At 43.4% G+C, this 72,089-nt stretch overlaps 1 long non-coding RNA gene across 1 annotated transcript; it reads right to left on the bottom strand.

The window, feature by feature from the left end:
* Window positions 1-13,008: 13,008 nt before the first annotated feature.
* LOC138667473 (uncharacterized) lies at window positions 13,009-48,911 on the bottom strand. Its single transcript, XR_011318778.1, has 5 exons — window positions 48,840-48,911; window positions 46,048-46,160; window positions 45,582-45,717; window positions 16,275-16,385; window positions 13,009-14,006 (listed from the first exon to the last, which is right to left on the bottom strand). It is a non-coding gene; the product is annotated as an uncharacterized lncRNA (long non-coding RNA).
* Window positions 48,912-72,089: the final 23,178 nt, after the last annotated feature.

Genomic DNA, 72,089 nt, shown 5'->3' with positions numbered 1-72,089 from the left:
TTGTGATTTCGTACCTTCCGGGCTCTAAAAATGTGAAGGCGGATGCTCTGTCTAGGATTTTTGTGCCCGACTCTCTGGGTTTGTCTGAGCCGGCGGGTATCCTCAAGGAAGGAGTAATTGTGTCTGCCATCTCCCCTGATTTGCGGCGAGTGCTGCAAAAATTTCAGGCTAATAAACCTGATCGTTGTCCAGCGGAGAAACTGTTTGTCCCTGATAGGTGGACGAATAAAGTTATCTCTGAGGTTCATTGTTCGGTCTTGGCTGGTCATCCTGGAATCTTTGGTACCAGAGAGTTAGTGGCTAGATCCTTTTGGTGGCCATCTCTGTCGCGGGATGTGCGTACTTTTGTGCAGTCCTGTGGGATTTGTGCTTGGGCTAAGCCCTGCTGTTCTCGTGCCAGTGGGTTGCTTTTGCCCTTGCCAGTCCCGAAGAGGCCTTGGACACATATCTCTATGGATTTTATTTCAGATCTTCCCGTTTCTCAAAAGATGTCAGTCATTTGGGTGGTCTGTGATCGCTTTTCTAAGATGGTCCATTTGGTACCCTTGTCTAAATTGCCTTCCTCCTCTGATTTGGTGCCATTGTTCTTCCAGCATGTGGTTCGTTTACATGGCATTCCAGAGAATATCGTTTCTGACAGAGGTTCCCAGTTTGTTTCGAGGTTTTGGCGAGCTTTTTGTGCTAGGATGGGCATTGACTTGTCTTTTTCCTCGGCTTTCCATCCTCAGACTAATGGCCAGACTGAACGAACCAATCAGACCTTGGAAACATATCTGAGATGTTTTGTTTCTGCTGATCAGGATGACTGGGTGTCCTTTTTGCCTTTGGCTGAGTTCGCCCTTAATAATCGGGCCAGCTCGGCTACCTTGGTTTTGCCATTTTTCTGCAACTCTGGGTTCCATCCTCGTTTCTCGTCAGGACAGGTTGAGTCTTCGGACTGTCCTGGTGTGGATACTGTGGTGGACAGGTTGCAGCAGATTTGGACTCAGGTAGTGGACAATTTGACCTTGTCCCAGGAGAAGGCTCAACGTTTTGCTAATCGCAGACGCTGTGTGGGTCCCCGACTTCGTGTTGGGGATCTGGTTTGGTTATCTTCTCGTCATATTCCTATGAAGGTTTCCTCTCCTAAGTTTAAACCTCGTTTCTTTGGTCCGTATAGGATTTCTGAGGTTCTTAATCCTGTGTCTTTTCGTCTGACCCTTCCAGATTCTTTTTCCATACATAACGTATTCCATAGGTCATTGTTGCGGAGATACGTGGCACCTATAGTTCCATCTGTTGACCCTCCTGCCCCGGTTTTGGTGGAGGGGGAGTTGGAGTATATTGTGGAGAAGATTTTGGATTCTCGTGTTTCAAGACGGAAACTCCAGTATCTGGTTAAGTGGAAGAGTTATGCTCAGGAAGATAATTCCTGGGTCTTTGCCTCTGATGTCCATGCTCCCGATCTTGTTCGTGCCTTTCATGTGGCTCATCCTGGTCGGCCTGGGGGCTCTGGTGAGGGTTCGGTGACCCCTCCTCAAGGGGGTGGTACTGTTGTGAATTCTGTGGCAGAGCTCCCTCCTGTGGTCACAAGTGGTACTTCGGCTGATTCTCTCTGTGAGCTTCCGTTGGTGGAGGGAAGTGGTACTGCGGCTTCTGAGTTTCCTCCCTCAGGTGATGTGGTGAGGTCGTTAGGTGCTGCTCTACTTAACTCCACCTAGTGCTTTGATCCTGGCTTCCTGTCAATGTTCCAGTATTGGACTTGTTTTCCTCCTGGATCGTTCCTGTGGCCTGCTGCTCTGCATAGCTAAGTTTTACTTTACTATTTTGTTTGCTTTTCTTCTGTCCAGCTTATCTATTTGTTTGCTGGAAGCTCTGGGATGCAGAGGGTGTACCTCCGTGCCGTTAGTTCGGTACGGAGGGTCTTTTTGCCCCCTTTGCGTGGTTTTTAGGGTTTTGTGTTGACCGCAAAGTTACCTTTCCTATCCTCGCTCTGTTCAGAAAGTCGGGCCTCACTTTGCTAAATCTATTTCATCTCTACGTTTGTCTTTTCATCTTAACTCACAGTCATTATATGTGGGGGGCTGCCTTTTCCTTTGGGGTATTTCTCTGAGGCAAGGTAGGCTTATTTTCTATCTTCAGGCTAGCTAGTTTCTCAGGCTGTGCCGAGTTGCATAGGGAGCGTTAGGCGCAATCCACGGCTGCCTCTAGTGTTGTTGGAGAGGATCAGGGATTGCGGTCTACAGAGTTCCCACGTCTCAGTGCTCGTTCTATGTTTTTGGGTTATTGTCAGATCACTGTATGTGCTCTGACCTCTATGTCCACTGTGGTACTGAATTGCCTAATCATAACACCCTGGCAAAAATTATGGAATCACCGGCCTTGGAGGATGTTCATTCAGTTGTTTAATTTTGTAGAAAAAAAGCAGATTACAGACATGGCTCAAAACTAAAGTAATTTTGAATAGCAACTTTCTGGCTTTAAGAAACACTAAAAAGAAATCAAGAACAAAAAATGTGGTAGTCAGTAATGGTTACTTTTTGTAACCAAGCATAGGGAAAAATTATGGAATCACTCAATTCTGAGGAAAAAATTATGGAATCATGAAAAACAAACAAACAAAAAAAACACTCCAAAACATCACTAGTATTTTGTTGCACCACCTCAGGCTTTTATAACAGCTTGTAGTATCTGAGGCATGGACCTAATGAGTGTTAAACAGTACTCTCTCTCTGATTGCTGTTGCCAGATCAGCTTTGCAGGTTGGAGCCTTGTCATGGACCATTTCCTTCAACTTCCACCAAAGATTTTCAATTGGATTCAGATCTGGACTATTTGCAGGCCATGACATTGACCTTATGTGTCTTTTTTCAAGGAATGTTTTCACAGTTTTTGCTCTATGGCAGGATGCATTATCATCTTGAAAAATGATTTCATCATCCCCAAACATCCTTTCAATTGATGGGATAAGAAAAGTGTACAAAATATCAACATAAACTTGTGCATTTATTGAAGATGTAATGACAGCCATCTCCCCAGTGCCTTTACCTGACATGCAGTCCTATATCATCAATGACTGTGGAAATTTGCATGTTCTCTTCAGGCAGTCATCTTTATAAATCTCATTGGAACGGCACCAAATACGTTCCAGCATCATCACCATGCCCAATGCAGATTCGCGATTCATCACTGAATATGACTTTCATCCAGTCATCCACAGTTCACGATTGATTTTCCTTAGCCCATTGGAACCTTGTTTTTTTCTGTTTAGGTGGTAATGATGGCTTTTATTTAGCTTTTCTGTATGTAAATCCCATTTCCTTTAGGCAGTTTCTTACAGTTCGGTCACAGAAGTTGACTCCAGTTTCCACCCATTCGTTCCTCATTTGTTTTGTTGTGCATTTCCTGTTTTGGAGACATATTGCTTTAGGTTTCCGGTCTTGACGCTTTGATGTCTTCCTTGGTCTACCAGTATGTTTGCCTTTAACAACTTTCCCATGTTGTTTGTATTTGGTCCAGATTTTAGACACAGCTGACTGTGAAGAACCAACATATTTGCGTGATGATTTACCCTCTTTTAAGAGTTTAATAATCCTCTCCTTTGTTTCAATTGACATCTCTCGTGTTGGAGCCATGATTCATGTCAGTCTACTTGGTGCAACAGCTCTCCAAGGTGTGATCACATCTTTTTAGATGCAGACTAACGAGCAGATCTAATTTGATGCAGGTGTTAGTTTTGGTTATGAAAATTTACAGGGTGATTCCATAATTTTTTCCTCAAAATTGAGTGATTCCATAATTTTTCCCTATGCTTGGTTAAAAAAGTAACCATTACTGGCTACCACATTTTTTGTTCTTGATTTCTTTTAGTGTTTCTTAAAGCCAGAAAGTTGCCATCTGAAATGACTTTAGTTTTGTGCCATATCTGTGATCTGCTTTTTTTCTACAAAATTAAACAACTGAATGAACATCCTCCATGGCCGGTGATTCCATAATTTTTGCCAGGGGTTGTAGGTGAAATATTATTTAATTACAGTTCACCATCCAAAAGTAATATATAAATAAATACATAAAAAACTTGCACTAAAAGAAAATAAATAATAATAATATTATTAATAAAAATAGCATTTCTTTTACAGGTCCTTCTCAAAAAATTAGCATATAGTGTTAAATTTCATTATTTACCATAATGTAATGATTACAATTAAACTTTCATATATTATAGATTCATTATCCACCAACTGAAATTTGTCAGGTCTTTTATTGTTTTAATACTGATGATTTTGGCATACAACTCCTGATAACCCAAAAAACCTGTCTCAATAAATTAGCATATTTCACCCATCCAATCAAATAAAAGTGTTTTTTAATAACAAACAAAAAAACCAACAAATAATAATGTTCAGTTATGCACTCAATACTTGGTCGGGAATCCTTTGGCAGAAATGACTGCTTCAATGCGGCGTGGCATGGAGGCAATCAGCCTGTGACACTGCTGAGATGTTATGGAGGCCCAGGATGCTTCAATAGCGGCCTTAAGCTCATCCAGAGTGTTGGGTCTTGCGTCTCTCAACTTTCTCTTCACAATATCCCACAGATTCTCTATGGGGTTCAGGTCAGGAGAGTTGGCAGGCCAATTGAGCACAGTAATACCATGGTCAGTAAACCATTTACCAGTGGTTTTGGCACTGTGAGCAGGTGCCAGGTCGGGCTGAAAAATGAAATCTTCATCTCCATAAAGCATTTAGCCGATGGAAGCATGAAGTGCTCCAAAATCTCCTGATAGCTAGCTGCATTGATCCTGCCCTTGATGAAACACAGTGGACCAACACCAGCAGCTGACATGGCACCCCACACCATCACTGACTGTGGGTACTTGACACTGGACTTCAGGCATTTTGGCATTTCCTTCTCCCCAGTCTTCCTCCAGACTCTGGCACCTTGATTTCCGAATGACATGCAAAATTTGCTTTCATCAGAAAAAAGTACTTGGGACCACTTAGCAACAGTCCAGTGCTGCTTCTCTGTAGCCCAGGTCAGGCGCCTCTGCCGCTGTTTATGGTTGAAAAGTGGCTTTACCTGGGGAATGCGGCACCTGTAGCCCATTTCCTGCACACGCCTGTGCACGGTGGCTCTGGATGTTTCCACACCAGACTCAGTCCACTGCTTCCTCAGGTTCCCCAAGGTCTGGAATCGGTCCTTCTCCACAATTTTCCTCAGGGTCCGGTCTCCTCTTCTCGTTGTACAGCGTTTTCTGCCACATTGTTTCCTTCCAACAGACTTACCATTGAGGTGCCTTGATACGGCACTCTGGGAACAGCCTATTTGTTGAGAAATTTCTTTCTGGGTCTTACCCTCTTGCTTGAGGGTGTCAATGATGGCCTTCTTGACATCTGTCAGGTCGCTAGTCTTACCCATGATGGGGGTTTTGAGTAATGAACCAGGCAGGGAGTTTATAAAAGCCTCAGGTATCTTTTGCATGTGTTTAGAGTTAATTAGTTGATTCAGAAGATTAGGGTAATAGGTCGTTTAGAGAACCTTTTCTTGATAAGCTAATTTATTGAGACAGGTTTTTTGGGTTATCAGGAGTTGTATGCCAAAATCATCAGTATTAAAACAATAAAAGACCTGACAAATTTCAGTTGGTGGATAATGAATTTATAATATATGAAAGTTTAATTGTAATCATTACATTATGGTAAATAATGAAATTTAACACTATATGCTAATTTTTTGAGAAGGACCTGTATAATCCTAGCCATCTGTCTTTGAGAAACAATTAAAGTAATGTCAGTGTAACTTGCTCCAAAAATGTAATAATTCAAAAAAAGATTCTGTCTTTGTCATTTGTTCAAATGCAGCATTTTTACAGCAATTTTTCGCAGAGATTTTTCTTCTTTTTTTCACCCATAGAAAGTAATGAGAAAGTGCAAAACACTGCAAAAAAAGCAACAAACACATTTATTTTTACAATTTTGTATGTGTTTTTTTGGGAATAAAACTAATCCCGCACAAAAAAAACTTAAAAAAAAGCAGCAAAAAAGGCATGCATTGTGAAAGCAGCGTTTTTACTGTCAAGAGAGCATATTTTGGCTGCATAAAAAAATGCAGCGTTTGAACCAAGCTTTCAGTGAATCAGATAATTTGTTATATGCTTATAACATCTAATTTCAAAGATACAACTGTCAAAAACATTTTTCTTCAATTTCTTTATGATATTTGCAAAATGTGACACAGAGCTGTGTGATTTCATGAAAATGTTTCTTTTTCTTTTCTACTAAAGTGCTCCAAAACATAAAGGGGAAATATTCACATCTTAGTAATTTGCTTTTTTTGTGTGGAACCAAAGCACAAAAAAAATCCCCAAACATTTTGTTTGTTTTTTGGGGGTAAATGTTATTATGACGGGAGTTTTTAAGATCCAGTGCTTGGAAAAAAGTATTCATACCCCATGATAGTTTCACCATTTTTTCACATTACACCCACAAAGTTAAATGTGTTTTATTGCTATTTTATGTTATACACCAACACACATTAAGGGTATGTTCACACGTTCAGGATTTCCATCCTTTTTTTTTCCTGACTGTTTTTTAAAAAACTGCAGCTCTTGGCAGAAAACGCAGGTCCTTTTTTTGGTCCTTTTTTGGTCCGTTTTTGATGCGTTTTTTGATGCGTTTTTTTGATGCAGTTTTCTAGCCAGAGTCTGTGTGTTTTCTAGGAATTTTTTTAGGGTTAAAATGGCTGAAAATACCCTAACCCTACCCCTAACCCTACCCCTAACCCTAACCCTAACCCTAACCCTACCCCTAACCCTACCCCTAACCCTAACCCTACCCCTAACCCTACCCCTAACCCTAACCCTACCCCTAACCCTACCCCTAACCCTACCCCTAACCCTACCCCTAACCCTACCCCTACCCCTATTCTAACCTTAGTGAAAAAAAAAAAAAAAAAAATTCTTTATTTTTTTTATTGTCCCTACCTATGGGGGTGACAAAGGGGGGGGGGTGTCATTTACTTTTTTTTTATTTTGATCACTGAGATAGGTTATATCTCAGTGATCAAAATGCACTTTGGAACGAATCTGCCGGCCGGCAGATTCGGCGGGCGCACTGCGCATGCGCCCGCCATTTTGCAAGATGGCGGCGCCCAGGGAGAAGACGGCCGGACGGACACCGGGACGCCGGGTGAGTATAAGGGGGGGAGATTAGGGCACGGGGGGGGCATCAGAGCACTGGGGGGGGGCATCGGAGCACTGGGGGGGGCATCGGAGCACGGGGGGGCGGGATCGGAACACGGGGGGGGGCAGCCACACTCCGCCCACGCACTTCCGCCCGCTCCCCGCACTTCCTGCTGCAGCGGTTCTGCACATCAAACCGCAGTAAAACCCGCAGATATATTTTTGATCTGCGGGTTTTACTGCGGTTTGGACCTCACAATGGAGGTCTATGGGTGCAGAACCGCTGCGGCTCCGGAAAAAGAATTGACATGCTCCTTCTTTTTTCCGGGAGCTATTCAGCGCGTCTTTTTTTTTACAATTTCCGGACCATGTGCACAGTGTGTCCTGTTTTCCATAGGGTACAGTGTACTGTACCCTGCATGGAAAACAGCTGCGGAACCGCAGCGGCAAAACCGCCGCGGTTCCGCGGTAAAAAACGCACTGTGTGAACATGGCCTTACAAGTATTTGTGAAGTGTAAAGCAAAAATACATGGTTATCTAAGTACTAGATGGTGGCCCGATTCTAACGCATCGGGTATTCTAGAATATGCATGTCCACGTAGTATATTGCCCAGCCACGTAGTATATTGCCCAGCCACGTAGTATATTGCCCAGCTACGTAGTATATTGCCCAGTCACGTAGTATATTGGCCAGCCACCTAGTATATTGCCCAGCCACGTAGTATATAGCACAGCCCACGTAGTACGGTATATTGCCCAGTCACGTAGTATATTGCCCAGTCACGTAGTATATTGCCCAGCCACATAGTATATAGCAGAGCCACGTAGTATATTGCCCAGTCACATAGTATATTGGCCAGCCACGTATTGCCCAGCCACATAGTATATAGCACAGCCCACGTAGTACGGTATATTGCTCAGTCACGTAGTATATTGCCCAGTCACGTAGTATATTGCCCAGCCACATAGTATATAGCAGAGCCACGTAGTATATTGCCCAGCGACGGAGTATATTGTCCAGCCACATAGTATATTGCCCAGTCACGTAGTATATTGGCCAGCACAGAGCCACGTAGTATAGAGACTTAAAAAACAAACAAACATATACTCACCTTGCGAAGGCCCGTTGAAGTCCTGCTATACTCACCATCCGCCGCCTTTGCCGCTCCTCGCCATGCTCCCGGGACCACTCCGTTGCAAGCGGCAGCTTCCGATCCCAGGGCTGGTGTGAGCAGGACCTATGATGACGTAGCGGTCACATGACCGTGATGTCATGGCAGGTCCTTGCCGCACACCAGCCCTGGGACGGGACCGGAAGCTGCCGCTTGCAATGGAGCGGTCCCGGGAGCGTGGCGAGGAGCGAGAAATGCGGCGGAGGGTGAGTATAGCAGGTTTTTAGTTTTTTTTTAAATTATTTTTAACATGACATATTTTTACTATTGATGATGGACACACAGGGTTAATAGCAGCGATAACGGAGTGCGTTACACTGCAGGCCGTTACCGCTACCATTAACCCTGTGTGAGCGGTGAGTGGAGGGGATTACGGAGCGGGCGCCGGGCAGTGAGTGCAGGGAAGTAGGAGAGGGACTAATCGGACTGTGGCCGTCGCTGATTGGTCGCGGCAGCCATGACAGGCAGCGGCCGAGACCAACCAGTGAATGAATATCCGTGACAGAAGGACAGACAGACAGACGGAAGTACCCCTTAGACAATTATGTATATAGATTCTAAAAATACAAATCTACAAATTTTGATGTTTATTAGTACTCTTCAGTCACCTATAGTCTGACACCCCTAAGTAAAATCCTGAATTGCCTCCAGAAGTTACAGAATTTGTAAATTGAGTCCACCTGTGTGTAATATATTCTCAGGATAACTACAGCTGTTCTATGAAGACCTCAGAGGTTTGTTGGAGAACATTAAGGATTCAACAGCATAATGAAAACCAAAGAACACACCAAATGGCTCAGGGATAAAGTTGTGGAGAAGAGTAAAGCAGAGTTAGGCTATAAAAAATTTCCAAGCTCTTAACATCTCACAGAGCACTGCTCAATCCATCCTCCAAAAATGGCAGGAGTATAGCACAACTGCAAACCTATCAAGACCTACCTAAGCAAGCACAGCATTAATTTGAGAAGCAGCCAGGAGACACATGGTCACTGTGGAGGAGCTGCAGAGATCCACAGCTCAGGTGGGAGAATATATTATAGTAATGTTCTTGTACACAGGGTGCAGTATTATAGTAGATATATTCTTGTACATAGGGAGCAGTATTATAGTAGTTATATTCTTGTACATAGGGGGCAGTATTATAGTAGTTATATTCTTGTACATAGGGGGCAGTATTATAGTAGTTATATTCTTGTACATAGGGGAGAGTATTATAGTAGTTATATTCCTGTAAATAAGGGGCAGTATTATAGAAGTTATATTCTTGTACATAGCAGTAGTATAGTAGTTATATTCTTGTACATAGGGACCAGTATTTAGTAGTTATATTCTTCTACATAGGGAACAGTGTTGTAGTAGTTATAGTCTTGTACACAGGAGCGGTATTATAGTAGTTATAGTCTTGTTCATAAGGAGTAGTATAATAGTAGTTATATTCCTGTATATAGGGGCCGTATTATAGTAATTATATTCTTGAACATAGGGGCAGTATTATAGTAGTAATATTCTTGTACATAGAGGCAGTATTATAGTAGTTATATTCCTGTAAATAAGGGGCAGTATTATAGAAGTTATATTCTTGTACATAGCAGTAGTATAGTAGTTATATTCTTGTACATAGGGAGCAGTATTTAGTAGTTATATTCTTCTACATCGGGAGCATTGTTATAGTAGTTATAGTCTTGTACATAGGGGCAGTATTATAGTAGTTATATTCTTGTTCATAAGGAGTAGTATAATAGTAGTTATATTCCTGTATATAGGGGCAGTATTATAGTAATTATATTCTTGAACATAGGGGCAGTATTATAGTGGTAATATTCTTGTACATTGGAGCAGTATTACAGTAGTTATATTCTTGTACATACCCTGTACCTAATTCCATTGTGTGATACACTACACTGGGGTTAGTATCTAATCCCATCATGTGATATACTACACTGGGCCCTGTATATAATCCCATTGCCACAGGGTTACCACGACAGGAGCCAGAAGACCGCAGCGTCTGCTCCTGTTCCTGTGCAGAAAATAAGCATGGTGTACATTTCTTTTGGCAGTACAGGGATTAATCTGCCATTTTGGGAGCTCTGGAAGTCTGAGTACTCAGCTGAGCTCAGTTAGCCACTCCTATCCCCTATATAATCTAGGTCCTGGCTGACACACATCGTCAGAGTAGCTTATGCTGCATGGCTGGGAGGACTGTTGTTTGGTGGTTATATGAGATGGAGTTTAGTGGCTGTATCTGTGACTGTTGCTTGGGTTTGTGTGATAATTCTCTTTCTTCCTCTAACTTTGGTTTTTCCCCATCCTCCACTCCCCAGTGCATTCCTCTGTAATATATGAGTGAATATTTGTATGCCTGATATTTTCAGTTGCCCTTGTGCGTGTTGCCTTGTTCTTCGGGTTGGTATACTGCGGTGCACAGCAGCTCCCCTCTTCCATGGGTGGGGGAAGGGAACAGATGGAGGGAGGATTCAGGAGATAAGGCAAGGTTTGGTGGCCCCGGCATCTTCACCTTCAGAAGTATCCTGGGAATAGGGTGAGCTAGGGTGCCCCCTAGTGTTGTCCCAGGTCACCTGACAGCTGTGTTGTGACGCCCATCGTGTGATACACTACACTCATCCCAGTATGTAATCCCACTGTGTGACACACTACACTGGGGCCAGTATCTAATCCCATCATGTGATACACTACACTGGGCCCTGTATCTGATCCCATCATGTGATACACTACATTGGGCCCTGTATCTAATCCCATTGTGTGATACACTGCACTGGGCCTTATATCTTATCTAATCCCATCGTGTGATACACTACACTGGGCCCTATATTTTATCTAATCCCATCATGTGATGCACTACACTGGGCCCTGTATCTGATCCCATCATGTGATTCACTACACTGGGCCTCATATCTAATTCCCTCGTGTGATACTCTACACTGGGCCCTGTATCTAATTACATCAGGTGATATATTACACTGGGCCATGTATCTAATCCCATTGTGTAATACACTACACTGGGTCCTGCATCTAATCCCATTGTGTGATACACTACACTGGGCCCTTTATCTTATCTAATCCCATCATGTGATACACTACACTGGACACTGTATTTTATCCTAGTGTGCATTACACTCAGCGTATCTAACCCCAGTGTGTGATACAGTGATCAGCACCAACTAACAGCCGTCCTCAGTGACATGTCAGGATCACTCTGCAATCACCAAAAAATGGCTCCGCACTGTGATCCCAAAACTTCCTCCTCTCTTATCCTTTTGGAAACACCCAGATGGGGAGGAGTGACATCACACACACGTGAGCAGATCCCGCCCACTTTTACTGCAGTCGTAATGTGAGCTAGTTGTACATGAGGTTTTCATGGCAGATTTCAGCAGCAGCTCCCCCTAGTGTTTCAGAGTGGAAAATATCAGAACTTTTACAATTATTTTTCATATTTTCTCCGTTAAAAACAAATGTTAATATTAAAAAATATATTAAAAGTGTGCATTCTTTCAATTGGTGAACATAATTTTTTCTATGGAACTTTCCATTTAATGAATCAGGTCCCTAATGTTCTGATATTATATTTAATGACATTGAAATCTCTCTGTATGGAAAACTAAAGCTATGCCCACCTGATTATCTCCACTCCTATTATAAGCACAATTACAACACACATATGAAATACTCTGCAAAGAAAGAAATAACAGCATCATGTCCCTTTAAATGCTGTGTGTTCCATGACACTAGTCAGCAGCCAATAGGATCTCTGCATTTGAATTTGAAAATAACGCAAACTGTCAATCATCCTCAGTCTGTTACAGGACAGTGAGCGGTGAACATGGATGTCGGTGAGTTGCTCCCATCCCATCATCTGCTGTAACTGACACTGATTTATCTCATCCCCCTGAAGACTTATTCTTGTTATCTGGAATCCGCTGATGAATTTATCATTTCACCTAAAGTAGGAGAGAAATGAGCAGAGTAGACAAATGTGCCACAGCGGCAGTTATCACCCTCCACTAGGGGGAGCTATCTGCATAATATATACTGGTGCACTGTGCTCCCCCTAGTGGCTGCAGGAAAGCAGAGTTTTATCTTTAGGTTTCACAGGACACTCTGCTGCCAGTATTAGTTATTGAGGGACATTTTTATGCCACTAATGTCAATGGGATTAGTGTTCTGGCACTGTTAGTGGGGGTCCGGCTTTATGTGCTGGTAGTGAAGCCTATTTGGGTGTCATTGTTTAGGGCTTACCTGTACTTATGGGCATGAAGAGCACAGAAATACCTGTATGCCATGTGCCTTTATTTACAGGGCGCCAGTACAATCCAGTGCACCTTATGTGTTGTATGTGGCGTTACCTATACTGGGGCCTCTGCTGTCAGGAGACTGTACAAGCACCCAGTAAAGGCTATGCTCCACGGGGTCATATTACCTGCATGTATGAGTGTAATGGGGGTCCGATACCGGGGGGACGTTCACTTTGAATGTGTGAGGAAAGCTGCAGTGTTTGTGTCTTTATCAGATCTGTGACTAAATCTTTTTTGGATTCACAGATTTTTCTATGGCTACTACAGGAGATGAATACAGGATGGCTGCGAGCCGCGGATCTCTGGGGGTCAGCAGCTTCATTATAACCGGACCCCTTGTCCTATTCTCCACCCCTGAGGAGTGATAAGTGGACACTGACCGGATTCTGTTTTCTTTAGGACTTCTACCTCCGCCAGGAATGTGTCTTCGGACCTGGATACTTCTCATGTGAGATCGTTCATTAAATAAAAGTATTCCCAGTTAATCTGGAAATATGATTCCCTTCCTTTTATCCAGCATTTAATAATCCAGAACGTTTATTAGTCCAGCACAGAATTGCATCACAATGTAGAGTGAGCAGAAAGTCAGAAATAGTTTTCAATAGTAGATTGTATGCTCTTCTGTCCCGGAATCATTCAGAATCTGTCAGGTCACATTGATGTTGGGTTTAAGGATCTTCCTGTAATTTTCATGATTTGATTCCTCTGGACATTGTGTGATTGATCCCTTATCTGCTTGTGTTTTCTTTCCAGCTTATCCCTGCACAAAGGAGGAAAGAGAACAACAACTTCTGATCTACTGCACCAGATTCCTGCCGTCACCGATCTTCAATATGGAGGTCACTGATCGTACCGCATATTATGTCGTCCATGTTCTGTCCATAGATGTAAAAGAACATCTCAGTAGACAAGTGACTGAATCTATTTTTTCCTTAGCGCCTCATGCCGACCAACCGAGAAGCTCAGAAGAAATATCTGCCATTTCCTTTGGATGACGAAAAACCAGAGCCGACATCAATGCCAGAGGAACCGAAAGAAGAGGAGATGGAGATGCCCAAGGACGCAATGAAATATCGGGAAATTAAAGAGTTTGATGAAGATGAGGCAGAAGACATGGAGGAGACAGAAGAAGAAGATGAGAAGGCATCAGAAGAGAAAAAAGAAGTTGTGCAGAAGAACAACAACTCCACAAGAAGAGTTCAGAAGCAGCCGGCACGAAGACACAAGATCCGCCAGCAGTCCATCCTCCAATACGTTAACACCAACCTCAGAGGAAGGAGGAATATCATCTGGACCATCCTCCTCAAACCAATGAGGCGCTGATGGACGTCTGAAGCTGAGTAACATCGACAGCTTCAAATCTAAAATTAATAAAAAGAATTAGCATAAAATATTATTAGATTAATACAGCTTAAAATATAGTAAAACACTATAAAGACTTTTATAATGATAGGAGTAGTAATATAGTGTGTAATATTCTAATAAGAGCAATAACTTTAATATTAATTGTATAATAATGATAGAAACCTATAAATAACAGCAGCAGGTTTGATCCAGGGTTCTAGGACTGATCGCCTTTTCTCGGGGTCGAGAAGGAATTTTCCCCCTGAGACACCAATTGGCTGAATGTGTCCAGGGGTTTTTGCCTTCTTCTGGATCAACAGCTTTAGAAATAAGGATCTAGGTATTAGGAAGGTTATAGTAGAATTACCGCTAGTGGAACAATTATATAATATAGTATAAAGTGATAATAAAACAGAAATAATGTAATTAGTAAAGTAATAATAATATTATAATATTAAAAATACAATATTAATAAGATTTATTAAAATCTGAATAGGTATTAGGGGATTTGATCCAGGGTTCTAGGACTGATCGCCTTTTCTCGGGGTCAAGAAGGAATTTTCCCCCTGAGACACCAATTGGCCGAATGTGTCCAGGGGTTTTTGCCTTCTTCTGGATCAACAGGTTTAGGAATAAGGACCTAGGTATTAGGAAGGTTACAGTAAAATTAGCACTAGTTTAATAATTCTATAATATAGTATAAAGTATAATATTAGTGATAATAGTAATAATAAAACAACAGCATCTAGGGTAAGGATTATAATAATTAGTACATAATTAATAGGTATTAGGTGATTTGATCCAGGGTTCTAGGACTGATCGCCTTTTCTCGGGGTCAAGAAGGAATTTTTCCCCTGTGACATGAATTGGCCGAAAGTGTCTAGGGCTTTTTTGCCTTCTTCTGGATCAATCGCATTAGGAATAGGGATCTAATAAATAGTTAACAAAGAATAATGTAATATAATAAAAAAATATTAGTAACAGTAAGTTAAAATAATAGAAATGCATATATTTAATAAATAGTGATAGAAAAAAATAGCAATATAAATCAGAATCGTACAACATTATTAGAAATAGTATAATAATAGCATATTACATTATTAAGCATCAGCAGGTTTGATCCAGGGACTTAGGACTGATCGCTTTTTCCCGGGGTCAAGAAGGAATTTTTCCCCTTGACACTAATTGGCGTAATGTGTCCAGGGGTTTTTGCCTTCTTCTGGATTAACAGCTTTTATTTTAGGGATCCCCTCGTACTAGAGTAATAATAGCAATAATAAGTGTAATAATATTGTAATAGTAATGAAAGGATTGTGCTAATGAGATTGAGAATAGTATAAACACAATAGATAGGTTAGTCTGTTAGTGTAGGGCCCCATCTGATGAGGTCGCCTTGTCGTTGGCAGATGGGCTTGCACAATTTGATCAAAATGTGCACTAAGAACCTCAAATTTATAAGTATAAGTAAATAAGGAAGCAATAAAACACCCAGTATCAAAAATCGAACTTTTTGTTGTCTCCATTATTTTTCTGTAATAAAAAAAACAGAAAATCCAACATATTTCTACATTTGTACCTCTGTGTTGCAATCGTGTTAGGTTAAAATTGCAACGTAACACCATAAGAAATGATTATATTCTATCCTGCAAGAAGACGTACAATGTAATTGTCACCTGACACGTGCCGCCATGTAACCCTAGCATAAAATGTATTACTGGTGGCCAATCAACCAATAATTGTGAGTTATAGAAATGATTAGTGAAATTGAACTCAGTTGCATTTATTCTTATAGGCAGTGGGAAGAGCAGTAAATTTCCTACAGCTAATAGTATCCGACCGTGGATCGGCTACATGCAAACCAATTGGCGGTTATTTAATAGACTCTTCATACTGGCCGACCATCACACTTCCATGCTCACAGTATAGAGGTGATGGGACTCGTTTTGCAGGACCCGGTCCATCAGCCACGTCAGCAGTCTGTGGCTGGGAGGACCTAAGGCCTGAGAACTGCCTTATAACTCCTGGAACATGCGGCTCTTCTTCTGAGCCTCCGGCCATGTACAATGTCATTGTTACGGCGTGATGTACATATGACGCTGTGCCAGGATGGCTAATCAAAAGAAGAGTCACAGGAGGTAGATGGTTTCTAGGGCTCCTGTCCGATGGCCCAGATTACGGACATTGAGATTGGACTGTGTCCTGCAATTGATTTGCACTAATTCTCTCACTGAACAATCATCAATACAATCACTTTATGCACATACTATAGATCAGGGGTCACCAACCTGTAGGTCGGGAGCCACATGTGGCTCGCGGTCTCATGAGTTTTGGCTCGCGGCTGTCTGTCAGCTTGGTGCATTAGCTCCAGTTCTTACAAACAGGTATGAAGAGCACATCTGAAAAAGGTGAATTTTGTGAGTAGCCCTGCACAAAAGAGCAGATCTGGATGCATATATCCTGGTCTTATGGGTTTTAAGATAATTTATGTATGGTACGCTAGAAACAAGATGATACCACCTGTCAGAGGAGGTGCTTTGGAGTGATTTTTTGTGGAAAAGCTTTGGTTACCATTATGTCTGTAATGGGGGCTTTGGTTGCCACTATTGTGAAGGGGCGGGAACTGAATGTGGCTCGCGACCCTCTCTCAGAGCTGAATGTGGCTCTCAAGGTCAGAAACGTTGGGAACCTCAGACATAGAGTATATAGTATGATTGTGTCTATCTGCGGTGTGTGTATATACAGTATATGCATGTACATACAGTATATAGTGTGATTGTGTATATCTGCAGTGTGTGGTTATATATATGCATGTACATACTATGTACTGTATGTGTGTTTCTGTATATATTTATTATATATGTATAAGTATGCATGTGTGCAGTATATTGTGTTAATATACAGTGGGTACGGAAAGTGTTCAGACCCCTTTCAATTTTTCACTCTTTGTTTTATTGCAGCCATTTGGCAAATTCAAAAAAAGTTCTTATTCATCACATTAATGTACACTCTGCACCCTATCTTGACTGAAAAAAAAACAGAAATGTAGAAATTTTTGGAAATGTATTAAAAAAGAAAAACTGAAATATCACATGGTCATAAGTATTCAGACCCTTTGCTCAGACACTCATATTTAAGTCACATGCTGTCCATTTCCTTGTGATCCTTCCTGAGATGGTTCTACTCCTTCATTGGAGTCCAGCTGTTTTTAATTAAATTGATAGGACTTGATTTGGAAAGGCACATACCTGTCTATATAAGACCTCACAGCTCACAGTGCACGTAAGACCAAATGAGAATCATGAGGTCAAAGGAACTGGCCAAGGAGCTCGGAGACAGAGTTGTGACAAGGCACAGATCTGGCCAAGGTTACAAAAGAATTTCTGCAGTACTCAAGGTACACACACAGCTAAAATAACAAAGGAGTTGTTTCAGAACAACTCTGTGACCATTCTTGACCGGCCCAGCCAGAGCCCTGACCTAAACCCAATCGAGCATCTCTGGAGAGACCTGAAAATGGCTGTCCACCAACGATCACCATCCAACCTGATTGAACTGGAGAGAATCTGCAGGGGAGAATGGCAGAGGATCCCCAAATCCAGGTGTGAAAAACTTGGATTATTCCCAAGAAGACTCATGGCTGTACTAGCTCAAAAGGGGACTTCTACTCAATACTGAGCAAAGGGTCTGAATACTTATGACCATGTGATATTTCAGTTTTTCTTTTTAAATTTGCAAAAATTTCTACATTTCTGTTGTTTTTCAGTCAAGATGGGGTGCAGAGTGCACATTAATGAGAAAAAATGAACTTTTTAGAATTTAAAGGGAACCTGTCACCCCCCCTCCCCCCAGGCGTTTGAAACTAAAAGAGCCACCTTGTGCAGCAGTAATGCTGCATTCTGACAAGGTGGCTCTTTTAGTTATTGGTGCTGTAAATGCAGAAATAATCCGTTTTGTAATTTGTCCGAAATACCTGTCTTCAGTCCTGGAGGCAGGCCTTTCCCCCCCTGCTGCAGACGCCTCACAGCCGTCACTCAAGTCTTCTTGGCGCCGGGTGCCGCCTCCTCAGCGCTGTTTTGAAATCTGCCGGCGCCTGCGCTCTTTTGTCATGCCTGGGGCAGGCGCAGTGAGCGCTGCCCATCTGTCCTCATATGCAGTCTAGCTGACTACGCCTGTGCGGCCGCCCTTCTTGCGAATCCCAGCCCCTCAGTGTCTTATGATTTATTCACACTGCGGGGCTGGGATTCCCGGGCATGCGCACTGCGACCTGGGTACTCACACACACACAGTGCGCATGCCTAGGAATCCCAGCCCCGCAGTGTGAATGATGTAGCGAGACGGCTACATCATCACGGGTTATTGCTGCAAGGCATTACTGGGAACGGAGCGTCGCGAGGAGCATCCCTAAAGGCCTGGGCTGGATCTGGGGACCGCCAGAAGGTGAGTATATAACTAATTTTTATTTTAATTCTTTTTTTCACAGGGATATGGTGCCCACATTGCTATATACTACGTGGGCTGTGTCATATACTACGTGGGCTGTGTTATATACTACATGGGCTGTGTTATATACTACGTGGGCTGTGTTATATACTACGTCGCTGTGCTATATACTATGTGGGCTGTGCTTTATACTACGTGGGCTGTGCTATATACTACGTGGATGTGCAATATACTACGTGGGCTGTCTTATATACTACATGGGCTGTGTTTTATACTACGTGGCTGTGTTATACACTGTCTAGGCTGTGCTATATACTATGTGGGCTGTGTTATATACTGCATAGGCTGTGTTATATACTACGTGGGCTGTGCTATATACTACGTGGCTGTGCAATATACTACGTGGCTGTGCTATATACTACGTAGCTCTGTTATATACTATGTGGCCTGTGTTATATACTGCTTTGGCTGTTCTATATACTATGTGGGCTGTGTTATATACTGCATAGGCTGTGTTATATACTACGTCGCTCTGTTATATACTATGTGGCCTGAGTTATATACTACGTGGCTGTGCTATATACTATGTGGGCTGTGCTCTATACTACGTGGGCTGTGTTATATACTGCATGGGCTGTGTTATATACTGCGTGGGCTGTGCTATATACTGCATGGGCTGTGCTATATACTATGTGGGCTGTGCTATATACTACGTGGGCTGTGCTATATACTAGGTGGGCTGTGCTATATACTACGTGGCTATGCTATATACTATGTGGGCTGTGTTATACGTATGCTATGTGAGCTGTCAGACTCTTTCGCCCGGGGCCCTCAAAAACCTGGAGCTGGCCCTGGCTTTACTAATTGGTCGCACCTGGCCGGCCGCAAACAATCAGCGACAGATGCAGTCCGGCCACGAATTTGGGCCGGATTTGAACCACGCTTCGCTAATTGGTCACGCCCGGCCGGCCGAATCCTGTGTATTCATTGCATTATTCTCAAATCTTCATAAATAAACTAAATACATATTCTAGAATACCCGATGCGTTAGAATCGGGCCACCATCTAGTATTAGTTATATTCTTGTACATAGGGGACAATAAAATAGTAGTTATATTCTTCTACATAGATTCTTCTACATAGATAGTTTACGGTAGCAAGTGGGGGACAATTACTGTATGGGGCAATTAGGGGACATTATTACTTCGATAATATACTTTTTAGGAGACTGGTTTCAATGGGGGGATAAAATGGAGGTCCAGTTACAGTGCAGGACAGCACTATGTCGCTTTGCTTTTTTTCTTCATCTGGCATATTGTAGAAGTGAGGGAAAGAGTAGAGAATGTGCTCTAGAAGAAATCAGGTAAAAATGACTGCGTTATTCTCTGTAGACACAAGTCCCGGCAGGAAGAAGTGATGGCGGACTGTGCCAGGTGAAGAAGAAAAGTGAAGATGATGGACTTCACCAAGAGATGTCACTGGTGAGTCACTGTATCACATGTACACACACATTTTACACTGTATACAGAGCTCTTGTGATCACTGGTGATCACTGCATTACCTGTACACTGACACTATATAAAGAGCTCCTGTGTATAATTTCACTGGTGATCACTGTATTACCTGTACACTGACACTATATACAGAGCTCCTGTGTATAGTGTCACTGGTGATCACTGTATTACCTGTAAACTGACACTATATACAGAGCTCCTGTGTATCATGTCACTGGTGATCACTGTACTACCTGTACACTGACACCATATACACAGTAACTCTGTATTTAGCATACAGGTAATACAGTGATCACCGGTGACATTATACACAGGAGCTCTGTATAATGTCTCCAGTGATCCCTCCATTAACTGTACATTATAAGCTGTAGTCACTGGTGAGTCACTGTATTAACTATACACTGACACTATACACTATACTCTATACTATATACACAGCTCCTGTGTATAATGTCAGTTGTGGTAATAACAGTGTTGTTAGTATTGTGGTTTTTATTAGAGATCAGTATTTTAATACTCATGTGGTCTAGTCATGGTGTGGTGGTACTTCTCCCTTGTATATAGTATTATTCGGTCACTATGTGGTGGTAAAATGTGGTCTGGTCACAGTGTGGCAGTATTTCTCCCTTGTATGTAGTATTATTATTCTGGTTACTATATGGTCTGGTCATGGTGTGGTGATATTTCTCCCTTGTAATTGTACATCCCAGTAATGGTGAGTGCATAGTAGATGTGCAGGAGCCGCCTGTCTTTTACAGTCGACGCTCCATTATAACGTGAATAAGGGCTTACAGATATTTGCATGTAGCATGCATGGTGGGCCCCTCGAATCCTTTCCACCGTTGACTCCAGACACCCCAGTCCATACCTCCATAGGGGTCAATATTATAGTAGTTATATTCTTGTACATAAGGGCAGTATTATAGTAGTTATATTCTTGTACATAAGGGAAGTATTATAGTAGTTATATTCTTGTACATAGGGGCAGTATTATAGTAGTTATATTCTTGTACATAGGGGACAGTATTATAGTGGTTATATTCTTGTACATAGGGAGCAGTATTATAGTAGTTATATTCTTGTACATAGGAGGCAGTATTATAGTAGTTATATTCTTGTACATATAGGCAGTATTATAAATCCTACACAGAACCAAAGGAATACATGTCCCAACCAGTTTAAACTATTTCAATATTTTATTAAAAAATACACAATCAAAAGAACAGTATAAAACAGACATGAAAAGCACAAACATCAACTCATGTGGGGGGAAGCACCACAACTGAAATAACAGAATGAATCAGTGAGCGAACCTAACAAGAGTGTAGTCCATATCCACTAATACCCATTATAACATATAGAGCCCATTTAATAGGACTGGATATAGGTGGATGTACCAAAGCCTCTATATACATAATAGGCAAAAAATTGCTCCATCTCCACTATTTAATTAAACATGGTACACAAAAAGTAAAGGAGTCCTTTAAAGGACGCTCCACTTACCCATAATAATATCTGTCAGTGTGCGCTCCACAGCAGCCCCAATGCGCGTTTCGCATGAACTTCTTCCGGAGGCAGCAGAGGCGTAGCTAGGGTTTTGGTCCAGGGGGGGGCGAAGCTTCTGAGTGGGCCCCTAATCAAGTAACCTTGATTACAACTCGATGACGCCCCCTAATAGTGGAGAACCTCAGCAGATGACCGCGCTGTTACTGAAGATAATCTCTATATAATGACCAACATGGATATTACCGCCATATGGTCAGTGGTAAATACCAGCCTTACAGAGCATATAAGAGATCACAGCACAGTTACAGATAAGGACTTACCATTGACGTTCTTTATGATGGAATCGTCACTTTTCCCGTCTTTTCCATCTGGTCCAGACCGACATGACAACTTCTTCCAGCTACAACTTGTCTGCAGAGAAAACAACAAAGAAACGTTTCACTTCTCACATTCCAGCCATCACCATCTATTCTCAACCTGCACAAACCCCTAATCCTGCTGATACCCCAATACTGAGTCCCTGCTGCCATATATTTCCCTATTACTACACCTGATACCCCAATACTGAGCCGCTGCTGCCCTATGTGTCCCTATTACTGCCCGATACCCCAATACTGAGCCGCTGCTGCCGTATGTGTCCCTATTACTGCACCTGATACCCCAATACTGAGCCGCTGCTGCCGTATGTGTCCCTATTACTGCTCCTGATACCCCAATACTGAACCTCTGCTGCCGTATGTGTCCCTATTACTGCACCTGATACCCCAATACTGAGCCGCTGCTGCCATATGTGTCCCTATTACTGCACCTGATACCCCAATACTGAGCTGCTGCTGCCGTATGTGTCCCTATTACTGCACCTGATACCCCAATACTGAGCCACTGCTGCCGTATGTGTCCCTATTACTGCACCTGATACCCCAATACTGAGCCGCTGCTGCCGTATGTGTCCCTATTACTGCCCCTGATACCCCAATACTGAGCCGCTGCTGCCGTATGTGTCCCTATTACTGCACCTGATACCCCAATACTGAGCCGCTGCTGCCGTATGTAACCCTATTACTGCACTTACTCTGTGGTTCTCTGTACCCTCTAAATTCTAAAGCACCCCTCTATAATATAGTAATGCCGGGTGCAAGTGCCCTAGAAAACAGAGCCCACATTTTGCCCCCTAGAAAGTAATAATGCCCTCTGTGTGCCCCTTTGATAGTCACAGTAACCTGAGTTCCCCTATTTCAATAAGTGCCCACTTTACATTTAATAATGTCCCGAGTCTCCCCCCCGTACAGCTCCCCTATACACAGTATAATGCCCCCTAACTGTATAGTACCACCCACACAGTATACTGACGCCTTAGTAGCCTTCAAACTATTTGATGGCTCCAACACTGTAATCCCCATACTGTATGATGGCCCCATAGATAAACGCCATATAGTATAATGTGCCAGATAGTCCTCAATATAGCACGAGGCAGCACCCCTATAGGCAGACCCTGTAGTTTAAAGCACTCCCCATAGGCAGACCCTGTAGTATAAGGCAGCACCCCCCCCATAGGCAGATCCTTTAGAATAAGGCAGCACTCCCCCCATAGGCAGATCCTGCAGAATAAGGCAGCACTCCCCCATAGGCAGATCCTGTATAATAAGGCAGCACTCCCCCTATAGGCAGATCCTGTATATAAGGCAGCACTCCCCCCATAGGCAGATCCTGTAGAATAAGGCAGTACTCCCCCCTATAGGCAGATCCTGTAGAATAAGGCAGCACTCCACCCTCTAGCCAGATCCTGTATATAAGGCAGCACTCCCCCCATAACCAGATCCTGTAGAATAAGGCAGAATCCCCCATAGGCAGATTCTGTATATAAGGCAGTACCCCCCATAGGCAGATCCCGTATATAAGGCAGCACCCCCATAGGCAGATCCCGTATATAAGGCAGCACCCCCATAGGCAGATCCCGTATATAAGGCAGATCCCTCCCAATAGGCAGATCCTGTATATAAGGAAGCACCCCCCAATAGGCAAATCCTGTATGTAAGGCAGCACCCCCCCAATAGGCCGATCCTGTATATAAGGCAGAACCCCCCAATAGGCAGATCCTGTATATAAAGCAGCACCCCCCAATAGGCAAATCCTGTATATAAGGCAGCACCCCCCGAATAGGCCGATCCTGTATAAAAGGCAGCACCCCCCAATAGGCAGATCAGGTATATGAGGCAGCGCCCCCCCAATAGGCAGATCCTGTATATAAGGCAGCACCCCCCCAATAGACAGACCATGTAAAAAAGGCAGCACCCCCCCCCCCAATAGGCAGATCATGTAAATAAGGCAGCACCCCCCCCCCCCCAATAGGCAGATCCTGTAAATAAGGCAGCAACCCACAATAGGCAGATCCTGTAAATAAGGCAGCACACCCCCCCCAATAGACAGATCCTGTAAATAAGGCAGCACACCCCCAATAGACAGATCCTATAAATAAGGCAGCACCCCCCCAATAGGCAGATCCTATAAATAAGGCAGCACCCCCCCCCAATAGACAGATCCTGTAAATAAGGCAGCACACCCCCCCCCCCCAATAGGCAGATCCTGTAAATAAGGCAGCACCCCCCCCCAATAGACAGATCCTATAAATAAGGCAGCACCCCCCCCCCCGATAGACAGATCCTATAAATAAGGCAGCACCCCCCCCAATAGGCAGATCCTATAAATAAGGCAGCACACCCCCCCAATAGACAGATCCTATAAATAAGGCAGCACACCCCCCCAATAGACAGATCCTGTAAATAAAATAGCACCCACCCCCAATAGGCAGATCCTGTAAATAAGGCAGCACCCCCCCAATAGACAGATCCTATAAATAAGGCAACACACCCCCCCAATAGACAGATCCTATAAATAAGGCAGCACCCCCCGAATAGACAGATCCTATAAATAAGGCAGCACCCCCCCAATAGACAGATTCTATAAATAAGGCAGCACCCCCCCAATAGACAGATCCTATAAATAAGGCAGCACCCCCCCCCCCAATAGACAGATCCTGTAAATAAGGCAGCACACCCCCCCAATAGACAGATCCTGTAAATAAGGCAGCACACCCCCCCAATAGACAGATCCTGTAAATAAGGCAGCACCCCCCCAATAGGCAGATCCTATAAATAAGGCAGCACCCCCCCCCCAATAGACAGATCCTATAAATAAGGCAGCACCCCCCAATAGACAGATCCTATAAATAAGGCAGCACCCCCCCAATAGGCAGATCCTATAAATAAGGCAGCACCCCCCCCCCAATAGACAGATCCTGTAAATAAGGCAGCACCCCCCCAATAGGCAAATCCTGTAAATAAGGCAGCACCCCCCCCCCAATAGACAGATCCTATAAATAAGGCAGCACCCCCCCAATAGATCCTATAAATAAGGCAGCACACCCCCCCAATAGACAGATCCTATAAATAAGGCAGCACCCCCCCCCCAATAGACAGATCCTATAAATAAGGCAGCACCCCCCCCCCAATAGGCAGATCCTATAAATAAGGCAGCACCCCCCCAATAGACAGATCCTGTAAATAAGGCAGCACCCACCCCCAATAGACAGATCCTATAAATAAGCAGCACCCCCCCAATAGACAGATCCTATAAATAAGGCAGCACACACCCCCCAATAGACAGATCCTATAAATAAGGCAGCACCCCCCCCAATAGACAGATCCTATAAATAAGGCAGCACCCCCCCAATAGACAGATCCTATAAATAAGGTAGCACCCCTCCAATAGACAGATCCTGTAAATAAGGCAGCACCCCCCCCCAATAGACAGATCCTATAAATAAGGCAGCACCCCTCCAATAGACAGATCCTATAAATAAGGCAGCACCCCGCCCCCCATAGACAGATCCTATAAATAAGGCAGCACCCCTCCAATAGACAGATCCTATAAATAAGGCAGCACCCCTCCCAATAGACAGATCCTATAAATAAGGCAACACCCCCCCCAATAGACAGTATCCTATAAATAAGGCAGCACCCCCCCCCAATAGACAGATCCTATAAATAAGGCAGCACCCCCCAATAGACAGATCCTATAAATAAGGCAGCACACCCCCCCCCCCAATAGACAGATCCTGCAAATAAGGCAGCACCCCCCCAATAGACAGATCCTATAAATAAGGCAGCACCCCCCCAATAGACAGATCCTATAAATAAGGCAGCACACCCCCCCCCCAATAGACAGATCCTATAAATAAGGCAGCACCTCCCCCAATAGACAGATCCTATAAATAAGGCAGCACCCCCCCCCCAATAGGCAGATCCTATAAATAAGGCAGCACCCCCCCCCCCCCCAATAGACAGATCCTATAAATAAGGCAGCACCCCCCCCCCCAATACACAGATCCTATAAATAAGGCAGCACCCCCCCAATAGACAGATCCTATAAATAAGGCAGCACCCCCCCAATAGACAGATCCTATAAATAAGGCAGCACCCACCCCCAATAGACAGATCCTATAAATAAGGCAGCACCCCCCCCAATAGACAGATCCTATAAATAAGGCAGCACACACCCCCAATAGACAGATCCTATAAATAAGGCAGCACACACCCCCAATAGACAGATCCTATAAATAAGGCAGCACCCCCCCAATAGACAGATCCTATAAATAAGGCAGCACACCCCCCCAATAGACAGATCCTGTAAATAAGGCAGCACCCCCCCAATAGACAGATCCTATAAATAAGGCAGCACCCCCCCCAATAGACAGATCCTATAAATAAGGCAGCACCCCCCCCAATAGACAGTTCCTGCAAATAAACAGATACTCACCTCTCTTCCTCCTTGTTCTTCCAGCGGCGCTCCCTGCTCCCGCTCATCTACACTGACTGCGGGCGCCGGACAGTGACGTAATCGCGCCCGCTGTCAGTGTGGGGGATGATGGGAGAAGGAGCGCAGCACTCCTTCCCTCATCACTGCGGTGAGCTGTATCGGCTAGATGCCGATACAGCTCACATTGCGATAGTGGGCGGGGGGCCCACTGCTGGCACCGGGCCCCCCCCCCCCCGCCTGCTCAGGGGCCCTATAGCGGCAGCACAGGGAGATCGATTCTCACTGCCCTGTCGCAGAATGTGTTGTGAATTCTGTGGCAGAGCTCCCTCCTGTGGTCACAAGTGGTACTTCGGCTGATTCTCTCTATGAGCTTCCGTTGGTGGAGGAAAGTGGTACTGCGGCTTCTGAGTTTCCTTCCTCAGGTGATGTGGTGAAGTCGTTAGGTGCTGCTCTATTTAACTCCACCTAGTGCTTTGATCCTGGCTTCCAGTCAATGTTCTAGTATTGGTCTTGCTTCCTCCTGGATCGTTCCTGTGGCCTGCTGCTCTGCATAGCTAAGTTCCGCTTTTGTTATTTTTATTTGCTGTTTGTTTCTGTCCAGCTTGCTTATTTGGTTTTTTCTTGCTTGCTGGAAGCTCTGGGACGCAGAGGGTGTACCTCCGTACCATTAGTCGGTACGGAGGGTCTTTTTGCCCCCTTTGCGTGGTTGTTTGTAGGGTTTTGTGTTGACCGCAAAGTTACCTTTCCTATCCTTGCTCTGTTCAGAAAGTCGGGCCTCACTTTGCTAAATCTATTTCATCTCTGCGTTTGTCTTTTCATCTTACTCACAGTCATTATATGTGGGGGGCTGCCTTTTCCTTTGGGGTATTTCTCTGAGGCAAGGTAGGCTTATTTTCTATCTTCAGGCTAGCTAGTTTCTCAGGCTGTGCCGAGTTGCATAGGGAGCGTTAGGCGCAATCCACGGCTGCCTTTAGTGTGGTTGGAGAGGATTAGGGATTGCGGTCAGCAGAGTTCCCACGTCTCAGAGCTCGTTCTATGTTTTTGGGTTATTGTCAGCTCACTGTATGTGCTCTGACTTCTATGTCCATTGTGGTACTGAATTACCTAATCATAACAGTACTGGAAGCCATAAGTACTAATGATTCTCAATAGAGGGAAAAAAGAAGTTCTGAGACCATTTTTTTTTCTCTGCACTGTGTTTTGCCTTTTTTTTTTCCCTAGACATTTGGGTGGTTTAGGACACAGGTGTAGCGATGGACATTAAAGGTCTGTCTTCATGTGTGGAATAGCTCACGGCAAGAGTACAAAATATTCAAGACTTTGTGGTTCAGAATTCTATGTTGGAACCAAGAATTCCTATTCCTGATTTGTTTTTTGGAGATAGAACTAAATTTCTGAGTTTCAAAAATAATTGTAAACTATTTCTGGCTTTGAAACCTCGCTCCTCTGGTGACCCAGTTCAACAAGTTAGGATCATAATTTCTTTTTTACGTGGCGACCCTCAGGATTGGGCATTTTCTCTTGCGCCAGGAGATCCTGCATTGTGTAATATTGATGCGTTTTTCCTGGCGCTCGGATTGCTGTACGATGAACCTAATTCAGTGGATCAGGCAGAGAAAAATTTGCTGGCTCTGTGTCAGGGTCAGGATGAGATAGAGGTATATTGTCAGAAATTTAGAAAGTGGTCCGTACTCACTCAATGGAATGAAGGTGCGCTCGCAGCTATTTTCAGAAAGGGTCTCTCTGAAGCCCTTAAGGATGTCATGGTGGGATTTCCTATGCCTGCTGATCTGAATGAGTCTATGTCTTTGGCCATTCAGATCGGTCGACGCTTGCGTGAGCGTAAATCTGTGCACCATTTGGCGGTATTATCTGAGCATAAACCTGAGCCTATGCAGTGCGATAGGACTTTGACCAGAGTTGAACGGCAAGAACACAGACGTCTGAATGGGCTGTGTTTCTACTGTGGTGATTCCACTCATGCTATCTCTGATTGTCCTAAGCGCACTAAGCGGTTCGCTAGGTCTGCCACCATTGGTACGGTACAGTCAAAATTTCTTTTGTCCGTTACCTTGATCTGCTCTTTGTCATCTTATTCTGTCATGGCATTTGTGGATTCCGGCGCTGCCCTGAATTTGATGGACTTGGAGTATGCTAGGCGTTGTGGGTTTTTCTTGGAGCCCTTGCAGTGTCCTATTCCATTGAGAGGAATTGATGCTACGCCTTTGGCCAAGAATAAGCCTCAGTACTGGACCCAGCTGACCATGTGCATGGCTCCTGCACATCAGGAGGTTATTCGCTTTCTGGTGTTGCATAATCTGCATGATGTGGTCGTGTTGTGGTTGCCATGGCTACAAGTCCATAATCCAGTATTAGATTGGAAATCCATGTCTGTGTCCAGCTGGGGTTGTCAGGGGGTACATGCTGATGTCCCATTTCTGTCTATTTCGTCATCCACCCCTTCTGAGGTCCCAGAGTTCTTGTCTGATTACCGGGATGTATTTTATGAGCCCAAGTCCGATACCCTACCTCCGCATAGGGATTGTGATTGTGCTATCGATTTGATTCCTGGTAGTAAATTCCCAAAAGGTCGACTGTTTAATTTATCTGTGCCTGAGCACGCCGCTATGCGGAGTTACGTGAAGGAGTCCTTGGAGAAGGGGCACATTCGCCCGTCATCGTCGCCATTAGGAGCGGGGTTCTTTTTTGTGGCCAAGAAGGATGGTTCGCTGAGACCTTGTATAGATTACCGCCTTCTAAATAAGATCACGGTTAAATTTCAGTACCCCTTGCCGCTGTTATCTGATTTGTTTGCTCGGATTAAGGGGGCAAGTTGGTTCACCAAGATAGATCTTCGTGGTGCGTATAATCTTGTGCGTATTAAGCGAGGCGATGAATGGAAAACTGCATTTAATACGCCCGAGGGCCATTTTGAGTACCTAGTAATGCCATTCGGACTTGCCAATGCTCCATCAGTGTTTCAGTCCTTTATGCATGACATCTTCCGAGAGTACCTGGATAAATTCCTGATTGTATACTTGGATGATATTTTGGTCTTCTCGGATGATTGGGAATCTCATGTGAAGCAGGTCAGAACGGTGTTTCAGGTCCTGCGTGCTAATTCTTTGTTTGTGAAGGGATCAAAGTGTCTCTTTGGTGTTCAGAAGATTACATTTTTGGGGTTCATTTTTTCCCCTTCTACTATCGAGATGGACCCTGTTATGGTCCAAGCCATCCATGATTGGACTCAGCCGACATCTCTGAAAAGTCTGCAAAAGTTCCTGGGCTTTGCTAATTTTTATCGTCGCTTCATCTGCAATTTTTCTAGTATTGCTAAACCATTGACCGATTTGACCAAGAAGGGTGCTGATGTGGTCAATTGGTCTTCTGCTACTGTGGAAGCTTTTCAAGAGTTGAAGCGTCGTTTTTCTTCTGCCCCTGTGTTGTGTCAACCAGATGTTTCGCTTCCATTCCAGGTCGAGGTTGATGCTTCTGAGATTGGAGCGGGGGCTGTTTTGTCGCAGAGAAGTTCTGATTGCTCGGTGATGAAACCATGCGTCTTCTTTTCCAGGAAGTTTTCGCCTGCTGAGCGAAATTATGATGTTGGCAATCGAGAGTTGCTGGCCATGAAGTGGGCATTCGAGGAGTGGCGTCATTGGCTTGAAGGAGCTAAGCATCGCGTGGTGGTCTTGACTGATCATAAGAACTTGACTTATCTCGAGTCTGCCAAGCGGTTGAATCCTAGACAGGCTCGTTGGTCGCTGTTTTTTGCCCGTTTTGACTTTGTGGTTTCGTACCTTCCGGGCTCTAAAAATGTGAAGGCGGATGCTCTGTCTAGGAGTTTTGTGCCCGACTCTCCGGGTTTATCTGAGCCGGCGGGTATTCTCAAAGAAGGAGTAATTGTGTCTGCCATCTCCCCTGATTTGTGGCGGGTGCTGCAAAAATTTCAGGCTAATAAACCTGATCGTTGCCCAGCGGAGAAACTGTTTGTCCCTGATAGGTGGACGAATAAAGTTATCTCTGAGGTTCATTGTTCGGTGTTGGCTGGTCATCCTGGAATCTTTGGTACCAGAGAGTTAGTGGCTAGATCCTTTTGGTGGCCATCTCTGTCGCGGGATGTGCGTTCTTTTGTGCAGTCCTGTGGGATTTGTGCTCGGGCTAAGCCCTGCTGTTCTCGTGCCAGTGGGTTGCTTTTGCCCTTGCCGGTCCCGAAGAGGCCTTGGACACATATCTCTATGGATTTTATTTCAGATCTTCCCGTCTCTCAAAAAATGTCAGTCATTTGGGTGGTTTGTGATCGCTTCTCTAAGATGGTCCATTTGGTACACTTGTCTAAATTACCTTCCTCCTCTGATTTGGTGCCATTGTTCTTCCAGCATGTGGTTCGTTTACATGGCATTCCAGAGAATATCGTTTCTGACAGAGGTTCCCAGTTTATTTCGAGGTTTTGGCGAGCTTTTTGTGCTAGGATGGGCATTGACTTGTCTTTTTCCTCGGCTTTCCATCCTCAGACCAATGGCCAGACCGAACGAACCAATCAGACCTTGGAAACATATCTGAGATGCTTTGTTTCTGCTGATCAGGATGACTGGGTGTCCTTTTTGCCTTTGGCTGAGTTCGCCCTTAATAATCGGGCCAGCTCGGCTACCTTGGTTTCGCCGTTTTTCTGCAACTCTGGGTTCCATCCTCGTTTCTCTTCAGGGCAGGTTGAGTCTTCGGACTGTCCTGGTGTGGATACTGTGGTGGACAGGTTGCAGCAGATTTGGACTCATGTAGTGGACAATTTGACCTTGTCCCGGGAGAAGGCTCAACGTTTCGCTAATCGCAGACGCTGTGTGGGTCCCCGACTTCGTGTTGGGGATTTGGTTTGGTTGTCTTCTCGTCATATTCCTATGAAGGTTTCCTCTCCTAAGTTTAAACCTCGTTTCATTGGTCCGTATAGGATTTCTGAGGTTCTTAATCCTGTGTCTTTTCGTTTGACCCTTCCAGATTCTTTTTCCATCCATAACGTATTCCATAGGTCATTGTTGCGGAGATACGTGGCACCTATGGTTCCATCTGTTGATCCTCCTGCTCCGGTTTTGGTGGAGGGGGAGTTGGAGTGTATTGTGGAGAAGATTTTGGATTCTCGTGTTTCAAGACGGAAACTCCAGTATCTGGTTAAGTGGAAGGGTTATGCTCAGGAAGATAATTCCTCGGTCTTTGCCTCTGATGACCATGCTCCCGATCTTGTTCGTGCCTTTCATATGGCTCATCCTGGTCGTCCTGGGGGCTCTGGTGAGGGTTCGGTGACCCCTCCTCAAGGGGGGGGTACTTTTGTGAATTCTGTGGCAGAGCTCCCTCCTGTGGTCACAAGTGGTACTTCGGCTGATTCTCTCTATGAGCTTCCGTTGGTGGAGGAAAGTGGTACTGCGGCTTCTGAGTTTCCTTCCTCAGGTGATGTGGTGAAGTCATTAGGTGCTGCTCTATTTAACTCCACCTAGTGCTTTGATCCTGACTTCCAGTCAATGTTCTAGTATTGGTCTTGCTTCCTCCTGGATCGTTCCTGTGGCCTGCTGCTCTGCATAGCTAAGTTCCGCTTTTGTTATTTTTGTTTGCTGTTTTTTCTGTCCAGCTTGCTTATTTGGTTTTTTCTTGCTTGCTGGAAGCTCTGGGACACAGAGGGTGTACCTCCGTACCGTTAGTCGGTACGGAGGGTCTTTTTGCCCCCTTTGCGTGGTTGTTTGTAGGGTTTTGTGTTGACCGCAAAGTTACCTTTCCTATCCTCGCTCTGTTCAGAAAGTCGGGCCTCACTTTGCTAAATCTATTTCATCTCTGCGTTTGTCTTTTCATCTTACTCACAGTCATTATATGTGGTGGGCTGCCTTTTCCTTTGGGGTATTTCTCTGAGGCAAGGTAGGCTTATTTTCTATCTTCAGGCTAGCTAGTTTCTCAGGCTGTGCCGAGTTGCATAGGGAGCGTTAGGCGCAATCCACGGCTGCCTTTAGTGTGGTTGGAGAGGATTAGGGATTGCGGTCAGCAGAGTTCCCACGTCTCAGAGCTCGTTCTATGTTTTTGGGTTATTGTCAGGTCACTGTATGTGCTCTGACTTCTATGTCCATTGTGGTACTGAATTACCTAATCATAACAAGAATGTAACTGCGTCGGCGCGCGCAGCGCGCAAATGCAGTTACAGTAGCGTAGCTCCGGGTGGGCCCCCTCAGAGCGCGGGGCCCGGGGCGATGGCCCCCTCTGCCCCTCCGGTAGCTACGCTACTGGGAGGCAGTATTATAGTAGTTATATTCTTGTACATAGGAGGCAGTATTATAGTAGTTATATTCTTGTACATAAGGGCAGTATTATAGTAGTTATATTCTTGTACATAGGGGGCAGTATTATAGTAGTTATATTCTTGTACATAGGGGCAGTATTATAGTAGCTATATTCTTGTACATAGGGGCAGTATTATAGTAGTTATAGTCTTGTACATAGGGGCAGTATTATAGTTATATTCTTGTACATAGGGGCAGTATTAACATAGTAACATAGTAAGGCCGAAAAAAGACATTTGTCCATCCAGTTCAGCCTATATTCCATCATAATAAATCCCCAGATCTACGTCCTTCTACAGAACCTAATTGTATGATACAATATTGTTCTGCTCCAGGAAGACATCCAGGCCTCTCTTGAACCCCTCGACTGAGTTCGCCATCACCACCTCCTCAGGCAAGCAATTCCAGATTCTCACTGCCCTAACAGTAAAGAATCCTCTTCTATGTTGGTGGAAAAACCTTCTCTCCTCCAGACGCAAAGAATGCCCCCTTGTGCCCGTCACCTTCCTTGGTATAAACAGATCCTCAGCGAGATATTTGTATTGTCCCCTTATATACTTATACATGGTTATTAGATCGCCCCTCAGTCGTCTTTTTTCTAGACTAAATTATAGTATTATAGTATTTATATTATAAATATAGTATATTACAGTATTATAGTAGTTATATATATATTATAGTAGTTACAGTGGGGCAAAAAAGTATTTAGTCAGTCAGCAATAGTGCAAGTTCCACCACTTAAAAAGATGAGAGGCGTCTGTAATTTACATCATAGGTAGACCTCAACTATGGGAGACAAACTGAGAAAAAAAAATCCAGAAAATCACAATGTCTGTTTTTTTATCATTTTTTTTGCATTTTATGATGGAAAATAAGTATTTGGTCAGAAACAAACAATCAAGATTTCTGGCTCTCACAGACCTGTAACTTCTTCATTAAGAGTCTCCTCTTTCCTCCACTCATTACCTGTAGTAATGGCACCTGTTTAAACTTGTTATCAGTATAAAAAGACACCTGTGCACACCCTCAAACAGTCTGACTCCAAACTCCACTATGGTGAAGACCAAAGAGCTGTCAAAGGACACCAGAAACAAAATTGTAGCCCTGCACCAGGCTGGGAAGACTGAATCTGCAATAGCCAACCAGCTTGGAGTGAAGAAATCAACAGTGGGAGCAATAATTAGAAAATGGAAGACATACAAGACCACTGATAATCTCCCTCGATCTGGGGCTCCACGCAAAATCCCACACCGTGGGGTCAGAATGATCACAAGAACGGTGAGCAAAAATCCCAGAACCACGCGGGGGGACCTAGTGAATGAACTGCAGAGAGCTGGGACCAATGTAACAAGGCCTACCATAAGTAACACACTACGCCACCATGGACTCAGATCCTGCAGTGCCAGACGTGTCCCACTGCTTAAGCCAGTACATGTCCGGGCCCGTCTGAAGTTTGCTAGAGAGCATTTGGATGATCCAGAGGAGTTTTGGGAGAATGTCTTATGGTCTGATGAAACCAAACTGGAACTGTTTGGTAGAAACACAACTTGTCATGTTTGGAGGAAAAAGAATACTGAGTTGCATCCATCAAACACCATACCTACTGTAAAGCATGGTGGTGGAAACATCATGCTTTGGGGCTGTTTCTCTGCAAAGGGGCCAGGACGACTGATCCGGGTACATGAAAGAATGAATGGGGCCATGTATCGTGAGATTTTGAGTGCAAACCTCCTTCCATCAGCAAGGGCATTGAAGATGAAACGTGGCTGGGTCTTTCAACATGACAATGATCCAAAGCACACCGCCAGGGCAACGAAGGAGTGGCTTTGTAAGAAGCATTTCAAGGTCCTGGAGTGGCCTAGCCAGTCTCCAGATCTCAACCCTATAGAAAACCTTTGGAGGGAGTTGAAAGTCCGTGTTGCCAAGCGAAAAGCCAAAAACATCACTGCTCTAGAGGAGATCTGCATGGAGGAATGGGCCAACATACCAACAACAGTGTGTGGCAACCTTGTGAAGACTTACAGAAAACGTTTGACCTCTGTCATTGCCAACAAAGGATATGTTACAAAGTATTGAGATGAAATTTTGTTTCTGACCAAATACTTATTTTCCACCATAATATGCAAATAAAATGTTAAAAAAACAGACAATGTGATTTTCTGGATTTTTTTTTCTCAGTTTGTCTCCCATAGTTGAGGTCTACCTATGATGTAAATTACAGACGCCTCTCATCTTTTTAAGTGGTGGAACTTGCACTATTGCTGACTGACTAAATACTTTTTTGCCCCACTGTATATTCTTGTACATAGGGGCAGTATTATAGTAGTTATATTCTTGTACACAGGGGGCAGTATTATAGTAGCTATATATTTGTAAATATAGTAAAACTCTTTATCATCCTCAAGTCATATTCCAGAATACCATGAAATGACTTTGGTTAATCTCTACTGTTAGCAATTTGGATGCAGTTCAGCTTTTACATCAGAACTACTGTGTTATTTGAAATTCTTCAGCAAACATAAGTTATTATATCTCGCTGGAGCGTAATAAATCGTTGCAGCGACATTTAGAAAGGACGTGTTTGGGTGATGTCTGAGTTTTTTCTATTGTTCCTTTGTACATACATGCAACGGAAGATGAATTTATTCTGTGTAATGGATGGACAGAGCAATTTAGCACTGAGCATCTCTGGGTTTTGCTGTGTAAATGTTACTCTCTGTGGGGCTGCACAAACAGCTGCAAAAAAAATCAATTGAGGAAATTTTTAGCGAGCTGAATACACCTGCAGAACCTCCGGTGTCAGACAGCGCTACAAAAAATAATCCACTTTAACAATTCATAGTCATCTGGGGTTTAGCCATGCTGAGTGTGAGCGGGATTAACCCTTTATAAATCGGCATAGTGTGAGAACTGACACCTAGTTGTAAGGTCACATCACCTAAAGTGGCAGTCGATAAAACATGGATGTTTCCTATAACTCAAGCTTTCTTGCTTTCCTAACAGGTACAAATATGAAGTAGATGGTGCCATGTGATCACACGAGTTTAAAGTTAGTTTCTAATAATTATATTGTCTGATTCAGAATATATCTCATTTGTGAATTAAATAGATGGACCCACCGACCCCAATACTGTATATGGAGTGAAGAGTACCTCTCTTTCTGTGGAGGACTCAGAACATCCAGGCATTACATAAACAGTCAAGTGATCTTACTAGGCTCCCTGTAATACCTTCTTTCCCCTGCGGTGGTGCTGCAGGAAAACCGAAGACTTTCTGCCAGGATTTTCCATAGAATAGAGGCGATCACTAAAGGTCTGAGCAGTAGAAAACCTTGTTGTGTGCTTACTTTTTTGAACTAAACTAGCAAAAAGGAATTGTCTATGGAAAAGAACTCATTTGACTTACCTAAATACGTATTTACCGACTGTTTTTGAAGATATTGTAATCTCACAGCAGGATTCCTTCCTATTGGCAATTATTGACCATAACCCTCCATGTTGTATTGTGCCTATTAATAAACATCCTCTGAGCCTCCTGCAAATCAATGCTGGTAAAATAAGTCTGAAAATAAACATGAGTCGGGACTGGGTTAACTCTGATCGTTGTATTGACTGAAGCTGTAAATCCTTTGAGTAGTGTCAAAGAGGTGTAGTTAGAACAGGCCATCAATATTTGATCAGTGGGGGTCTGATCCGCGGGACCCAAACCAATTAGCAGTATAAAGGAGATGCAGTACTCCCCTTAAAGGGAATCTGATCAGGATTTCACCCCCTAAACTATTTATATACCAATGTAGCGCTTTCAGAAACAAATCCAGCAATACCTTTACACAGACGGTCCATTCCTCCTTTACTGGGAAAGCAGCGTTTGAATGTAATGCAAATAAGGCTGAAGATCTATTTGTAGATCTGAAGCCTCTGTCACTCCAGCTCTATTCCCTGTCCAGTGCAGCCTCCTCTCGCTTAACTGACAGCCTCTATGCTGTGTGACTTCAGGAAAAGAAGCAGTCAATCAAGGAGAAGAAGGCGGCGGCGATGGGCGGGGACCAGGCCTATAAAACTGTCCCATATACGTAGTATATTGCCCAGCCACGTAGTATATTGCCCAGCCACGTAGTATATTGTCCAGCCACGTAGTATATTGCCCAGCCATGTAGTATATTGCCCAGCCACGTAGTATATTGCCCAGTCACGTAGTATATTGCCCAGTCACGTAGTATATTGCCCAGTCACGTAGTATATTGTCCAGTCACATAGTATATTGCACAGTCACGTAGTATATTGCTCAGCCACATAGTATATTGTCCAGTCACGTATGCAACAGGTTGAAAAAGACTTAAAATAAAAAATAAACATATACTCACCATCCAAGGGCCCCTTGTAGTGCTGGCGCTTGTGTGCGGTGCACGCGGCAGCTTCCGGTCCCAGGGTTGGTATGAGCGCAGGACCTGTGATGACGTTGCGGTCACATGACTGTGATGTCATGGAAGGTCCTTCTCGCATACCATCCTTGGCCCCGGAACCTGCCGCTTGCACTGCCGAGGAGAGGACGCGACGGCGGAGGGTGAGAATAACCTTTTTTTATTATTATTATTATTTGTAACATTAGATCTTTTTACTATTGATGCTGCATACGCATCATCAATAGTAAAAAGTTGGTCACACAGGGTTCATAGCTGCGTTAATGGAGTGCGTTACACCACGGTCCATTAACGCTGGCATTAACCCTGTGTGAGGGCTGACTGGAGGGGAGTATGGAGTGGGCACTGACTGCGGGGAGGAAGGAGCGGCCATTTTTCCGCCGGACTGTGCTGGTCGCTGATTGGTCGTGGCTGTTTTGCCACGACCAATCAGCGACTTGGATTTCCATGACAGACAGAGGCCGCTACCAATGAATATCCGTGACAGACAGACAGACAGACGGAAGTGACCCTTAGACAATTATATAGTAGATATAAAATAGTTTTCATTGTATAAAAGCGTCAAAACATCGCTGTAATTGTACTGACCCGAAGAATAAGGGTATGTGCACACGTCAGGATTTTTTCCTGACAAAATCCTGAGAATTCTGCCAGAAATCCGCGTTCTTTTTTTCCGCGGATTTCTTGCGGAATTTGCGCGTTTTTTGCGCATATTTTTTGCGGATTTTTTGCGTTTTTGTTTTTTTTTCCGGAATGTCCTTTTTGATAGGAAATCCGCAAAAAATCCGGAAAAAGATAGAGCATGTCCGGATTTCTTGCGGTATGCGTTTTTTTTGCGGAAAAAAACGCTAACATCTGCACAAAAAATGCGGAATGCATTCTAAAAGATAGGATGCATAAGGTTAGCGTTTTTTTACCGGATTTATAGCGTTTTTATGGCGAAATTCCGCAAAAAAAACGCTAAAAATCCTGACGTGTGCACATACCCTAAAACTGCTTTATCAATTTTACCACACACAGAACGGTATAAACGCCCCCCCCCCCCCCCCCCCCCCAAAAAAAAAAAAAAAAAAAAAAATTCATGAATTGCTGTTTTTTTTCATTCTGCCTCCTAAAAATTGTAATAAAAAGCGATCAAAAAATGTCATGTGCCCGAAAATGGCACCAATAAAAATATCCACTCACATGACTCTGTGGGCCAAAATATGAATAAATTATAGCTCTCAAAATGTGTTGACGCAAAAACTATTTTTTGCAATAAAAAGCGTCTTTTAGCGTGTGACAACTGCCAAATATATAAACCCGCTATAATTAATAAATCAAACCTCTCTTATCACCCCCTTAGTTAAGGAAAAATAATAAAATAAAAAAATGCATTTATTTCTATTTTCCCATTAGGGTAAGGCTTTTTTTTTAACACATACCGTTGTTTCGTGGTCCGTTTTTGCTGCCCCAATAGATTTCTATGGGGCTGCAAAAACGGGCAGCAATAATTTCACTGTGCGCCATGCGCCGTATGGCCATGAGCGCCGTATTTATGGCCGTGAAAAAAGATCGAGCCTGCTCGATCTTTTTCCCGGCTCACAGACAGGCTCCCATTGAAAAAAGAACCTTCAAAAAGAACCTGAAGACTCACCTCTTCCGACAAGCCTACAGCCTGCAGTGATACTCATCCTAGTGTATCCTCACCCATCCCCTGCAGACTGTGAGCCCTCGCGGGCAGGCTCCTCCCTCCTTATGCACCTGTATGCCTTGTTTTTTGCTCATGTTTAATTGTATTTGTCTATATTTGCCCACTTTTTCACATGTAAAGCGCCATGGAATAAATGGTGCTATAAAAATGTATAATAATAATAAAAAAATCAGTGGGGCTGCAAAAACAGCGGAAGTTTGCTTTTGTGGTGAACCGTGACTTCCAGCATTGCGGAAGGCCTTTTTTTTTCCAATTCTATTTCCATAGTATTGGAAACCGGTCTGTTATTGCTGCAGACTTTGAAAATAAAATTGCGGCTATATGGCCTGCAAAAAAGGTCAGCAATAACTGGCCACAAAAAACCTGGTGTGTGTAAAAGAAGCCTTAGGGTTAGGGTTAAAGTTAGGGTTGGGGCTAAAGTTAGGGTTGGGGCTAAAGTTAGGGTTAGGGTTGGGGCTAAAGTTACAGTTAGGGTTGGGGCTAAAGTTAGAGTTAGGGCTCATACTCACATGCGAGCAACTCGGATGAGTCTCGCACATGCAGCCCCACGCTCCACTCCTGAGTGCGGGGTGCAGTCCAGGTATTGCCGTGCGAGACTCATCCGAGTTGCTTGCAAGTGAGTAGGAGCCCTAACTCTAACTTTATCCCCAACCCTTTATCCCCAATGAGCCCTTAGGGTTGGGACTAAGTTAGGGTTAGGGTTGGAGCTAAAGTTAGGGTTGAGGCTAAAGTTAGGGCTGGGGCTAGAGATAGGGTTAGGGTTTGCATTATGTTTACAATTGGGATTAGGGTTAGGGGTGTGTCAGGGTTAGGGGTGTGGTTAGGGTTGGGATTAGGGTTAGGGGTGTGTTGGGGTTAGGGGTGTGGTTAGGGTTGGGATTAGGGTTAGGGGCGTGTTCAGGTTAGGGGTGTGATTAGAGTTATGGTTAGGGTTGGGATTAGGGTTAGGGGTGTGTTCGGGTTAGAGTTGGAGTTAGAATTGGGGAGTTTCCACTGTTTAGGCACATCAGGGGCTCTCCAAACATTTCAAAAACCTGACCTGCACATCCAAACATAAACTCAGTGTGAACAGGTGCTGAACCCAGAGTCGCCAACTCGCATATAGTTAAGTAAATAAGGCAGCACACTGCAGCGCTAGAACATACAAACTTGAAATACGAAATTTGAACTGCATTACTGCACTAGAAATATGAAAAATGAGAGCGTTTAGCGCATAAAAATGGCCAATTTTATGTGTACCTGGTAGCCCCTTTACGGCATCTCTCTTATACCAGGTGTCACGATTCCCCTGACCGCTGTCACCAATGGGTCAGGATTCACACCGTGACCGTCACCCCTACGTCACGGATTGAGGTGACTTTAGGCCAACAGATGGCTATCACATGTGCAGGGGGGCTTATCTTAGTTATCCCTCCACTCCACGATGTGATGAAAAACCACACACAAGGCTATTGACCTCTTGCTTACAGCAGGGGCTTATTCTAGGTATCCCACTGCTTTCAATATACCACAAACTGCAGGGATTTATGTATATCCCGCTTACAGTTCCACTTAACACTTGCAGCCCTCTGGCGCCCCCTTACTCTCAGGTCAGATTAGGTACTGCACCCTGGGTAATTAGTCGCCAGGAAGGCTGCCTGCTATGTACTGGCTATTGGGCACGCTGCAGCGACGCGATAACTACTCCCACTCAGGCAGGAACAATAATTATCAAACCCGCAGTTGCTTCAGCATAATCCAACAGTCAGCGCACTTTCGCTGCCACCAGCTTCGATTAAACGGGTCCGAAGCTAACCCAACACAACAGTAACAGTAGCGTATTTCCCTTCAGAAGACAGGGTAAGTTTAGAGCATGGATGAACGAACTAATATATAATAGTATATTCCATTGAAATTAATTAGGCAGTGCTTTACCAAAAATATTTTATAAAGAAGTTACAAATGAGACAATTGCAAATATGTACAAGGGTAATTATGAAATAAACAGGGTTTAAATGAGAAAAGTAACACTCACATGTTCAACGCGTTGCAGGCAACCAGGCTAGGGCAGTTTTTCCCATACGTCCCAGCTCATTTGGACGTGAGCAGGGCTCTTCCAGGACAAGACAAGAAATCAAGCAGCAAGTGACTCCTCAGAGCCTGCCAGACACTTAAAACATTAAGGCTGTGACATCACAGAAAGTCTGGCTTATCCAGACCCTCCTCTCTCTACATTCTGCCTAAACTTTAATCTATTCTCTCTAATTTCTATAACTTCACTACAAAACACGTCATAGTTCTAACAAACCCATCAATCATCTCGGGTTAACGTGAGCATTCTAATGAGATCAAATATGTCCTATCTGGGATACATATTTACAGAGAAAACCCTACTTCTTTACCAGACGGAGTTAGAAGCCCGAGTTTAAAGGGATGGGTACCTACACCGAGTGGGAATACGAATATATATTTTCGTGTTCTTACCGTAAACATGGTGCATAATATCGTACCAAAACCAAACAAAGGATCTTTCATGAATTTTGGAGCCACTTTACCAGTTTTGACTAGTGAAGGTGGGAGGGGTGAGGGACTTTCCTCTGAGCCTGGAATTTACGACCCCAGGGCAATAAAACCCCCTTCTAGCATACAGTCCGTAGCCCAGAGAGAAACAAGTAGAGTCAGCTAGTGAAGGGGGGGTTTAGCCCACCTCATGAGCTGACGAGCAACTAAACTTATATGATATTTCATACCATATCGTGACACCAGGTCCTACGCTTGCCTTACCTCGCTGAGAATAAACGTCTCCATCTGAATGGGTACATGTGAAACCTCTTTCTAGACTAAAATTCTCTCTCTCTATGGAGGGGTATTGGACCTGCTGTAATTAAAACAGTTGTAGGCTAGGAGGCGGAGTGCACGATCAGAAGGCTAGAGAATACATTTCAAAAACCTGACCTGCACATTCAAACATAAACTCAGTGTGAACAGGTGCTGAACCCAGAGTCGCCAACTCGCATATAGTTAAGTAAATAAGGCAGCACACTGCAGCGCTAGAACATACAAACTTGAAATACGAAATTTGAACTGCATTACTGCACTAGAAATATGAAAAATGAGAGCGTTTAGCGCATAAAAATGGGGCTACCAGGTACACATAAAATTGGCCATTTTTATGCGCTAAACGCTCTCATTTTTCATATTTCTAGTGCAGTAATGCAGTTCAAATTTCGTATTTCAAGTTTGTATATGCGAGTTGGCGACTCTGGGTTCAGCACCTGTTCACACTGAGTTTGTTTGGATGTGCAGGTCAGGTTTTTGAAATGTATTCTCTAGCCTTCTGATCGTGCACTCCGCCTCCTAGCCTACAGGTGTTTTAATTACAGCAGGTCCAATACCCCTCCATAGAGAGAGAGAATTTTAGTCTAGAAAGAGGTTTCACATGTACCCATTCAGATGGAGACGTTTATTCTCAGCGTGGTAAGGCAAGCGTAGGACCTGGTATAAGAGAGATGCCGTAAAGGGGCTACCAGGTACACATAAAATTGGCCATTTTTATGCACTAAACGCCCTCATTTTTCATATTTCTAGTGCAGTAATGCAGTTCAAATTTCGTATTTCAAGTTTGTATGTTCTAGCGCTGCAGTGTGCTGCCTTATTTACTGGGCTCTCCAAACATGACATGGCGTCCAATCTCAATTGCAGCCAATTCTGCATTGAAAAAGTAAAACAGTGCTCCTTCCCTTCCGAGCTCTGCCATGCACCCAAACAGTGGTTTACCCCCACATATGGGGTATCAGTGTACTCAGGAGAAATAGGACAACAACTTTTGTGGTCCAATTTCTCCTGTTACCCTTGCTAAAATAAAAAATTGTGGGCAAAAAGATCATTTTTGTGAATAAAATATGATTTTTTATTTTTACAGCTCTACATTATAAACTTCTGTGAAGCACTTGGGTGTTCAAAGTGCTCACCACACATCGAGATAAGTTCCTTAGGGAGTTTACTTTCCAAAATGGTGTCACTTGTGGGGGGTTTCCGCTGTTTAGGCAAATCAGGGGTTCTCCAAACGGAACATTGCGTCCTATCCCAATTCCAGCCAATTTTGCATTGAAAAGTCAAACTGCGCTCCTTCCCTCCCGAGCTCTGCAATGCACCCAAACAGTGGTTTACCCCCACATATGGGGTATCAGCATACTCAGACATATTGTACAACTACTTTTGGGGTCCAATTTCATCTGTTACCCTTGGGAAAATAAAAAATTGTGGGCAAAAAATAATGTTTGTGAAAAAATAAGATTTTTTATTTTTACGGCTCTACATTATAAACTTCTGTAAAGCACTTGGGGGTCAAAGTGCTCATCACACATCTAGATAAGTTCCTTAGAGGGTCTACTTTCCAAAATGGTGTCACTTGTGGGGGGTTTCCACTGATTAGGTGCATTAGGGGTTCTCCAAACGTGACATGGTGTCCTATCTCAATTCCAGCCAATTTTGCATTGAAAAGTCAAACGGCACTCCTTCCCTTCCGAGCTCTGCCATGCGCCCAAACGGTGGTTTCCCCCCACATATTGGGTATCGGCGTACTCAGGGCAAATTGTACAACACCTTTTGGGGTCCAATTTCTCCTGTTACCCTTGGTAAAATAAAACAAATTGGATCTGAAGTAATGTTTTTGTTAAAAAAAAGTTAAATGTTCATTATTTTTAAACATTCCAAAAATTCCTGTGAAGCACCTGAAGGGTTAATAAATTTCTTGAATGTGGTTTTGAGCACCTTGAGGGGTACAATTTTTAGAATGGTGTCACGTTTGAGTATTTTCTATTATATAGACCCCTCAAAGTGACTTCAAATGTGATGTGGTCCCTAAAAAAAAATGGTGTTGTAAAAATGAGAAAAAAATTTTGGTTCCAAAATTGTGCTGATGTAAAGTAGACATGTGGGAAACGTTACTTATTAAGTATTTTGTGTGACATATCCCTGTGATTTAAGGGCATGAAAATTCAAAGTTGTAAAATTGCTAAATTTTCAACATTTTCGCCAAATTTCCATCATTTTTTTCACAAATAAACGCAAGTTATATCGAGGAAATTTTACCACTAACATGAAGTGCAATATGTCACGAGAAAATAATGTCAGAATCACCGGGTCCATGAAAGCATTCCAGAGTTATAACCTCATAAGGGGACAGTGGTCAGAATTGTAAAAATTGGTCCGGTCTTTAACGTGCAAACCACCCTTGGGTGTTAAGGGGTTAACTGTTTACACAGGGAGAGCGCTATAAATATGGTTGTGGCAGTGTCTGATACTTCATCCCAGTCCCTTTCATTGGAATGGTACTTATCACTGTGCCAGGCACAGTAACCAATATGAGCAAGCACTCGTACAATAAAAGGGACGAGTTCATTCTCTTAAGGATTGAGCTACAATATTTCCCTTAAAAAAATTGTTACAGACCAAAGTGCCCCTCTAACTTCCTGAAGGCCTATAAGCAACACGGAGGACATTAAAGACGTATGCGGTATCAAGGACCACTCATCATAACCATAAGTGCTCAACTTGGCTGATCCTTCCTGTGGTTTCAACAGGGAGAGGGGAGCGAGCCCCTGCAGGGCAACTCTCTCATATCTTCCCTGAATACAAAAGGATCATGAGATGAAACTCCAACTGCTGGATCTGTCCCTCCTCTGACATCATTTGTCGGGAAAGAGTCAGGTTACCCCCATATACACCAGATGAGGGATAGACTTTAATGTGTATGGGTCACTTTACATAGCAAAGAGGCAAACCAGACCCTTGGGATAGAGGTCCAACCTTGGTATCTCGGATCCCTTCTGATCCCTTCTGATCCCCTTTGTGCAGAAGGCCAACATTGCTAGAAGTGGGATTGGCAGCTTTAATTCAATGTGTATAGGGGTCTTTACTCCATACTTGCCAACTGCCCTAGAACATCCAATGGGACAAATAATGATAATGAGGCAACAATGTTAACTCATTCTGCAGCCAGCAATAGATAGTGTAATACAGCAGCTATAAGAGGTAAACATTTTAAATGAAATGTACGCATTTAAGTAGGGAAAATAATTATCTCCAAAAGCTGGACCACCCCTTTAAGACTGAAGCAAAATGAATTCAATGGCCCATCCCAGTGCAAGTATCTTTTAAAATGGTGCTTCTTCACACAGTTGTTCTTATATGTTGGTCAGATGTTCAGGAAGTGTTTTAGGCACTATTGGGTAGTCACGGCCACGCCCCTAATGTATAAAATTAAAGGAGAACACCTACAATATTACATTATCCTTTTTGGGGGCATTTGAGTTTCTCTACAAGGGAAGCAGATCCTCAATGTGAACTCCGGCCTCACCTCCACAGCCCATAAACCTCAGCGAGATTATCTGTACACTGACGCAATGTCACATCTTCAAATTGTGAGATCTGAACAAGAGCCAAGGTCGTAACCGTGATTTAAGAAACAAAACGCTCACAACTCAAGGTTCCGCTGACATGTCCGATCATTAATGATCCTGTGATTTACTGGAGAATTGAACCCTGAGGAGCAAATGATTAGATCCTGCAAATATTGATGATTCTTAAAGGACCAGTCCAGACCTGTAAGTATAGCGTAATTGCTTTATAATGGAAAGTTACACAATTTATAATATAATTTCTGCTTCAATTTTTCCGTGTTTATAATGTTGAGGGTTTGGTACAATTGTATCCAGTCTAGAGAATCCTCTGTGAGCTCAGACTGACACATTTTACAGATACATTGTAGCAAAACTATCAAGAATTTTTTTGTTTTCCTTACAGATGCCTGACTAGTCATAGTAACAAACCCTCAGCTGTGAGAAGTATTAGGTTTGTATAGGAAGAAGTCTCTGAATTTGTACCCTGCAGTCGCTTGGTGTCTGACCCACCTGTAATGAGGTTTTTTTTTTCCAATTCATCCAGTTTTAAGTTAAGTAAAAGGATTTTGTTTGGTGCAACTATCCGACTGTTCAGTCTAGATATTCCAGATACTCCAGTATAACTCCAGGTGGGGAAATGATGAAGCTATAAAATAAATAAATAAAATTATAATAATTATATATTTCATCGTACTTTTTTTTACTTTACTATTCATTTTATTTCTATTTTATGTCATTATATTATTATATCTTTTTTTCTAATTTGCATTTTCTATGTATTAATTTCAAAGTATACATTGTATTATTTCACTTTACTATCATAAAACGAATAAAGGAAACATCATATATAAAATATAAATGTAAAACAATATATATATATATATATATATATATATATATATATACTGAAATATACTCATTTAATGAAATGTAATTAAATTAATCAAATAAATGATAGTCTGATATTTTTAACTACCTGGATATTGATTCTTAAAGAGCCTTTATGGGATATCTTCAACATGTAGAATGTTTTTTTCTGCCGTGATGTTTATTCCATAGTGGCTGAATTTTCTGAAAATAATCTATTTCCTTGTGTCACAAGCAAAAAAAAAAAAAGTTTTATTTCCAAACACATATTGTGTTACACTATAAAACAAATGAATAAAAAATGCAATATATGAACATACTGCACACATTTATGCTTTAAATAAACCTTATTTTCTAATATACTCTATAGATCAATTTCTCACCGTTTTCAAGATCTCTGCTTGTTGTCAGCGATTGGGAGAGTGATAGTAGTAAAGAGCATGAAGTATCTGTCAAGCACAAGCCGTATCCACCATTTTCACAGTTTAAGGCCGGCTTCACACTCAGCGTATGAAAATACGGTCCGTATATTACGGCCGTAATACGCTGAAATGTCCCGAAAATAGTGGTCCGTAGCTCCTCCGTAGGCAGGGTGTGTCAGCGTTTTTTGCGCATGGCATCCTCCGTATGTAATCCGTATGGCATCCGTACTGCGTGGTTTTCTCGCAGGCTTGCAAAACCAACATACCGCTATAGAAATGATCCATGTGTCCCAAAAAGAAAAAAATATATATATATATACTGTCTATATATATATATATATATATATATATATATATATATATATATATATATGTCATTAGACACATATATGTATATATATTAATATTTATTCCAGTGCTATACAGCTTGAAAGCCGGTAATTCAATTACCGGCTTTTTCTTTCTCCTTCTTAAAACCCGACATGATTTGAGACATGGTTTACATACAGTAAACCATGTCTTCTCTCCATTTTTTTTGCAGATTCCACACTACTAATGTCAGTAGTGTGTATCTGCAAAATTTGGCCGTTCTAGCTCTTAAAATAAAGGGTTAAATGGCGGAAAAAATTGGCGTGGGCTCCCGCGCAATTTTCTCCGCCAGAGTAGTAAAGCCAGTGACTGAGGGCAGATATTAATAGCCTGGAGAGGGTCCACGGTTATTGGCCCCCCCTGGCTAAAAATATCTGCCCCCAGCCACCCCAGAAAAGGCACATCTGGAAGATGCGCCTATTCTGGCACTTGGCCACTCTCTTCCCATTCCCGTGTAGCGGTGGGATATGGGGTAATGAAGGGTTAATGCCACCTTGCTATTGTAAGGTGACATTAAGCCTAATTAATAATGGAGAGGCGTCAATTATGACACCTATCCATTATTAATCCAATTGAATGAAAGGGTTAAATAAAACACAAACACATTATTTAAAATTATTTTAATGAAATAAAAACAATGGTTGTTGGAGTATTTTATTCTACGCCCAATCCAATCACTGAAGACCCTCGTTCTGTGAAAGAAAAAACATAATAAACCAACAATATACTTACCCTCCGCAGATCTGTAACGTCCAACGATGTAAATCCTTCTGAAGGGGTTAAAACATTTTGCAGCAAGGAGCTTTGCTAATGCAGGCTGCTCCTCGCTGCAAAACCCCGGGGAATGAGTCTAAATATAGATCAATGAGCTATATTTAGCTTCATTTGCGGTGAGGCGCCCTCTGCTGGCTGTTTATAGATCGTGGGAACTTGCCTAGAAAGCCTGGGAGCTTTCTAGGAAATTTAACCCTTTCATTCAATTGGATTAATAATGGATAGGTGTCATAATTGACGCCTCTCCATTATTAATTAGGCTTAATGTCACCTTACAATAGCAAGGTGGCATTAATCATTCATTACCCCATATCCCACCGCTACACGGGAATGGGAAGAGAGTGGCCAAGTGCCAGAATAGGCGCATCTTCCAGATGTGCCTTTTCTGGGGTGGCTGGGGGCAGATATTTTTAGCCAGGGGGGGCCAATAACCGTGGACCCTCTCCAGGCTATTAATATCTGCCCTCAGTCACTGGCTTTACTACTCTGGCGGAGAAAATTGCGCGGGAGCCCACGCCAATTTTTTCCGCCATTTAACCCTTTATTTTAAGAGCTAGAACGGCCAAATTTTGCAGATACACACTACTGACATTAGTAGTGTGGAATCTGCAAAAAAAATGGAGAGAAGACATGGTTTACTGTATGTAAACCATGTCTCAAATCATGTCGGGTTTTAGGAAGGAGAAAGAAAAAGCCGGTAATTGAATTACCGGCTTTCAAGCTGTATAGCGCTGGAATAAATAGTAATATATATACATATATGTGTCTCACTGACATATATATATATATATATATATATATATATATATATATATATATATATATATATATATATACCTATTCTATGTGTACACATTTATTCTACCTATTGGACTGTAAGCTGTCAGTGTGATTTTACTGTACACCGCACTGAATTACCGGCTTTTCTCTCTAACAGCGCTGCGTATTTCTCGCAAGTCACACTGCTTGTCCGTGTGAAATCCGTATTTTTCACGCTTCCATAGACTTTCATTGGCGTATTTCTTGCGCAGTACGGTGACAAACGCAGCATGCTGCGATTTTGTACGGCCGTAGAAAGCCGTATAATACTGATCAGTAAAATACGGCAGATAGGAGCAGGGGCATAGAGAATAATTGTGCCGTATTTTTTGCGAGTTTTACGGACGTAGTTTCTGCGCTCTTACGTCCGTAAAACTCGCAAGTGTGAAGCCGGCCTAATACCTAGGGCTTTAACTCTGGCTTGGCCGTGTGCCTGAAGCAGCCACATACCACTAAAGTATAGAAAAAGATCATAAAATAGATATAATGCATTTAGATGACATATGCATGTACTTACAGGTACACATTCCTATATGATTGCGACCTTCTGGTGGGTTTTGCAGAGGTAGTGTTGGTACACAGCTACATACAGTGCTGAGCCTTATTCCATTGTAATAAGCCAGAATATGGGAAGAATCAATCAACTAAGAGAAAAATGGCAATCCGTTATTACTTTAAGACATGAAAGTCAGTCAATCTAGAAAATTGCTTGTACCATGAAGTTATCCTCAACTGCAGTCATGAAAACTCATCAATCGCTGTGATGAAAAAGGCTCTCACAAAGATCTCCCCAGGAAAGAAGACCAAGAATTACCTCTGCTGCAGAGGATATGTTCATCAGAGTTACCAGCCTCAAAAACTCCAAACTGACAACATCTCATATAACAGTCCAAATAAAAGCTGCCCAGATATCAACATCAACTGTCCATAGGAGACTGCAAGAAGCAGGTATTTATGGTGCAATTGCTGAAAAAAAAGCCATTAACAAAGGCTGCAAACAAAAAAGAACAAAAAAGACCTGTTTGGGCCAAGCAACACAAGCACTGGACATTAGATCAGTAGAAATTTGTACGGTAGTCCGATGAGTCCAAATTTGAGACTCTTAGTCCTGACCACCATGTCTTTTTGAGATGCAGAAAAGGTGAGCTGGTGATTTCTACATGTGCATGCCCACAGTGATGCAGGGAGGAGGAGCTGTGATGGTTGGCTGCTGCTTTGCTGGCGATTTATTCCAAAGTCAAGTCCCACTTACTCAGCATGCCTACCACAGAGTTCTGCAACAACGTGACATACCTTCTGGTTTGTACTTAGTGGTACCATTATTCAGAACAATACCCCAAACAGGGCATCTCCACGCTATGTAAGAAGTATGTGACCAAGAAGAAGAACGATGGAAGCTTCGTCATAGGAAATGGCCTCCACAGTTACCAGACTTCAACTCAATTACAATAGTTTGCGATAAGCTGGAAACAGAGTGAAGACAAAGCAGCCAACAAGTGCTCAGCTCTGGGAACACCTTCAAGACTTTTGGAAGCCATTCCATGTGATGACCCGATGAAACTGCTTGAGAGAATGCCAAAGGAGTGTTGAGGTGTCGTCAGAATAAATAGGGGGTGCTTTGAGGAATCGGAGGTTTAACACATTTTCTGGTTTGTTCCACACCTATTTCCTTACTCCTTGTTTCAATATGTGTTCTCTTGTGGTTTTTCTGCCTTCAGTATAAATCTATAATATGTACATTTGAGTAAGAACAAGGAAAACCATTACATGAACACGCGTGTCCACATTTTTGACTGGTACTAAACACACATACTCATATGCGCACACTTTTAAATATATACGGTATATACATTCAGATGTGCACATTCATATATTTATTTATACAGTATATATTCTTACTTTAGCATTCATTAATTCACACAAACATACGTCCAATCCTACACATATTTAAACATTCATGTGTTCACTCATATATACCCACATACGCTTACATTTATATATACACATATATCCATATTTACACACATTCACACACTCTCTACCTACACCCACATTTAAACATGTACAGTTATAGCCAAAAGTTTTGAGGCGGAGACAAATTTTGGTTTTCAAGCTTTTTTTCTTGACAAATACGTAAAGTTTATGGAAAGACTCAAAATTTACAAAAACACAGAAATTGAGATAAACTCCAAGCACTGATTAGATTCGGAGGTCATCAGTCAGGATTTGGCCCAGATGCCAATATCCAGCTGCCAGGGGGAAGGGCAGAAGTCCTGAGAAATAAGGGACAACACTGTAAATATTAAGTATTTCCATAAACTTAATGATTTTGTCAATAAAATTTGAAAACTTATGAAATTCTTTTAATGGTGCTAATGTGGCACCCCAGGAGATCGGGTATCACAGTAGTGCTGCCTTCCTCTCAGGGAGGGTAGTGCTATGCATGGAAACAAGAGGGATCTCTTTGGCAGGTAAACCTCACACACAACACCTTCTGAATCGAGGCCAGGAGGGAGAGCTCATACCCCTGTTTTAGGGCAGCTTCCTTGGATAAAGATCCTGGTTTGGAGGAGGAGCTAGTTTAGTCTGGATCAGACAGTCTGGAGAGCAGACAGGAAAGGAGCAAAGGAGAGATTTCAAGGCTCAAGGAGGCTACAAGTGGGCCTCTGAGGAGCCAAAGCGCAGAAACCGGGTACCGGTAGCCCGAGGCTAGAGTGGAACTGTAGGACACCTAGCAGAACCGGAGGGCACAGAACTACACGTATACTGCCCAAATTAAGCCTGTGGTACAGCAGCACCCTGGAGCCTGGAGTCACCATGCAGAGACCCCAGAAAGAATGACTCAAGCTGACTACCATACAGGTACCTGTCCCAGGACAGTGGAAAGAACCAGGACCTTGTTAGGACATTACAGACAGCAAGGGACTATAGCAAGCGCACAGTGGAAGGCTCCCAACCTGACTTGCCAAGGGAATTCCACTTGTTTCCAGGCTGCCTGGACTCCTAATGTACCTGTTACCGGTACCCTGGACTGTGGCTTGCCAACTACAGTAAACCAAGTAAAGCCTTTACAACTTGTGTCCTTTACTCATTGACCAGCAAACACCATCATCACCATACACTCTAGGACCCCTGGGGACCCCGCTTCACCTGTGGGAAGCGTCACCATTATTGCTGCAACAACATCCCCCAGAGAACCCCTTTATAGCAGCGTCGGTCCCCCTATTGACCGAAAACCACAGGTGGCGTCACGACAGACTTATTCACAATTCCCCTTTTAAAGACCGTTCCCTTTTACAGTGAGTCCCAGGGCTACGGACTCGGTCGCAGCCACCGTGACATCCCCTTTAATAGGTGACTGGACCCGGTACCGAGTACCCTGCCCTGGTAGGCGACTCACTAAAAGTTTGTATGAAAAAAAAGTTTTGGCATTTGTCGCCATTTTCCAAGACCTGTAGCACCTCCATTTTCATGATCTAGGCTGGTGAGGGCTTATTTTTTGCGGCCTGCGCTGAGGTTTTTATTGATACCATCTTGGGGTAGAAATTATGTTTTGATCGCCTCTCATTGCATTTTATTGCAATGTTGCGGTGGCCAAAAAGAAAGTAATTCTGGCTTTGATTTTTTTCTTGTTACGCTGTTTACCGATCAGATTTATTTATTTTCTATTTTTATAGATTGGACATTTCTGAACACAGTGATACCAAATATGTGTATTTTTTTGTTTTATTTTCAATGAGGCAAAAGGGAGTGATTTAAACGTTTGCGTTTTGCTTTCATGTTTTTTTAAACTTTTTTCGCTCACTTTTTAGCAGTCTCTTTAGGGGACTCATCCGATCGCCTGTGCTATACATAGCAGTACATCGTTCCACGACCAAATCAAGTGCACCTGCTATGAAGACTAGGGGAGTCCGGCTACTGTACATTATATCACCCCATAAGATAATCCTGGGTGTAGAAGTAGAATAGTACCATTATAAAGGCCTCATCATGGCATTGCCCATGTGGTTTCCAGATGGAGAGTGTAATGGTGTAATGGAGGTATATTCTCAATGTGTCCCGATTTTGTCTTGCATTAAATGATAGCCAGAGATTGGTCTGGTGTCCATGTGGGCAACACCATGAAGAGGCCTTGACGAAGGAACATCACACTGGTCCTACTCCCAGGATAATGGTGTGGGGTAACATAATGTACGGTGGCCGGACCCCTCTATAGTCTATATATCAGGTACAATTACAGCTGAGCGTTACAGTCATTGGATTGTGAAACCAGTGTTGCGGCCATTTCTCCAAAGTGTCCCAGGAGCTGTTTTTTAACATGACAACTCCAAGCCACATATTGCTTGTGCTACTGTGAGCAGCCTTCATGGCCTAAATCTGCTGCCATGGCCTGCAGCACCTCCAGATTTGTCCCCATCAAGCAAATCTGGGACATCATTGGTCACTGATTGCACAGGGAGCTGCCAGAAGAGAATCTTGATGATTTTGCCAAGTGCATTCAGCATGGCAGAACGTTCCTCGGACAACCATTAATAACTTTACTGCTAACAGCTGAGGCTGTGAGCTGTGGATTTCTGTATGTGGCTCATACTTCACACTGAATAAATCAAAATTTTTGCTTGAATTTTTTTAATCAAGAAATCACTTAAATTGGAACTGCATGAGAAAGTGACGTAGACCAAAAGATCCTGAAAAGCTAGACATCATGCCGCAATCCAAAGAAATTCTGGAACAAATGAGAAATGAAGTAATTGAGATCTGCCAGTCTTGAAAATTTTATAAAGCCATTTCTAAACCTTTGGGACTCCAGCAAACCACAGTGAGAGCCATTATCCTCAAGTGGATAAAAACATGGAACAGTGGTGAACCCTCCTAGGAGTGGACTGCCGACCAAAATCACCCCAAGAGCGCAGCAACGACTCATCCAAGAGGTCACAAAAGACATCACCACAACATCCAAAGAACTGCAGGCCTCATTTGCCTCAGTTAAGGTCAGTGTTCATGACTCCACCATAAGAAAGAGACCGGGCAACAATGGCTTGCATGGCAGAGTTCCAAGACAAAAATCACTGCTGAGCAATAAGAACATAAAGGCTTGTCTCAGTTTTGCCAGAAAACATCTTGACAATACTCAAGACTTTTGGGAGAATACTCTGTGGACTGACAGGACAAAAGTTGTTCTTTTTGGAAGGTATATGTCTCATTACATTTGGCGCAGAAGTAACATAACATTTCAGCAAAGGAACATCATACTAACAATATGGGGGTAGTGTGATGATCTGGGGCTGTTTTGTTGCTTCAGGACCTGGAAGACTTGCTGTGGTAAATGGAGCCATGAATTCTGCTGTCTACCAAAACATCACGAAGAAGAATGTCCAGCCAACTGTTCGTGACCTCAAGCTGAAGCACACTTGGGTTATGCAGCAGGACAATGATCCAAAACACACCAGCAAGTCCACCTCTGAATGGCTTAAGAAAAACAAAATTAAGACTTTGGAGTGGCCTAGTCAAAGTCCTGGCCTCAATCTGATTGAGACGCTGTGGCATGACCTTACAAAGGCCGTTCATGCTCAGAAACCCTCCATGTGGCTGAATTGCAACAATTCTGCAAAGATGAGTGGCCAAAATTCCTCTAGAGCATGGTAAAAGACTCATTGTCAGTTATCACAAACACTTGATTGCAGTTGTTGCTACTAAGGGTGGCCCATCCAGTTATTAGGTTTAGAGGACAATCACTTTTCAGACAGGGCCCTGTAGGTTTGGATTTCTTTTTCCGTTAATAAAGACTTTAAAAACTGCATTTTGCGTTTCCTTTTGTTATCTTTGTCTAATATTTAAATTTGTTTGGTGATCTGAAACATGTAAGTGTGACAAATATGCAAAAGAATAGGAAATCAGAAAAGGGGCAAATAATATTTCACATCACTGCATATACATATACTTATACTAATATACTGTATCTATGACACTGACTCAGACCCAAGGCTCAGTCTCTATTATCAGCCAAACCCAAGTGGCTGGTGCTGCTCGTCCCCCGTGTGCCAACATCACAAGGCCACACAGCTTATTTATATAATGAGATTTCTTCATTGCCCTGCACAACATAATCAAGTGGGAATAGAAAAGAGATGAGTCTGGGATGAAAGATCTGCTGCGCAGGAGGAGGAGTGAGGACTTTCAGGGAACTCAGACAGCACGATGCAGAAAATCAGGTCAGCTGAGGGTGAGGAGACGCTTCCTCGTAGCAAGGGCTTTTAGCTGCCAGACTAGATTGTAAGCTCCTCCGGGACCAATCTCCTTTATTCGGTATATATGGCGCAGCTATAATCCCGGGTGCTTGGCGCTTGTTTCACATTGGCATCTGGCAACCAATCAAAGGAGAGCAGAAACAGCGAATATTACAGTACTGATAACTGAGGCTCAGAGCTGCAGGAAATAATATCTATTTTTGCCATAGCAAAATTATAGGGTGCATGCGGGTGCCAATCAGACCCAGGCCTTGATGCTTTGCATTTCCTCAATGTTGCATCAAATTTGAGGTTCCCTGTGCTGCAAAATCCACATCTGCCTGAGGACGACGAGAGCAGTGTCTGGTTTTGAAGTTCACATTCTTGACAACAGTCCTGATTTTGCCGAAACAGTCCCAAAACTGGCAAAGAGTAACGTATGCACCACCACCTCACCCTGAACCAGACAGGCTTAGCACTGGACACCCTGGGGATTGGTGAGGGCGCTCTGATTTGACACATTAAAGGGAACCTGTCACCCCGAAAATCGCGGGTGAGGTAAGCCCACCGGCATCAGGGGCTTATCTACAGCATTCTGTAATGCTGTAGATAAGCCCCCGATATTACCTGAAAAAGGAGAAAAAGACGTTATATTATACTCACCCAGGGGCGGTCCCACTGCTGGTCAGGTCAAACGGGCGTCTGCGGTCCGCTGCGGCGCCTCCCATCTTTATTACAAGACGTCCTCTTCTGATCTTCAGCCATGGCTCCGGCGCAGGTGTACTTTGCTCTGCCCTGTTGAGGGCAGAGGATAGTACTGCAGTGCGCAGGCGCCGGAAAGGTCAGAGGCCCGGCGCCTGCGCACTGCAGTACTTTGTCTGCCCTCAACAGGGCAGAGCAAAGTACGCCTGCGCCGGAGCCGTGGCTGAAGATCAGAAGAGGACGTCTTGTAATGAAGATGGGAGGCGCCGCAGCGGACCGGAGACGCCCGTTTGACCTGACCAACAGCGGGACCGCCCCTGGGTGAGTATAATATAACGTCTTTTTCTCCTTTTTCAGGTAATATCGGGGGCTTATCTACAGCATTACAGAATGCTGTAGATAAGCCCCTGATGCTGGTGGGCTTACCTCACCCGCGATTTTCGGGGTGACAGGTTCCCTTTAATATGTCTAATACCTCTCTCCAGCAAACAAGGAGAGGTGTTTTCTTTGCTTTGTACACACATTATAGGGGGTTGCAAGCTTTGACACAAGTTGAGGGAAGCAAGGCATGATTACCCAGGTGGCTGTGTACAAGTTAATGATGGATTGTGTCTGTACGTTTTTTTTTCAGCTTTTTAACCCATTTTTTGGATTCATTCTGCGGTAGTCTCAGTCTATTTTAATATTATGAAATAAAGGTTAAAATTAGATCACTCATATACGTTGTGCACATACATTAGTCAAAATAGTGGTCTGTTTGACTGGAGCCAATTATTTGGTGTTATAAAGTATTCTAATTTACTGAGATAATGACTTTTGGGTTTTTATTGGCTGTAAGCCATAATCATCAACATTAACAGAAATGAACGCTTGAAATAGATCACTCTGTAATGACTCTACATGAGTTTCACTTTTTGTATTGAAGAACTGAAATAAATTAACATTTTGATGATATTCTAATTTTGTGAGAAGCACCTGTATAACTATACACCCACAATACAGACAGTACCTTCAGTTTCACAGGCCTCAGACAGAGGCCGGCGTCACACTAGCGAGTTTTACGGAAGTATGAGAGGTGCAGGAAATACGGATTGCATACGGTACAATGATTCTTTATGGCCCAGCTCCTATCAGCCGTATTTTACTGATCCGTATTATACGGTCTTCTACGGCTGTAGAAAATCGCAACATGCTGCGTTTGTCAGCGTATTGCGCAAAAAAATCACCAATGAAAGTCTATGGGGGTGAGAAAAATACGGATTACACACGGACCAACAGTGTGAATTCCAAGAAATACGCAGCGGTGTTCTATAGAAAAGCCGGCAATTCAGTGCGGTGTACAGTAAAATCACACTGACAGCTTACAATAGAATAGGTAGAATAAATGTGTACACATAGTATAGGGGTATATATGTATGTATATATATATATATATATATATATATATATATATATATATATACTAGATGGTGGCCCGATTCTAACGCATAATATGCATGTCCACGTAGTATATTGCCCAGCCACGTAGTATATCGCCCAGCCATGTAGTATATTGCGCAGCCACGTAGCATATTGCCCAGTGACATAGTATATTGCCCAGCCACGTAGTATATTGCCCAGTCACGTAGTATATTGCCTAGCGACGTAGTATATTGCCCAGCCATGTAGTATATTGCCCAGTCACGTAGTATATTGCCCAGTGACGTAGTATATTGCCCAGCCACGTAGTATATCGCCCAGCCATGTAGTATATTGCGCAGCCACGTAGCATATTGCCCAGTGACATAGTATATTGCCCAGCCACGTAGTATATTGCCCAGTCACGTAGTATATTGCCTAGCGACGTAGAATATATTCCAGCCACGTAGTATATTGCCCAGTCACGTAGTATATTGCCCAGTGACGTAGTATATTGCCCAGCCACGTAGTATATTGCCCAGCCACGTAGTATATTGCCCAGCCACGTAGTATATTGCGCAGTCACGTAGTATATTGCCCAGTGACGTAGTATATTGCCCAGCCACGTAGTATATTGCCCAGCCACGTAGTATATTGCCCAGTCACGTAGTATATTGCCCAGTGACGTAGTATATTGCCCAGCCACGTAGTATATTGCCCAGTGACGTAGTATATTGCCCAGCCACGTAGTATATTGCCCAGTCACGTAGTATATTGCCCAGCTACGTAGACTATTGCTCAGTGACATAGTATATTGCACAGCGATGTAGTATATTGCATAGCCACGTAGTATATTGCCCAGTGACGTAGTATATTGGCCAGCCACGTAGTATATTGCCCAGCTACGTAGTATATTGCCCAGTGACGTAGTATATTGCACAGCGACGTAGTATACAGCACAGAGCCACGTAGTATATTGCCCAGCCACGTAGTATATTGCCCAGTCACGTAGTTTATTGCCCAGTGACATAGTATATTGCACAGCCACATAGTATATTGCCCAGTGACATAGTATATTGGCCAGCCACGTAGTATATTGCCCAGCTACGTAGTATATTGCCCAGTGATGTAGTATATTGCACAGCGACGTAGTATACAGCACAGAGCCACGTAGTAAATTGCCCAGCCACGTAGTATATTGCCCAGTCACGTAGTATATTGCCCAGCCACGTAGTATATTGCCCAGTGACGTAGTATATTGCACAGTGATGTAGTATACAGCACAGAGCCACGTAGTATATTGCACAGCGACGTAGTATATTGCACAGTGAAGTAGTATATTGCCCAGTCATGTAGTATATTGCCCAGTGACGTAGTATATTGCCCAGCCATGTAGTATATTGCCCAGCCACGTATGTCACAGGTTAAAAAATAAACATACTCACCTTCGGATCCGAGGGCCCCTTGTAGTTGTAACATACTCACCTTCGGATCTGGCGCAGGCGATGAGCGCGCGGCTGCCGCCATCTTCCGTTCCCAGGATGCATTGTGAAATTACCCAGATGACTTAGCGGTCTCACGAGGCCGCAAAGTCTTCTGGGTAATTTCGCAATGCATCGCCGGGAACGGAAGATGGCGGCCGGCGCGAGCGGCTCGGCGGACAACGGTGGGTGAGTATACCAGGTTTTTTGTTTTTTTATTATTTTTAACATTAGATTTTTTACTATTGATGCCGCATAGGCAGCATCAATAGTAAAAAGTTGAGGACACACAGGGTTAATAGCGGCGGTAACGGAGTCCGTTACCCGCGGCATAACGCGGTCCGTTACCGCCGGCATTAACCCTGTGTTAGCGGTGGCTGGAGGGGAGTATGCGGGCGCCGGGCAGTGACTGCGGGGAGTAAGGAGCGGCCATTTTCTTCCGGACTTTGCCCGTCGCTGATTGGTCGTGGCTTTTTTTCCGCGACCAATCAGCGACTTGGATTTCCTTGACAGACATAGGTCACGACCAATGAATATCCGTGACAGACAGACAGAGAGAAGGACAGAAAGACGGAAGTGACCCTTAGACAATTATATAGTAGATATATATATATGTCAGTGAGACACATATATATATATATATTAATATTTCATACAGCGCTAGGTAGCAGAAAAGCCGGTAATTCAATTGCCGGCTTTTCCTATCTCCTTCTCAAACCCGACATGATATGACACATGGTTTACATACAGCAAACCATCTCATATCCCTTCTTTTATTACATATTCCTCTTCAGTAATGTAAGAAGTGTCTTGGTGTAAAATTTGGGGGCTCTAGCTATTAACCCCTTTCTGCCATCCGACGTACTATTCCATCCATGTGGGGTGGGACTTAATTTCCATGGATGGAATAGTACGTCCAGGGCGATCGGCCGCGCTCACGGGGGGAGCGCGGCCGATCGCGGCCGATCGCGGCCGGGTGTCAGCTGCCTATCGCAGCTGACATCCGGCGCTATGTGCCAGGAGCGGTCACGGACCGCCCCCAGCACATTAACCCCCGGCACACCGCGATCAAACATGATCGCAGTGTGCCGGCGGTATAGGGAAGCGTCGCGCAGGGAGGGGGCTCCCTGCGGGCTTCCCTGAGACCCCTGCAGCAACGCATTGTGATCGCGTTGCTGCGAGGGTCTCCTTACCTCCCTCCCTGTAGCAGGCCCGGATCCAAGATGGCCGCGGCATCCGGGTCCTGCAGGGAGGGAGGTGGCTACCAAGTGCCTGCTCAGAGCAGGCGCTTGGTAAGCCTGCATAGCTCTCAGGCAGATCGGTGATCTGACAGAGTGCTGTGCAAACTGTCAGATCAACGATCTGTGATGTCCCCCCCTGAGGCAAAGTAAAAAAGTTAAAAAAAAAAATTCCACATGTGTAAAAAAAAAAAATCCTAAATAATGAAAAAAGAAAAAAATATTATTTCCATAAATACATTTCTTTATCTAAATGAAAAAAACAAACAATAAAAGTACACATATTTAGCATAGCCGCGTCCGTAACGACCCAACCTATAAAACTATCCCACTAGTTAACCCCTTCAGTACACACCGTAAGAAAAAAAAAACGAGGCAAAAAACAACGCTTTATTATCATACCGCTGAACAAAAAGTGGAATAACACGCGATCAAAAAGATAGATATAAATAACCATGGTACCGCTGAAAGCGTCATCTTGTCCTGCAAAAAATCGAGCTATACAGCATCATTAGCAAAAAAATAAAAAAGTTATAGTCCTCAGAATAAAGCGATGCAAAAATAATTATTTTTTCTATAAAATAGTTTTTATCGTATAAAGGCGCCAAGACATAAAAAAAGATATAAATGAGGTATCGCTGTAATCGTACTGACCTGAAGAATAAAACTGCTTTATCAATTTTACCAAACGCAGTATGGTATAAACGCCTCCCCCAAAAGAAATTCATGAAAAGCTGGTTTTTGGTCATTCTGCCTCACAAAAATCGGAATAAAAAGCGATCAAAAAATGTTACGTGCCCGAAAATGTTACCAATAAAAACGTCAACTCGTCCCGCAAAAAAACAAGACCTCACATGACTCTGTGGACTCAAATATGGAAGAATTATAGCTCTCAAAATGTGGTAACGCAAAAAATATTTTTTTGCAATAAAAAGCGTCTTTCAGTGTGTGACTGCTGCCAATCATAAAAATCCGCTAAAAAACCCGCTATAAAAATAAATCAAACCTCCCTTCATCACCCCCTTAGTTAGGGAAAAATTAAAAAATTGAAAAAAATGTATTTATTTCCATTTTTCCATTAGGGTTAGGGTTAGGGTTAGGGTTAGGGCTAGGGTTAGGGCTAGGGTTAGGGTTAGGGCTAGGGTTAGGGCTAGGGTTAGTGCTAGGGTTAGGGCTAGGGTTAGGGTTAGGGCTAGGGTTAGGGTTGGGGCTAGGGTTAAGGCTGCAGTTAGGGTTGGGGCTAAAGTTAGGGTTGGGGCTAAAGTTACAGTTAGGGTTTGGATTACATTTACGGTTGGGAATAGGGTTGGGATTAGGGTTAGGGGTGTGTCTGGGTTAGAGGTGTGGTTAGGGTTACCGTTGGGATTAGGGTTAGGGGTGTGTTTGGATTAGGGTTTCAGTTATAATTGGGGGTTTCCACTGTTTAGGCACATCAGGGGCTCTCCAAATGCGACATGGCGTCCGATCTCAATTCCAACCAATTCTGCGTTGAAAAAGTAAAACAGTGCTCCTTCCCTTCCGAGCTCTCCCGTGCACCCAAACAGGGGTTTACCCCTACATATGGGGTATCAGCGTACTCAGGACAAATTGGACAACAACTTTTGGGGTCCATTTTCTCCTGTTACCCTTGGGAAAATACAAAACTGGGGGCTAAAATATAATTTTTGTGGGAAAAAAAAGGATTTTTTATTTTCACGGCTCTGCTTTATAAACTGTAGTGAAACACTTGGGGGCTCAAAGTTCTCACAACACATCTAGATGAGTTCCTTGGGGGGTCTAGTTTCCAATATGGGGTCACTTGTGGGGGGTTTCTACTGTTTAGGTACATTAGGGGCTCTGCAAATGCAATGTGATGCCTGCAGACCATTCCATCTAAGTCTGCATTCCAAATGGCGCTCCTTCCCTTCCGAGCCCTCCCATGCGCCCAAACGGTGGTTCCCCCCCACATATGGGGTATCAGCGCACTCAGGACAAATTGGACAACAACTTTTAGAGTCCAATGTCTCCTGTTACCCTCGGGAAAATACAAAACTGGGGGCTAAAAAATAATTTTTTGGGGAATTTTTTTATTTTTTATTTTCACGGCTCTGCATTATAAACTGTAGTGAAACACTTGGGGGCTCAAAGTTCTCACAACACATCTATATAAGTTCCTTAGGGGGTCTAGTTTCCAACATGGGGTCACTTGTGGGGGGTTTCTACTGTTTACGTAAATTAGGGGCTCTGCAAACGCAATGTGACGCCTGCAGACCATTCCACCTAAGTCTACATTCCAAATGGCGCTCCTTCCCTTCCGAGCCCTCCCATGCGCCCAAACGGTGGTTCCCCCTCACATATAGGGTATCAGCGCACTCAGGACAAATTGGACAACAACTTTTGGGGTCCAATTTCTCCTGTTACCCTCGGAAAAATACAAAACTGGGGGCTAAAAAATAATTTTTGTGGGAAAAATGTTTTGTTTTATTTTTACGGTTCTGCATTATAAACTTCTGTAAAGCACTTGGTGGGTCAAAGTGCTCACCACACCTCTAGATAAGTTCCTTAGGGGGTCTACTTTCTAAAATGGTGTCACTTGTGGGGGGTTTCAATGTTTAGGCACATCAGTGGCTCTCCAAACGCAACATGGCGTCCCATCTCAATTCCAGTCAATTTTGCATTGAAAAGTCAAATGGCACTCCTTCCCTTCCGAGCTCTCCCATGCGACCAAACAGTGGTTTACTCCCACATATGGGGTATCAGCGTACTCAGGACAAATTGTACAACAACTTTTGTGGTCCAATTTCTTCTCTTACCATTGGGAAAATAAATAATTGGGGGTGAAAAGATAATTTTTGTGAAAAAAAATGATTTTTTTTTCTTACGGTTCTGCATTATAAACTTCTGTGAAGCCATTGGTGGGTCAAAGTGCTCACCACACCTCTAGATAAATTCCTTAGGGGGTCTACTTTCCAAAATGGTGTCACTTGTGGGGGGTTTCAATGTTTAGGCACATCAGTGGCTCTCCAAACGCAACATGGCGTCCCATCTCAATTCCAGTCAATTTTGCATTGAAAAGTCAAATGGCGCTCCTTCGCTTCCGAGCTCTGTCATGCGCCCAAACAGTGGTTTACCTCCACATATGGGGTATCGGCGTACTCAGGACAAATTGTATAACAACTTTTGGGGTCCATTTTCTCCTGTTACCCTTGGTAAAATAAAACAAATTGGAGCTGAAGTAATTTTTTGTGACAAAAAGTTACCGTATATACTCGAGTATAAGCCGAGATTTTCAGCCCAAATTTTTGGGCTGAAAGTGCCCCTCTTGGCTTATACTCGAGTCACGGTGGGTGGCAGGGTCAGCAGGTGAGGGGGAGAGGGCGCTGAGGCATACTCACCTAGTCCCGGCGCTCCTGACGCTCCCCCTGCCCGTCCTACGGTCTCCGGGTGCCGCAGCTCTTCCCCTGTTCAGCGGTCACGTGGGACCGCTCATTAGAAAAATGAATATGGACTCCACTCCCATAGGGGTGGAGCCCCATATTCATTTCTCTAATCAGTGGTAACGGTGACCGCTGATAGAGGAAGAGGCTGTGGCACCGAAGACCAGCTGTCAGGGCGAAGGAGCGAGACACCGGGAGCAGGTAAGTATGTCATATTTACCTATCCCCGTTCCACACGCCGGGCGTCGCTCCATCTTCCCGGCGCCGCTCCATCTTCCCGGCGTCTCTCCACTCTGCCTGATCAGTCACTGCGGAGAGACGCCGGGACCGGACGCTGGGAGCTGCAAGCAAGAGAGGTGAGTATGGCATTTTTTTTTTAATTGCAGCAGCAGCAGCAATGGCACAGCTTTCTATGGTACATCAATGGGGCAATAATGAACGGTGCAGAGCACTATATGGCACAGCTATGGGACAAAAATGAACGGTGCAGAGCACTTACTGGGGGGTCTGCAATACCAAGATAGGTTATTACACTTGGGGCTATTTAGTTTGGAAAAACGAAGACTTAAGGGGTGATCTTATGTTAATGTATAAATATATGAGGGGACAGTACAAAGACCTTTCTGATGATCTTTTTAATCATAGACCTGAAACAGGGACAAGGGGGCATCCTCTGCGTTTGGAGGAAAAAAGGTTTAAGCATAATAACAGACGCGGATTCTTTACTGTAAGAGCAGTGAGACTATGGAACTCTCTGCCGTATGATGTTGTAATGAGTGATTCATTACTTAAATTTAAGAGGGGACTGGATACCTTTCTGGAAAAGTATAATGCTACAGGGTATATACACTAGATTCCTTGATAGGGCGTTGATCCAGGGAACTAGTCTGATTGCCGTATGTGGAGTTGGGAAGGAATTTTTTTCCCCAATGTGGAGCTTACTCTTTGCCACATGGGTTTTTTTTGCCTTCCTCTGGATCAACATGTTAGGGCATGTTAGGTTAGGCTATGGGTTGAACTAGATGGACTTATAGTCTTCCTTCAACCTTAATAACTAAGTAACTATGTAACTATGTAATATGGCACAGCTATGGGACAATAATGAACGGTGCAGAGCACTATATGGCACAGCTATGGGACAAAAATGAACGGTGCAGAGCACTATATGGCACAGCTATGGGACAAAAATGAATGGTGCAGAGCACTATATGGCACAGCTATGGGACAAAAATGAACAGTGCAGAGCACTATATGGCACAGCTATGGGGCAATAATGAACGGTGCAGAGCACTATATGGCACAGCTATGGGGAAATATGAACGGTGCAGAGCACTATATGGCAGAGCTATGGGACAAAAATGAACGGTGCAGAGCACTATATGGCACAGCTATGGGGCAATAATGAACGGTGCAGAGCACTATATGGCACAGCTATGGGACAATAATGAACGGTGCAGAGCACTATATGGCACAGCTATGGGGCAATAATGAACGGTGCAGAGCATTATATGGGACAGCTATGGGGCAATAATGAACGGTGCAGAGCACTATATGGCACAGCTATGGGGCAATAATGAACGGTGCAGAGCATTGTATATGGGGCACAGCTTTATATGGAGCATCTATGGGGCAATAATGAACTGTATGGAGCATTATATGTGGCACATTTTTATATAGAGCATCTTATGGGGCCATAATGAACTGTATGGAGCATTATATGGGCTCCTGATTCAATATGGATATTCAAAAACACTTAACCTACTGATGTCTCAATTAATTTTACTTTTATTGGTATCTATTTTTATTTTTGACATTAACCGGTAGCTGCTGCATTTTCCACCCTAGGCTTATACTCGAGTCAATAAGTTTTCCCAGTTTTTTGTGGCAAAATTAGGGGGGTCGGCTTATACTCGGGTCGGCTTATACTCGAGTATATACGGTAAGTGTTCATTTTTATTTAAACATTCCAAAAATTCCTGTGAAACACCTGAAGGGTTAATAAACTTCTTGAATGTGGTTTTGAGCACCTTGAGGGGTGCAGTTTTTAGAATGGTGTCACCCTTGGGTATTTTCTATCATATAGACCCCTCAAAATGACTTCAAATGAGTTGTGGTCCCTAAAATAAAATGGTGTTGGAAAAATGAGAAATTGCTGGTCAACTTTTAACCCTTATAACTCCCTAACAAAAAAAAATTTTGGTTCCAAAATTGTGCTGATGTAAAGTAGACATGTGGGAAATGTTACTTATTAAGTATTTTGTATGACATATTTCTGTGATTTAATTGCATAAAAATTCAAGGTTGGAAAATTGCGAAATTTTCAAAATTTTCGCCAAATTTCCATTTTTTTCACAAATAAACGCAGGTAATAACAAAGAAATTTTACCACTATCATGAAGTACAATATGTCACGAGAAAACAGTGTCAGAATCAGCGGGATCCGTTGAAGCGTTCCACAGTTATAACCTCATAAAGGGACAGTGGTCAGAATTGTAAAAATTGGCCCGGTCCATAACGTGCAAACCAACCTTGGGGGTAAAGGGGTTAAATTAAAGGGTTAAATCGCAGAAAAAAATGGCTCCCACGCAATTTTCTCCGCCAGAGTGGGAAAGCCAGTGACTGAGGGCAGATATTAATAGCCTGGAGAGGGTCCATGGTTATTGCCCCCCCCCCCCCCCCCCCGGCTAAAAACATCTGCCCCCAGCCACCCCAGAAAAGGCACATCTGGAAGATGTGCCTATTCTGGCACTTAGTCTCTCTCTTCCCACTCCCGTGTGCCAATGGGATATGGGGTAATGAAGGATTAATGTCACCTTGCTATTGTAAGGTGACATTAAGCCAGATTAATAATGGAGAGGCATCAATTATGACACCTATTCATTATTATTCCAATAGTAAGAAATGGTTAATAAAACACACACACATTATTAAAAAGTATTTTAATGAAATAAAGACACAGGGTGTTTTAATATTTTATTATACTCTTAATCCACCTGAAGACCCTTGTCACCTGGAACAAAGTTAAAAAAAAACAAAGAACAATATTCCATACCTTCCGTCGTTCAGTCTTGTCTCACACTGTAAATCCATCTGAAGGGGTTAAATCATTTTACACCCAGGAGCTCTGCTAATGCAGCTGTGCTCGTGGCTGTAAAAACCCGGGGAATGAATGGAATGCAGAGGAATGACCTGTAGTTACCTCGAGTTGCAGTGATGCGCCCTCTGCTGGATGTCCTCATATGAACTCGAGCCTGGGAACTTTTCAAAATATTTTCCAACGTTCGAGTTCACATGAGGACATCCAGCAGAGGACGCATCACTAAAAACAGCTGCCCCCAGCCACCCCGGTAAAGGGCTTCGCTTTGGATTGAGCATATAATAAAGATGGTAAAACCTGTGTGTTTCTTTCCTTCATTAAAAGATTTTATTCTTAATGTGTGTGCATTTTCAACCCTTTCCTACTATTGGATTAATAATGGATAGGTGTCTTATTGACACCTCTCCATTATTAACCAGACATTAACCCCTTATTACCCCATATGCCACCATTACAGGGCAGTGGGAAGAGAGAGGCTAAGTGCCAGAATAGCACTTTTCTGGGGTGGCTGGGGGCAGATGTTTTTAGCCAGGGGGGCCAATAACCATGGTCCTTCTCTAGGCTATTAATATCTGCCCTCAGTCACTGGCTTTCCCACTCTGGCGGAGAAAATTGCGCGGGAGCCCACGCCAGTTTTTTCCGTGAATTAACCCTTTAATGTAACACCTACAGCTCCAAAATTTTACACACAAACAGTTCTAACATTATTAGTGAGGGATATGTAAAAATCTAATGGATATGAAATGGTTTACTGTATGTAAACCATGTCTCATATCCTGTCGGGTTCGGTAAGGATTTAGCAAAAGCCGACAATTGAATGAATTACTGGCTTTTCTGCTATCTAGCTCTGTATTTTATATACATATATATATATATATATATATATATATATATATGTCTCACTGACATATATATATATATATATATATATATATATATATATATATATATATATATATATATATATATATATATGGTTTCAAGAATATTTGAGCCCATGGATCCATTTTGCAAGCCGGAGAGAAAATCTCGCCATACGGATGACACACGGATATTTCTTGGAGAAAAAAAATCGCATTCTCGCACTGCAAATGGATCACTGTTCATGAAACATTTGTGCGATTCTTGTCCGTGAAAAACGGATCGAATTTTTATACGTTGTGTGTGACACCGGCCTTACAGAAACTTTCCAAAAAAGAAGTTCAAGAAAGTTTAGAGAAAAGGGGGAGAAGCCAGCGCTGCTTATGGTCAGAACGCAATACATAAAGTGCACATGCACATATTGATTTCTAACTGCGCATGGCTTTTCTGGCGCCATGGGAGTGATTCAGAAACGCTTCAGGTACAGTTTGCATTTAATGTGGTCTTTCTTTTAATACATTTAGGAGTCCGTAATGGCACAGCGAATATAAAAAAAACGTAGAGTAGGACTGCCCCATTATGAGAATGCCTTGGCATGGCGGGATGGCTCAAAGAATTGATTAATTGTTTGCTAAATGTATCATTTTGAAATACAGTTAGAAATCAATATGTCCTTTGCACTTTATGTATTGTGTTCTGACCATAAGCAGCGCTGTCTTCTCCTCCTTTTTTATTTCAAGAAACTTTGGTTTGATTGGCGACTTTCTGCTCAAAAGACTCCTGAAAAGAACAAACTCCGTGTGAACAGACCTTAAAGTTTTGTTAAAGCCCGGCCATGACAATCGTACTTTGAAGCATTCAGACGACCCCACTTGTCTGCTATAACAGCCGGGAGCGTTTGTCAAGTATCTGAGTAAAGCGCGTGTGGCAGGTCATTACCCAGACACATTCTGGAGAGGAGGATATTCTGCTCTCGTTTGTCGCACGGCTCAGCATAATCCGCTGTTCCCTCAATCTGCGCTCAGACATTTATAGATGCCCAGCCAGATCCAAAAACCTGGCAGACTGCACAATAGCAAGCTGGTATCGGGGCGAGGAGGCTAAAAATAGTCCCGTTCTGTCCGCCCTCTTCAAACAATGAGCAGATTTGAAAAACATTTGGGGACATTCGACTGTCGCCTTCCCAGCAACCGAAAAATCAGTCCCCCTTGTGTATCATGTGGAGAGTGGTTCTGTGAATGACTCCATGTCCCAACCAGCACTGGCAAAGAAAATGCATATTTAATGGACTCTAGCCCCTCTTATCACCCCCAGCATGGACATCAAGCAGTAATGGGGTACTAGAGAAGAAGGTGCAAATAAAGAAGCTGTACTATGCATGGAAGTCTCCTAAAGAACAGAATTCGTGAGAATTGCATCAAGAATGGAGAATAGAAGAAATGTTACTGTGCACAAAATACTCTCCGTACTGCGCAGCATCCACAGAGAAGAAAATGTGTCTGGATAATAAGTAGAACAATGAAGTGTCTATATATACAGAAGAAGAGAAGTGGTACTGTGCAATGTCCATATATATAGAATAGGAGAAGTGGTACTGTGCTGTGTCCATATATACAGAATAGGAGAAGTGGTACTGTGCAGTGTCCACATATACAGAATAAGAGAAGTGGTACTGTGCAGTGTCCATACAGACAGAATAAGAGAAGTGGTAATGTGCAGTGTCCATATATACAGAATAAGAGAAGTGGTACTGTGCAGTGTCCATATATACAGAATAAGAGAAGTGGTACTGTGCAGTGTCCATATATACAGAATAAGAGAAGTGGTACTGTGCTGTGTCCATACATTCAGGATAAGAGAAGTGGTACTGTGCAGTATCCATATATACAGAATAAGAGAAGTGGTACTGTGCTGTGTCCATATATACAGAATAAGAGAAGCGGTATTGTACAGTCTCCATATACACAGAATAAGAGAGGTGGTACTGTGCAGTGTCTATATATACAAAATAAGAGAAGCGGTATTGTACAGTCTCCATATACACAGAATAAGAGAAGTGGTACTGTGCAGTGTCCATATATACAGAATAAGAGAAGTGGTACTGTGCGGTGTCCATATATACAGAATAAGAGAAGTGGTACTGTGCAGTGTCTATATATACAGAATAAGAGAAGTGGTACTGTGCGGTGTCCTTATATACAGAATAAGAGAAGTGGCACTGTGCGGTGTCCATATATACAGAATAAGAGAAGTGGTACTGTGCAGTGTCTATATATACAGAATAAGAGAAGTGGTACTGTGCGGTGTCCTTATATACAGAATAAGAGAAGTGGCACTGTGCAGTGTCCATATATACAGAACAAGAGAAGTGGTATTGTACAGTGTACATATACACAGAATAAGAGAAGTGGTACTGTGCAATGTCTATATATACAGAATAAGAGAAGTGGTACTGTGCAGTGTCTATATATACAGGATAAGAGAAGTGGTACTGTGCAGTGTCCATATATACAGAATAAGAGAATTGGTACTGTGCTGTGTCCATACATTCAGGATAAGAGAAGTGGTACTGTGCAGTGTCCATATATACAGAATAAGAGAATTGGTACTGTGCTGTGTCCATACATTCAGGATAAGAGAAGTGGTACTGTGCAGTATCCATATATACAGAATAAGAGAAGTGGTACTGTGCTGTGTCCATATATACAGAATAAGAGAAGTGGTACTGTGCGGTGTCCATATACACAGAATAAGAGAACTGGTACTGTGCTGTGTCCATATATACAGAATAAGAGAAGCGGTACTGTGCTGTGTCCATATATACCGAATAAGAGAAGCGGTACTGTACAGTCTCCATATACACAGAATAAGAGAAGTGGTACTGTGCAGTGTCTATATATACAGAATAAGAGAAGCGGTACTGTACAGTGTCCATATACACAGAATAAGAGAAGTGGTACTGTGCAGTGTCTATATATACAGAATAAGAGAAGTGGTACTGTGCAGTGTCTATATATACAGGATAAGAGAAGTGGTATGTTATTATTATTATTATTATTATTATTTATTTATATAGCACCATTGATTCCATGGTGCTGTACATGAGAAGGGGTTACATACAAGTTACAAATATCACATACAGTAAACAAACTAACAATGACGGACTGATACAGAGGGGCGAGGACCCTGCCCTTGCGGGCTTACATTCTACAGGATTATGGGCAAGGAGACAGTAGGTTGAGGGTTGCAGGAGCTCCGGTGTTGGTGAGGCGGTAGCTCCGGTGTTGGTGAGGCGGTAGCTCCGGTGTTGGTGAGGCAGTAGCTCCGGTGTTGGTGAGGCGGTAGCTCCGGTGTTGGTGAGGCGGTAGCTTCGTTGGTGATGAGGCAGCAGCGGTGTCAGTGCAGGCTGTAGGCTTTCCTGAAGAGATGAGTTTTCAGGTTCCGTCTGAAGGATCCGACTGTGGTTGATAGTCGGACGTGTTGGGGCAGAGAGTTCCAGAGGATGGGGGATATTCGGGAGAAGTCTTGGAGGCGATTGGATGAGGCGCGAATAAGTGTGGAGGAGAGAAGGAGGTCTTGGGAGGACCGGAGGTCACGTGAGGGAAGATATCGAGAGATTAGTTCAGAGATATATGGAGGAGACAGGTTGTGGATGGCTTTGTAGGTCAGTATTAGCAATTTGAACTGGATACGCAGAGGAAATGGGAGCCAGTGAAGAGATTTGCAGAGGGGGGAAGCGGAGGAGTAGCGAGGAGAGAGATGGATTAGTCAGGCAGCAGAGTTAAGGATGGACTGGAGAGGTGCAAGGGTGTTAGCAGGGAGGCCACAGAAAAGGATGTTGCAGTAGTCAAGGCGGGAAATGATGAGGGCGTGCACAAGCATTTTAGTAGATTGGGGGTTGAGGAAAGGACGGATCCTGGAGATATTTTTGAGCTGGAGGCGACAGGAGGTGGAAAGAGCTTGGATGTGTAGTTTGAAGGACAGGGCAGAGTCGAAGGTTACTCCGAGGCAGCGGACTTCGGGTACAGGGGAAAGCATGATGTCATTGACTGTGATAGATAGGTCAAGTAAGGAAGATTTGTGGGATGGAGGAAAGATGATGAGTTCAGATTTGTCCACATTGAGTTTGAGGAAGCGAGAGGAGAAGAAGGAGGATATGGCTGATAGGCACTCTGGGATTCTGGACAGCAGAGCGGTGACGTCTGGGCCAGAGAGGTAGATCTGAGTGTCATCAGCATAGAGGTGGTACTGGAATCCATGGGACTTTATGAGTTGTCCCAAGCCAAGTGTATAGATTGAGAAGAGTAGGGGTCCTAGAACAGAGCCTTGGGGGACTCCAACAGAGAGAGGGTGGGATGAGGAGGTAGTATGGGAGTGGGAAACGCTGAATGTGCGGTTGGAAAGGTACGAGGCGATCCAGGATAGGGCGAGGTCTTTGATGCCAAAGGAGGAGAGGATCTGTAGTAGGAGGCAGTGGTCAACTGTGTCGAAAGCAGAGGACAGGTCTAGAAGGAGGAGTACAGAGTATTGTCCAGTAGCTTTGGCGGTAAGTAGGTCGTTAGTGATTTTGGTCAGGGCAGTCTCAGTTGAGTGATGGGGGCGGAAACCAGATTGTAGATTGTCGTACAACAAGTTAGATGAGAGGTGGGAGGAGAGCTCAGCATGGACGTGCTGCTCCAGGAGTTTGGAAGCAAATGGGAGCAGCGATATTGGGTGATAGCTGGACATAGCAGTTGGATCGAGGGTTGGCTTTTTAAGGATAGGCGTGATTGTGGCATGTTTGAACACAGAGGGGAAGTTGCCAGAAGTTAGTGATAGGTTGAAGAGGTGGGTTAGGGATGGGATAAGTGTGGTGGTGAGGTTGGGGAGGAGGTGGGATGGGATGGGGTCGAGCGCACAGGTGGTGAGGTGGGATTTGGAGAGGAGACAATTAAGTCCCCCTTCAGTGATTAATTATCAGTGAGTTAATAATTCAGTGAGTCAATTATTAGGTTCTGTAGAAGGACGTAGATCTGGAGATTTATTATGATGGAATATAGGCTGAACTGGATGGACAAATGTCTTTTTTCGGCCTTACTAACTATGTTACTATGTTACTATGTTACTAGTGATGTTGGATAGGGAGGTTATGGGGTTTGGACATTGGTCTGGTATACAAAGGGGTTGTGGTGGTTGAACAATAAAGTCTTGCCTTGTCTGGTCGATCTTATTTTTAAAGTGTGTGGCAAAGTCCTCAGCAGAGATGAGGGAGGTTGGAGGGGGCAGTGGGGGGCGGAGGAGGGAGTTAAATGTTTTGAATAACTGTTTGGGGTTGTGGGATAGGGAAGATACGAGGGTTGTGAAGTAG

This window comes from Ranitomeya imitator, chromosome 2, assembly GCF_032444005.1.
Source record: "Ranitomeya imitator isolate aRanImi1 chromosome 2, aRanImi1.pri, whole genome shotgun sequence".
Classification (NCBI taxonomy): Eukaryota; Metazoa; Chordata; class Amphibia; order Anura; family Dendrobatidae; genus Ranitomeya; species Ranitomeya imitator.
Note: the sequence above shows the minus strand (reverse complement) of the source record. Positions and strands in the feature narration are given on the sequence as shown.